General features: G+C 40.6%; 1 protein-coding gene across 1 annotated transcript; it reads right to left on the bottom strand.

The window, feature by feature from the left end:
* Positions 1-30,443: 30,443 nt before the first annotated feature.
* On the bottom strand, positions 30,444-42,859 carry thbs1b (thrombospondin 1b). Its single transcript, XM_061704350.1, has 23 exons — positions 42,679-42,859; positions 42,503-42,585; positions 41,822-42,381; positions 41,388-41,463; positions 41,013-41,090; positions 40,565-40,674; positions 39,672-39,797; positions 38,823-38,919; positions 37,269-37,442; positions 36,977-37,153; positions 36,701-36,874; positions 36,480-36,607; positions 36,207-36,359; positions 35,865-36,083; positions 35,668-35,775; positions 35,166-35,325; positions 34,931-35,049; positions 34,111-34,345; positions 33,767-33,994; positions 33,086-33,357; positions 32,885-32,982; positions 32,661-32,800; positions 30,444-31,951 (listed from the first exon to the last, which is right to left on the bottom strand). Exons 2-23 carry the CDS (start codon positions 42,564-42,566, stop codon positions 31,944-31,946), a joined length of 3,504 nt encoding a protein of 1,167 aa, XP_061560334.1. The 5' UTR covers positions 42,567-42,585; positions 42,679-42,859; the 3' UTR covers positions 30,444-31,943.
* Between the last annotated feature and the right edge of the window lie 22,255 nt (positions 42,860-65,114).

Genomic DNA, 65,114 nt, shown 5'->3' with positions numbered 1-65,114 from the left:
TTGGGACCAATCCCCTCAATAAATCCCAAACTATGATCTTAAAACACATTATAGTCTCCCCCCACATATTCACAATTTGCTACCCACAGATTAACCTATTTGCTGTTTTCTTTGTTTTTAAATAACCTATCCTTCATTATATACGGAAAAACCCGCTTATCGTGTGTCATACCAAAGCCTGGGAAAATATAAAAGTAGTGCTTTGGCACCATCTTGTGGGATCTTAGTGCCAAGAAACTATGCTGAAGTGAGTTGAGGACCTTCATGTAGTGCTTTGCCACCATCTGGAGGGGAGTCAATTACTCAACGATTTTAACTTTTCCCAATAGCCCACAAATTGTGGGGAAACAGTAATATTTCTAAATCATTATATATTGAAATTAAAAGATGGCTTACAGAAGATTGGATTTGAAAAAATGCACCAGAAGTATAAAGACTCGGGTGTGTATGTTGTCGCTTTGCAACACACACACACACACACACACACAAATTCTATATATTATATAATTCTATATAGGAATTAGCTGCAAATATATCATACTGAAAGACTTTCCCACCTTTTGTTAGTTGCATACACAAGCCCAATTAATGCATTGAAGTTTGTGGGTAGGTAGAGTATATCACTACAGTTGCTGTTTAAAGTTATTTGGGCAAATGTATTTATTTTAAAACGATCAAGGCTCACAAAAAAAGGAAGACATTTTTTTTGTCTGTCTATCTTTTACTGCAACGTCTATGCTGCTGAATGCCATAACAGGTTTTATTTTTCTGTTTGGCAGGCTACAACTAAATAAACAAGTTAGACCGACTTTGGATGGCCGACACTTGTTGTCCGTCTCCCTCAATACACGAATTTCGCCAGTAAGAAAACTCCAAGAAAGAAGTGAGTTTTCTGACTTTGACAGTCAGAAACTCACTTCTGACTGTCAAAGCATGCTGTAAACAATTCCGCTTTTAAGTTGATGTGTCAAACTGGTTTGAAATGTGAGTTCCCTAAAATATATTTAAGTGTCAGATACCCTCTTGAACAATAAGGTCAACTCGAGCCAAGAAAGAAATTAGATGTCTGTAAATAGTGACTGCTTCTCTGTGGGTTCCCAACCTCAAGTGACCCCTTTTCAAATCATGCATAGCAATTTCATTCACAATCCAGACTTCATTTTGACAGCTCGAGCGCCGCTTGAATATAGTGTACATTTAAGTAATCACCACGCATGGCCCTTTTTCTATGATATTTATTCATTACATGACGCACTTGGATAAAACAAAATGTGAATAATTGTCATCCTCCTCTGAAAGAAAAGCTTTTCCACGTATATATTCAAAGTTTTTCCTTGGTTCTGTTCATTTAATGAAAATGAAAATATAAAAAAAGATGCATTTAAATAGACACTATTAAAACATTTTTGTCAGATCAGTAATGCAAATGGACCGTTCTGCACAGGTGGTTCCTGATGAAAATAAAATGTATGGTGAATAATCTTTTTTCCACAGTCACAACTGGACAAATCTGTCAAACGCTTAATGGTGTACTTGCTTACTTCCTAATGTCTCTACAGCATTTGATCACTGTTCCATTTATTTTAATTAATTTCGGGAAATGAAAGTCACATTCTTGCGTGGATCGGTAAAAGCCAGTAAATGTAACATTGGAGGCGATGTGTTTTTCCATGGCACGTGCAGGATGTCCAGGAAATGTCTGGCCGCAGCTGCATGAGTGGCTTGCGACCTCTGCACTCTGCGGATGCTTGTTTTCAAACCCTTTCGGCAGCTGTCGTGTGTCCGTCTCTGACGCTATCCCACATGACTTTTGGGTGAGTGGCACATATAGACAAACAGCTATTCACATTCACGTTCACATTCGAACATGGGCATTTTATGGTCTTTAATTAACCTAACTTGCATGCTTTTTTTTTTTAATATGAGAGGAAGCAAAAGTACCCGGAGAAAATTCATGCAAGTACGGGGAGAACATGCAAACTCCACACAGGAGGGCCCGAGTCGAGATTTGACGAAGTAGAATGAATAGTGAGATGAAAGAGACGAGAGAGAGAGAGAGATAATGGCCCTGAACATACTTTGAAAGAGGCTGAGGATTTGTTGTAGCCGAAGGAATTCGTCCCAGCGTGCTTTTCATTTACAGAAGGCTAAAGTGAATGCAGCGACACCTACAAAACAAGCAATAAGTGGCGGTGGCTGCAGTGAGGGGGTCAAAGGTGGAGAGGAATTGCTCGGAAATCTATTCATCTGTCCAGCTTCTGCTTGCAAGATCCACATATTGCCCTTCTGCCTGGCGAAATCCCGAGTAAGCCTGAGCCAGCATCAGTAAACTATGACAAACATAACATGACTCTTTGACAAGGTTCTATTTTTGATCGAAATTGCCAACCCTGCCAATAAACGACGAAACAAAAACGATGGAGTTGATAAGAGTGCTGAATGTGTTTAATGATCAGTGAAGCGTTAGTGAAAGTCATCATTGTATAAGTGCCACTCAAAAATGCCCAAGCACTCACTCTAGCCTGTAGTGGTACTTTTCTTTTTCTCTTTTTTTCTCTCTTTTCCATTTCTCAAAATGGATTCATAAAAGGTTCTTTCTTTGGACAGGTTTATTAAGACGTTTGATGCACAAAGTCAGTATTGCTTCCAATTTCTATTTCAGTGGCAACAGAAGCATTATCGTAGTTTACATCTAGACGGCCGGCGCTGCTCACATACATATCTGCTTTCTCATTTAAAATGTTTACAAGTATAACCATGATTATGCGGTACTTTCAGGGAATTACCGATTACTAAAAACTGATTCTTAAATAAACCGTGTTTATTTTTGTTTGAATGCCGTTATCCGTGGCTATGAAGTCACTGTCATCCAGCTCAGACCACAGCCTGGAAGTATCCAATTAGCAGTCGACCATAATGGTAGCTCCGGAGTTCTAAATCTTCATGGAGACACAACAAACAAGAAGTGTGAGGACAATGCCCGAGCCATTACCTTTGGATTACTTACTAGATTATTTTCCGCTCATTTTCTTGTGTATTCAGTACTTCGAAAAACAACATGGTCAAGGGAGCACTGCCTCCTCGCTCGGAAAAATTGTGTTCATGGAAAATTGAGCGAATTGGGCGTCAGGTGAAACCTCACCTCGACGTTAACCATAGGTGTCATGTCGAGGTCAAAAGAAACGTTACAGGGAGAGATGGTGGTTGGATGAAATGTAAATGTATAAATTATAATGCATATTATGGAAAATGTTGCTTTTAATTCATATTCGCAAAGGCTCGCTTTTCTCTTCAGACTAGATTGGGCAGTTTGAGACCCTAATGCTGCCTCCAGTTGTCATGGTAATGAAAGCCGTCCTTGGCATTATACAGGCGGATGGGTTTGGACATAACCGCCCCCCAAAATCGAGCAATTTCAACCAGTGTTGTAGTCAATGTTAAATGCGCTGTTATTATTCATCTATTTTGTATTTTTTACTGAAGAATGTCAGAAGCTGTTTTTTAAAGACGCCTTGGAACTGTTTTAATTTGCCAAATGAGTCTCCTTTATGCTGGCATAGTTTAGCAGGTACTGGTGCAGACAGACAATGAATAAGAGATACTTCGTGAAATCATGACTGCAACTCATGCATAGGCAGGGTTTCTACTCAAATTAAGCCAATTACATTTTTTTTTTGCATTGTACAATTGTAATTGTTTAAAGAAATAATAAATAATTAGGATTATATTACATATTAATTTGAATCCTAACAATGTGATATACCGTTTCTCCTCACCAGGGTCGCGGGTGAGCTGGAGCCGATCACAGAGGACTTTGGACGATGACACTTGAGTGGTTGCCAGCCAGTTGCACGGCACTGTCATGTGCCAGTCCCATCACTCGGGCTGTTTGAACGGCGTTGCACCCCTGGACAGAAAGCCAGCGGGGACAGGAAGTCAGACAAACACTCAGAAATGACATTATAAAAAAAAAAAAGATATCAGAAGAGAGACTTCAATTTATACACATTCAATTCACATTTAATCTCTATACTACATGAAATAAAAAAGACATGAAAACTGTTTGGGTGTATCGCATACCTCGAGGCTAACATCAGTTCTTGCACAGCCACTGTATGACTGGCTTGCGACCAATAGGATCCTCATCCCTACACCAACCCTTGGCCTTTAATCCAGTATCCTGCTGCGGTTTATCCGATGGAAGACTAAGCAGCCCTCGGGCCTCCATTCTCCTGGCCACATTTAGACAGCACGCCCTGTTATTCCCCACTCCTCAAAGTCATATTGCACACCATCAAAGTGTCAGTCACCTATGTTTAATCAGCAGGAAAAGGCCTCATTATGGTTAGCAGGCACACAAGCCCCGACCAGGAATTTCCAAAGACATGCGTAACAGGGATGCCCCGATCAGGTGTTTGAATCTATAGAGAAGAGCTGCAATATATGACTCTATTTGTTATGCATTATCCAAATTAGTATCATCTTTTACTCGGCTGATTGCAAACCTAAATATTCAAAAATATAAAAAAAGCTGCAAAGCTGTAAATTTATATGTGGATAACCACAAGGCTTTTGCAAGTGCTTGGGTATTAAATGTTGAGCTGTGTGGTTATGTGCCTTGTCATAAATGTGGCAATTTTGAGGCCCATCGTGAATATATGCAGGTTATGATTTAATGGAGACATTTGACATTAATGGTTGGCTTGTGGAACTTGAAATAGAAAGAGGAAGTGGACGACACCCCCATCTGTATCTGCTCTAGCTCAACTTTTGGATGTCGGAAAATTGTCTTTATGAGGTCCTACAGTTTAAACTTGGGTCAAGGAAGAAATGACTTTTTGCATTTCTATTTTCATATACTGTAGATAGTTCATTTCTATAGTTAATTTTTATAATTATATTAATTACATGTGTATACTGTGCCTCACCAGTGATCTTTTGCTGACATCACGCGGCCATTGATGGGGTGTTTCGCACTAGCAATGGTCGGACAACTGGAAAATAAGTAAACCCATGTTAACGCTGAAACAAAACAAAACACTCTTCAGACACTCTCTTAGGTTTAATGGTTGGATGGATGTGATGACTAAATAGATGTGCTTCAGGTTAGTGGTTGCACGAATAAATCTGAAATCGGCTTTAATGTGATGAAAGTCAAGTCAAAGTCGATTAGTTAATGACGTCACTGATATTTTTTTCAGTGCAGTACAGCGGTCTCCCACCTTTTTTGAACGAATCACTAGATTTACGTAAAGACAGAAGAGAGATCCTGAATAATAATAATAATAATAAAGGACATTTAGGCATATGCCATCCATGGGATGCGCCGTTCTGTAGTTTAAGATCTTTTATGACTCCAACTTTATGCGTTTAATTCGACTGTATTGGTGGATGAAACAAATATTAGGAAAATGAAACAATTATATACACTACATATAAATAAAACTACATATACAGATGTAGAATTTCAACAAGAGCAGTAGACAGACATGTTTGCTCAACCCTGGCAACGTATTTGTCATAAATCATACTTTAGGGAATGACAAAGCATAAGTAGGACTTAATGAGAACAAATTGTTGGTAGGAACTGTTAGTGAATGAGGCCCATTGTTTGTTGTTGTAAGAATGAAAGTAGCCAGTAGCGCCTTTGAAATTTCTAATGAAAGTCACATCCATGGCAGACAGTGTACAGGGCTACTTGTCGTGTTTATTTAAGCTTTGGCTGCATGTGGCTTCCACTTCGGATTGTGTTGGCAGTCACACTCATCAAGATTCTTTCCTTAACACGTGACGACGACTTCACACACCACAAGCAACACTCAACAAAGTCAAGAGCCACAGACGCTGCTATGACTCTGGTCATTGCCCCTCCTAGTCCCCCCCTTATGTTTCCGCTCATCTGGCTCTTGGAAAGGTGAGCAGGTGTGACTGGAACAGCAAGCCTCATTCAGAGGAGAAAGAAGTCCCAGGGCAGAAAAAAAACAAAACAAAAAACATGACACCTTGTCCTCATCTTTACTGTGCAGAGATTTACAGCCTTCTCCAATCAAAAGCAGATTTTCAGATTACAATTTTGACCAGGCCCCTTGGTTGTTAACCCAGCAAACACTCGGAAGGAATCCAATTAGATGAGCAACAGGTAAATCGTTCATGTTTTCCATGCTGGCATTTATAATAAAAAGAGGAGCGACAGGTAAAAGTTTTAAACTTTTGCAACAAGCTGTGATTTTAAATATCTAAAGCTCACCAAAAACAGTCAAACTCAACCTCACATGTAGGCTCCATTACATGCATCATAAAACAAAAAAGGGGCCATTTACACAAGACCATTATAAAGTCAAAATGATGAAGGATACAGTCGCATGGCTATTTGTTTACATTACATCTGTGCTGTGGAGCCCATCATAATGCGAAAACCGGTCTCAAAGTGGAAATGCTTGAAAGCGATACCGTTAATCTTTCTAACGAGTAATGCCGTAACCGAAGGTTAACATTACTGTATCAAACGAGAAGGTGTTAAGCGGCGTACACACATACCGATGACAGGGCCGAATTTGAGCATTTTCTCCCCTTTGCCATCAAAGTCAGCAAAGGCCCGATTCTTGATTGTCTCTGAAAGATCATCCTGACGATGATCCAATTATCCTGTGGTGTGCGGTGTGTTAAGCGTGACGTTTCCATCCCAGTGTCATGGGGCGAGGTTCACCGCTTTGTGAACAACTGCGTGAGCAAATAGTCCAACAGTTGATGAAAATATAGATATAAATAGATGAGACACAGGTGCATAGAAGAATATGAGAGCAGGCAAAGGTTTGATTGGCTGACAGATGGGGATGGGGAGGGGCTAAGGACAAACAACGCAGGTGAAAGCAATAACAGCTAATTAACCATATTATGAATAAAAAACTGTGAAATCGAAACAGTACATTGAAGTTAGATTGACATGTCAGTAAGGTATTAATTTGACAATGTTGGGCATTGTGGTTGTAGTTTGCAGTATATATAATGTCATATTGTCTTACAGAGTATTTTGGTTAAATTAGCTACATGAGAGATTCAAAAATATTCTGAACAGCTTTTGTATTGAACAGCTCTTGTATTGGATAGCATTACCTGCCTATATGTTGTGCAAAGGGACATAATGTTTACTGGTTGTTCCACTGTTTACTGTTTACGTCTTCTGCGAGAAAAGGTAAAAAGTCAAAGAAAAAGTCAAACAAGAGTAACGAGTTAATCTTCTGGTATCCAGGTCCCAGGTGATATACTGATATTATGCGCCATGGTGGCTCACGCGCTAAGTAGTGACACATTTTTTTCCTGAAAAATTGTATGTCAAATTCTGAATTGTATCACCTCAAATTAAAATAAATGTTTTCTCCAACCACTTTTGAACATGTGCAGTGCTTGACTTTGCGTTACTTACTTACTTCTTTTTGCCTCTATGATTAGCTGTGCGGGGATTGTTTCGGTCACGAATTAGTTGAGTTTAATAAATCACAGAGGGACTGGCCGCCAATAAAGCCGCTAGAATCCACTTTTAATGGCAATAAGGCTTGTCTTCTGTCACTCACAGTCGCTCACTTCTCCGTTGCTTCCCATTGTTTCCCCCCCAGGACATGGCAAACAAAGCTTTAGGCTTTGACCTGAAAACCACGGTTGCGGTTTTGGCAATCACACGCATAATTTGTCCCCTGTCGCGCCATGTCGTGGTGGATTTGTGCTCTCAGAATTACTTTGCAAGTGTGGTCACAGTGGTTAAAATGACATGAAAGTGATATATTGCATTTTTGCCCCAAGGAAATTATAAGATTTATTGAACCTCACGATGCATATAGTCTTTGCAAGGTATAAATTTACTGTCTCGTGCGAACGCAAAGGAGGTCACGTTCAGCTGAGGCAGTATAGAAGCATCACTTAAAAAATGATGATGCTGAGGAGGCACAGGGAGGGGGTCTTGATGTCTCAGTGATGTTGCTTTTAGGGAAAGGAGAAGATTGTGCACGTGCAGCACACAGTTCACCTTAGAGGTCAGCGTGCATGTGAGACCTGAGACGAAGAAAGGTGCCGAATGGAGTCAAGGAAGTGAAGCCGTGGTTGCCAGGAAGCCCCTCCCTCCCAGCGGAGATATATATACACGACACTCCGGAGGCTATAATCACGGTTTCTTCTACTATGTCTTTAGGATTGTGGAATGGAAGTGTTTATCATAACCTTGTGGACATGGGACAGGAATAAGTCAGTAGCAGCGCAACATGAAACAGCCCTCTGCTGGTCACACAGGAGCTACACATAGACTTGGGGGATATTTTGGGCCAGCATCTTCTCGGCCTATTTTGAGAGCCTTTCCAAACTCTCTAATCATAGGAACATGAAGTCTCATGTTAATTTTTTTGCTGAGCTGATGGTAAGTGAGCAGTTTTAGTACAGCTGCATATACACTCGCTGAAAACTTCAGTGGGCACACCTGCACTTTGTTGCATTTGCATGGTGGGCATGGGGCAGGGTGGTTAAGTTTTCGAGTTGGCTCACTTTGCCTGTCTTTCTAAAATCTCTTTGATATTTAATACAGAGGAGTAAAAAAAATCGTATTGTGTCAATCCTCATATATTGGCGTATATATAATAATATAGTAAATTAATAATACATATTAATATATTTATTGTATTATAGATATAATGTATATGTATATATTAATAGTATATATATATATATATATATTAATAAGAATATGTATATATTAATAATACTAAGAATAATACATTCACATATTATTTATATAATTAATATACATAATGAATTAATAGGTGCATTGTCCACTTCAAAAAAATGGACAACTCACCGCAAAATTGCAGGTGGTGCCACTGGGCAGCTGTAATTATTTTCGTAAGGTCATGTTTCCAGCAAGCGGTACTGTTTTTGTGCACTACACCCAGATTTGTTTCAGGGTTTCCACTGCAGGTGTGTCGACAGGACTGTCATAGCGCGTCAATGTGTAAAGTGCTTTGAGATAACCTCTGTTGTGAACTCCTTCAATACTGTAGTGTGACATCGTAGCAACAGGACAGCCTGTAACTCACCACTGAATTCAACAGAGACACAGTACAGTAGAGTGCTGTGTGTGGCAATTTATAAAACAAGCTATCAAAATGGCTTTCATCAGATGTCTAATCATCTCTCGGTCATATTTATTAGAATTTTGTTTCTTCTCATTCTGTAGCTTCTTCAAGTAGGAGAGCTTTATTATGAAACTTTTTTTTTCACCATTTTATTTTATTTATGCTGGGCATGGCTAAAATGGAGCCCAGTGATGCACTTAGGACCTGGTATGAGTTGCACCTCCCCACCATATAAGAACTTGAGTGCGACATGCAGTTAGCTAGCTAGCAATGCGTACACCCCAAAAACGCATCTTCCCTTCAAATAGGCCTCTGGTGTTGATCTTCTAGAGTGCCTCGTTGTTGGATATGAGTTCATGAAAGTCACAGAGACAAAGGCGGAGCAGAAAAGCGGGCAGAAAAAAAAAATCCAATATGACAGCTAATTTGTGGACTGGGGCTTCGCGCTGGCGTGTCTGCTTTAGAGTGCCTCGTTGTCAGCCATGTGTACGCATATGTCACAGGGAAAAAATGCAAAAGAGGGAGGGGAAAACAAGTCTGACAGCCATTGTGTGGAAAAAGGCTTGGCGCTAGCATGGCTGCATTAGAGCAAATAAAAAACTAGTAAATTCGATTAAATCTGGCACAAGTATCATTTGATTAGAATTTTAGAGGTTCTTTCATAAAGCTAATATTGAGACTGAGGTGCCTCACACTTGTGTTGAAACTGGAATCTGCAGATTTTGAAAGAGTCCATTGTTTTTGGTGCTTTAGATTGATGGACTCAATCAGTCTTTGAGCTGTCAACAGCTACTCCAAGTTTTTAAAAAAAAAAAAAAAAAAAAGGCCAGCTCGTTAATCAAATGTGCTTCCATGTTTTGATGTCTTCAGAATAGCCATTATAGAGGCTGGCTCGACAACATTGTTTTGTGTGATATGAGATCACGTCTGCCTCTGGCCCCTCACCCAAACACAGCCCGAGGGGGTCACCAATGGGAGTTAGTCGGCCCCTCCCTCAAGGCCACTAAGCTGGGTGACACGGCTGTCAAACAAAATCTCAGAGCTTCCCTAAATCCTGGTTGCTAGGGCGGAACATGAGGAATGTCGCCAGGCGACAAAGGACGATGAGTGACCTGATTTCTCCATACGCTGACATTTGTGAGTTTGCATCCTTGTCTGGGAATTCTTGTCATTGGAGCCGGCTTGGTTCAGACAAAGACATACCAACGTTTTTTTTTCACACGTCACACACAAAAGATAGTGTTGCAACCCTTCAAAATCTCTCAATCTTTCAAACCAGTAATGGGTATCCCAGATCTGTTTACCGTGGGTCTTTACAGCAGTGTGACCATTAGCTATGGTCATGTACGAAAAGCGCTGCTAAAACCTACATTTTCCAATGGATTTTGGTTTTGTACAAATACAAACTCTGTTTTAACGTAGCATAACGCTAAACTTGGACAAAATATGCTGGTCATACTTCTTTGGTCAGTTCTTATCACAGGCTGTAATAACAAAATTGAAATTGTCTTTACCAAGGAACGATCTGTTTATTCCTCCAATCCTCTTCTAACACACCTTGATAGTGTTTCCTTTGGAAAAATGAACATAGTTAATGGTTGTCCAATTGTGGTCTCGCACGATATGTTGGGAATAACTGCAGTTCAAAGATTTTGATGACTTAAATGTGACCTCAAAGTTTCACTTTATCTTCGTAATCAATAGCAAACTCCTTGTCATCTAGATTGAATGTTTTACATCTGATCATCACTTATGATGTAATAGGGCTCAAATGCCAAATTATGTCAATCTGAGGCATTAGAAGACATAAGGTCCTTGTTTACAGACGGAATATTTCTACTTTTAAATGAGCCTTTGTTTGATTAATGACTGTTTATGGCCTTCAGTGACCAAATCTGCTTAGGTGTGGTGCTACAGTAGCTAAATGCGCTGATCCCACACTTAATCTGCATTAGACTGCCACAGCGTAATTTGGTTTTATGTGTCATTCCGACACCCTGCTAAAACTAGTCAGACTGCAGTCATCCTTATTTATCACCGAGTTGGCGAAGTGAAGCACTTTGTGTAAAGTCCCTTCATATGACATGCGAGAGGAGAAGCATTTTGCGCTTTTTGTGTACCTTGAAACAAAAGGCCTTAATCTTACTTAAGAGGGTTATTTTTCTGAGACAAAACACTTCCTTTCGTGTTGCAAATCAGGGGGTTTAATTCAGGCTCACTAAGCATTTAAAAGACGGAAGTATGCAGAAGTTCACTACTGAATTGGCCCTGTATACTGTATTGCGGAAACTATAGAATAACAATATTTAATTCTAGTGACAAACATTTCAAAATGGTTTTGAAACACTATGCCATGGAATGGTGGAAGTTCAACTTGTAGCTTTACAAGTTGGATGGATGGATGGCTAAATATTTACTGTTTCTACAACATATTTTTAGTTCCAAGTTTAACTTGGGCTCGCACGTATAAGCTTTTTTATGCATTATATAAAATAGTAACGATCTGGGTTAACCATTACCTTGAGAGAAAATGTAGTGTCTTTGCTTTTATTTGCTCACATTCACCACCAGAAACACCCCGAACTTGCGGCATCAGCCACGTTAATTGTGCGGTTTCTGCCAGGTCAGTCCAAACAGATCACACCTGGACAATGCACCCACAGTCTGGCTACCCTGCGCCAGCCATATTGGAGTTTAACTGCATGCAGGCCATCCAGAAGCCCAACGAGAGGAATTCCCCGAGGCACTCCCAGGCAGTTGTCAGAGAGAAGAAAACAGATGCGAGCTTCCTCTCTCTCAGTCTCTTTCTCTGTCTGTCTCTCTCACAAATTTTCGGAGTATTGGAGTTTTAATCTTCGAGTTGCTTTCGCCCCTTGGTGTGGTTTGTTTTCTTATACATGAGCACAGTATGTCAAAATCAGTTGCAGATTAAATCAACGGATCCGAGACAACGTAGCCTACAGTTGTGAACATACTCTGGTATGGTTGGGCGTGGTGAAAAAGCGACACCGACTCGAAATATGATGCAGATCAAATGAACCTGGTGTCTCCATTTCACAACAATTGAAGTAAAATTCCGGTGCACACCAAATTGACAGTTTCGAGACTATAGTTCGGTTCCAGTTCCAAACAAACTCTGGTACACTTTGGCTGTGGTGAGAAAGTGAGAAACCAAACTTGAAATCTGACACGAACCAAATCTCCGGGTATAAGACCATGTTGTGATTCCAAAGAAACTCTGTTTAAGTTGTATTAGAAAAGCATTTCAACATCAATCAACTCCACCAGGCAAATAAATTAATCAGGTTTATGAGATGACCCACTAAACCAAACACGTCTTTGGTTTAGTGGGTCATCTCATAATAATACAGTTTTGACTGAGTGAAGGTGGGCACCAACTTGCTATGCTGTTTCATAAGTGGTTGGCACTAATTGAATACAATGTAATTTGTAAATTTGGCAACTTGCTTGATGATGAATAGATGTCTTCATCAAAAAAAGTCAGCCTTGTCTTCGGTTACTAGAAAATCATCTGTTGACCATGCAAGTGTCTTCCACTTTTTGGAAAGAAATGAAAAAACATTTTTTTTGCTGATTTTTTAGATGGTAGTAACTCCATAAATACAAAGGGCTTCCGTGGAGACGATAGAATTCCTTTTTTTTTATTGCTGCTTCTTATGCTGGATTGATTAATGTAAATGTAAATTGCGGAATAGATTGTTGACCTCTTGCCCCGGTAGTAATAACAGTACAAAGGTTTAGTAATTATCCTGGTCACCTGCACCACAAAGTTTTGAATGGATAAAGCACACTAAACCTGGAATCTTCCTTTTTTGTTTTTGTTTTTGTTATGTCTTTGTCAGATTCATTATTTGTCTTTGTTCAGATTAATTATTTGTCATATTAATGCAAAAGTAATTTTTTTTTTCCATCCTGTCCTTTTTGGATATTCATGCAGTATTGTGGATTTGTTGCAACAATTTTGCTGTCAAACAAGAGTTTTATATATATATATATAAATTCTAATTGTTATGCTGATGTTGTTGTTTTTCCTAATTTGCACACATTGGAAGACGAATTGGAATAAAAAAAATAGTTCCCCAACTATTGCACCGCTGCCTACCGAAAGCAAAAAATCCAGTTTCAGATGAAATAGAGCGAAATAGCAAGTTTGACTTTTTCACAGTCTGTGCTGGATGCCAAGAGGCGTCAACCACACAGTCCAGACCCACAGCTGTTTTGTTTTTAGCTCTTACGACCCATCGAAAACTTATTTGCGGTTCACTGAAACCACCCACTGCCTTCAACATGGCCCACTTAACTCGAGACACGATATCAGCTACAGATTTAAAAGGATCATTTCCACACTGACAGTCAAAGGCAACACCAAGATCACTGTGCTAGATTAGTCTCTAAACTGGAGAAACATTTGTGACGAATTCATCTTTCCACAAATATTGCATTTAACAGGCCTAACTACTATCAGTTGGCTTTAAATTGATGTATTGACAGGGATGCTGAAAAAAAATGTATATGTTTTTTTTTTCTTTTCTTTCTAATATTTGGTTACTGGATTCAATGCAACCGGGAGCATTTGAGGCTATGGAAAGTCTGCCTGTTTGTGGTGGTCATACTTCCGAAACAGTCTTTTAGATAACAACATAACTACATAGTGGCAAAGTGAGCAGAACACTTTAAAAGTCCAACAATGTAATTACAGGAACTGGAGAAGAGATAAAATATAGACAATTTATATTAAAAAAGAAAATTTCCCACATCTCAAGGGGACGTTGTCGACTCGGGGCCCTAAAAATACCTGAACATAATTGGATAATTGATGGGATGGGCCAAAATTGGAGTTGCTCAAACTTTCGGTTACCATCGAAAGAAAAGTGTTTTTCAGGATTTTTCAACGATTAAATGAAAACAATCAGTTAATGAAGTTATTAACTTCCAAAAGAAGTACTCTGTATTCTAAAGGTGTAATTATTGGTTGAGGTACATGTTAAGGTGGAATGTTATAATTGATACTATTCCCATAAAATGACATCAACCACTAAAGTAGGATACCACGGAAACAATCAGTTCCGCACTCAAAATAACCGCCACGCCCATTTTTTATGATATTACCATATTATCATACTCCACATCCTTGCGTTATTAATATTTCACTTTGCGTATGGAGCCCGAATATAAAGTCCCCACACAGCTTCAAATGCCCAGCCTCTGTGTCATTTGGTGGGTGTCACATATTATCTTTTTGGTTGGTTGTCTCATGACACAGGCACTCACTCATTACAGCCCTTCTCAGCCTCACATGCCTGTCATTTGAAAAAGAGTCTGCCATTCAGTTTCTTCCGCTTATCCGGGGTTGGGTCGCAGGGACAGCAAATTAAACAGGAAAACCCAGACTTCCCTCTCCCTAGCCACTTCATCCAGAGGGATCCTGAGGGATTCCCAGGCCAGCCGATAGAGTTCATCTCTCCACCGTGTCCTGAGTTGTCCAAGGGGCCTCCTCGCAGTGGGACATGCCCGTCCTCTTCAGTAGTCTTTGTCATGGGGATGAGGAGGACCATGGGCTTGCTGTAGATGACTTTGTAGCTTGGTGTGATGTCTTCTCTTGAGTTGAACATGTCGAACACCAAAGACATGATGATTGATATTAAGAAGTCTACCTCATTTCCACCACTAACTGTTCTCAAAGGTGCTGATGTTGAGATCATTGACAGCTACAAATATGGGGGTGTGGTCCTTGTGAAAATGTGTTTCGAACCCCATGTTGATGTTATCTCCAAAAAGGTTCAAGCAAAGATTGTTCTTTGAGGAAAATGAGATAATGACTCTGTTTTGCAGAAGTTTTATTGAATCTGTTTTATCCTTTTGTATTATTGAATGTTTTGGAAATCTGAATTGGTCAAATAAGAATCATCTCGGTAGTCTTCTTAAAACTGCTGGGAAAAATCTCAGGAAGTCAGCAGGCGCGGGTAATGTCTATCTATAACAGATGTGTCCTGAGAAAGGCTAATGCTATTCTCGATTGTCCTAATAATCCACTTTGAAAAAGGTTTGAGCTTGTGCCCTCAGGCCGTTGTTTTAGGGCTCCTAGATGGAAGACTAAAAGACTTCAGGTTTCATTTATCCCCAGTAAATTTAGTTTACTAAATGCAATTAGTTGGTCATTTTCTTTTGCACAGCCACATGTTGCACTTTTTGCAATACGTGGCAGTAACTTTCCATTTTTGGCATGAGGTTTGGACTCAACATTTGTTTGTTATTTTGTCTACGTGTATGATATTTCTTATACAGGTATTGTGTGTTTTAAAAAAAAATCTTTTAGACATTTAAATGAGTCTTATTCTCACTGCTGATTTTGCCATTGTGCATTCACAGGCTTAAACACACATTCAATTGCTGAATTTATAATGATTGTTCAGATGCTCCCCCTCCCGTTCTCATTCAATGGACTGCTCCATCTTACGGCACCTATACAAATTTGCTTCAGGAAGACGCAGCTCTATAAACCTGTTGGCATGGTTGTGAGTATGAAGTCGAGTGGAAAAGAGGAGAAAGTTGGAGGAAAGCAAACTTTTTTTTTTTTTTTTAAACTACAATAGATTTCAACCTTTTTCACAGTGATGAATAAACCTAATCGAAAGCATCAAAAGCAAGATCCAGCCACCATTATATGGTATATAGCACTGCTGTCAGTGTTTGCCAAGGAAAATGCAGTGGAGAAATGGCGTGACACGAGTGTTGCTTTTCATCGTGAAGTTTAAAGATTATCACGAAAAAGTATTGAAACGGTCGAAATTCTGAAAGATATTTAGTGTTGATTAATGTTCTTCTCAATTACAGTAAAAGCGAGATGATTCTCATGTGAGGTAACAATCCTAAAGAAGAATTTTAAGAACTTTATCTAGCCCAGAAAATAGGATAATTTTCTCAAATTGAATGTTTAGTTTGCGATAGACATTCATAATCAATATTTTTGGTGATGAATATTATTCACTAGACCAGTTGAAGGGGATAATATAAGTGTGGTTATGAATCTATTAACTTAAGCAGTCAGATACTTGTAACAGATTTCAAAAGATCTTGTGTTGAGGTTAAGTATACAGTATCTGTTGTCAGTACAACAGACAGATGTGGAGGTCCAACATGACTGGGTCTGCCTTTGCCCCCCCCCCTCCCACCCCCAATAACTAGCTATGGCCATGCCTCCAGGACGCTGCTGAGGGTGTAGAGCTGTTCCACTCTTTCATGGCCAGGATGAAAGCCACATTGCTCCTTCTGAATCTGAAAATCAACTTTGCTGAGGGACCCCCTTCTCAAGAACCTCCAAATAGACCTTACCAGGGAGGCTGAGGAGTGTGATCCTCTTATCGGTGGAACCCTAACCCTGACCCCCCTTCTTAATAAGAGGGCGTAGCAACACAACAATTGTGAATGAAGTTAAACTGTCTGTCAGCAGAATAAGTTGTTTTGTTTATTTCTGTCTGGGTATTTGAATGATCTTTTAGACCTGCCGATGAATAAGCTGGGTAATATTTCACTGGCTGCATTTTTTTGTCACAGTCAGTTATATCTCCTGAGCATTTGTGTTGGTAATTAAGCCTTCACCCAGGGATGGTAAACCAGAGCAGCCCACAAATCAAATTGCTATACGGTTGCTTTTGTGTCATCTGTTTTGGACATTTTCTGCGGCCGTTCCATTAAGAGAAACATATTTCCAATGGAAGAAGTGGTCTCCGTTTGAAAACCTGTGACATGAAGCTGGCTGTGCATTTGTGGTTGAAGTTATTCAGAATGATGTTTTTAAAGGAGTGTGTGTCACTTCAAATTGTCTTTATTTTGTTTCCAAGCTCCAATATACAAAACCAAAAGCAGCAACCAGTATAACTGTGGTATTTTGTTTTGCTCCACAGCTCCCACTAGAGTTCTCCACTGTAATTTACATTTTAGCCACTGTAGATGCAAAACAAACAATAACAAAATATAGAAAAGTCCCAAATGTCAGTGATAACCTCCAACAAAATTTGCCTGGACACATCCACTTTTTAAAACTTAAAATGGTGCTGCCTGTTGTCTCTTTATATTTCTTACGGTATATCAACTACAAACTACTATAAATTACACAGAACATGTTTCTTTAGTGAAGATATTGTCAGACCGACCTGTGTATTCTTTGTGTGCATGTGCCCTGCTGCAGCTGCAGCGCCGTATAAGGAGCCCACTGTTCTTTTAGACGTACGCATTCTGAGCCGGAGTCTGTAAATAATCCACGGAATGTCCGTAATTAGTTTGGTAATCATAAGCTCAAGAAAATCTGCAGGGAAGCAGACTTTATCGCTGTGTGAAAGTCTTCAGTGTGCATGTCTTCAACAGTCGTTGACGCTGAAGCTAAAGAGCGTTCTGTGATATAAAATACCATTTCTAAAATTGCCACCATAAGAAACTGTATGCTTGTATACAAACACCAAGTGAGGCAAACCAGCAAAAGAAAGACGCATGATCATAAGATGAATTGATATTAACTTTCCGCATGTCCTCTCAGTAGGTTGACATAAATCAAGTGTGTTATTCAAGCATTCCACATATTCCACCAGGTGTTCTTAGTTCAGTCATACACAGTATCATCAACCAGTGGATCTGTTCAGATCGGCAAACTTGCACTAAGCATCTATTTATCTTATTACAGCACAGTGTAATAAAATCCAACACGAGCTGTATCGAAAACCTTTGTTACAAAAAAAATAAATGAACTATCAGTTTAACTGTGGCGGCACGATGCACTAGTGGTATGCACATATTCTTCACAGTCGAGAGATTCTGGGTTCAAATTTGGCCTTCCTGTGTGGAGTTGCCATGCTTTCCCCCGTGTATGCATGCATTTTCTCTGGTTACTCTGTCTTTGTACCACATTCCAAAAACATGCTAGATTAATTACAGACTTGAAATTGTGAGTATATGTGAGTATGAATGTGTCACGATACAATGGTATCAATTTAGACTGGACCCAGAAGCAGGCAGAGGCTGAAGAAGTTTGTCGAGAATGGTTCATTGTGAAGGAATTTGGAGTTGGACCTTTGAGGCGTAATGGCGGGGCGTCGAGACAGGAAACGTGCGGGAGGTGGGTGGCGTGAGCAGGTGGATGGGCTTGGCTGCTTGGTTGAAGAGCTCAGCAAGGCGGGGGAACACGGAAGGAGCACTGAGGATGAGGAAGAGGTCAGAATAATTGCAAACAAGACGTAGCTTACGTGCGAGCGCAAAGCCGGTGTAACACGGGTGAATGTTAATACTCTGGCAGAGGAGTCCTGGATCTGGAAGGCTTAAATGCAGGTGATGATGAAGGCTGATTGAAAAGAGGTGCGTGGCCAAGGTGGTGCTGACTACTGGGAAGGGGCGAGAGGGGCGCAAAGCGCCACCCAAGCTCCAACAAAGGAACTACAGGGCATAGCTCATGACAGAATGGTTGTTTTTCGATATGTTGCCATATGTTCATTATTGTGGTTGGGGTGGTGTAAAACTACATTACACCACCCTGAGAGGTGTGTTTATTATTTTGATTACCTTGCTGTGTTACATGTCAGGGACAACATATTCCCATGTTCTGGAATGAGATTGAAACAAAGGTAAAACTGGGCCAGAAACATGTGAAGAAAAACATGGAGATGAAAGACTCATGATGAAAATCCTACCCATCATGTCAAACAGGGTGGGGGAAGTGCTATGGAATGGGCATACATGACTGCTACTGGAACATGGTTACTGGTGTTTATTGATGATTTGATTTGATGTGAGTCTCAATAGCTACGTGGACACAGTGGGCTGTATTAGTTTCAGAGATTCCACGGATCCTCCAAAAATCCATGTCTTTACCACAAAAGGCTGCAGCTTCAGATAAAAGGACAACGGCACTTTTCCCACTCTCTCAATATGTGTTACACCGATATGAAGTTGTTTGTTGTGACTCAGTGATGGGGAAAATTCACACATCAATGCAAAGATGCCTCCCTTGCCTCCTCTGTCAAGCCCTGGGAGGCTGAGGGGCACCCAGAGGAGAAGGCCTGTGTGTGTTTGTGTGTGTGTTTGTGTCCATTGTCAAGATATCCCATCTGCCCTTGGTGTTGAGAGCTTCTCCAAGGTTGGATGGAGAAAAGACCCGATTCTTCTTTTCAAGCTCTGGTTTCTGTGCTCCTTTTGTTTGGTCCACCCGATGGAGGATTGCAAATGGGTCCAAGGGAACCCAACACTTCACATTTCTCATCGCCTCTGTCAAGGCTTGTTGCTGGAAAGAGCATTCACATGACGGGCACAAGTACAATAGTACCGTGATCCTTATTTTTGCATTGATTACCCATTAACCTGACATCAAATTCAGCATTAGCCTTAAAAAATAATGTACCCAGGTGGGCTGCTGAGTAAAACAATGTTGCTGACCCAGTATTGTAATGTGAGCTTGGTACCAGTTTGCCCCTGAAACACTGGTGTTGAATATTCCATTGGCTAGTCACAGGGCAGCCTCGTAACTCGAGCTGCTTGGTTAGGAATGTCACTTTCAAACACTGATTTGGCCATTAGATATGTGTGGCACCTTATCTGACCTCAACTTCAAAAGCTTTGAGAACTTGTCTTGTAGGCTGAAAGCGCACTGTGAAGTCTAAGCAGTTTCAATTTATTGATTTTTTTTACTAACTATTTGAGCTATATAGCAAGCCAATTGTTGTGACATTTTTTGTGTGTGATATTTTTTCTTCTTCTTATAGTCCATGTTGCGAATGTATGTCTTGTTTGCAAATCTGTGCATGCAGGTAGTCCTCTGCGATTGGCAACCACTCCGGCTACTCCTCTAATTGGTAGTCCTCTTCTCCTAATCAACCCACCATTCCCTGCTGAGCCAGATGGACTGCCATTCCAAGTGGTTATTGGATGTATGGAGGCATCTCCGTTAATCAGCTCTAACTGCTATTGGCCACAGGTTTTAAAAAATATTATTTTTCCTTTCTTGAGTGCAGGCGCTTTAATGTGAAGGTGGCATCTCTTGATTGTACCAATTCATCATATTATTAGCAGGATTTGGCTTTGTTAAATATTTGTGTGGCTCGTGCTGGCACACAGTACCATCCATCAATCTATTTTCTGCCACTTATCCAGAGTCGGTGTGTGCAGGCAGCAACTTAAGCAGAGAAGCCCTGACTTCCAACTCCCCAGTCACTTCATCAAGCTCTTCCAGGCGTTCCCAGACCAGCCGAGAGATGTAATTTCTCCAGCGTGTCCCAGGTCTTCTCTGGGGCCTTCTCCCAGTTGAAACTACCCAGAACACCTCACCACCGAGGCGAGACGCTCGAGAAACCTCATCTCACTTTTATTGATGCCGAAGAGCGGCGGCACTACTCTGAGCCCCTCCCAGATGAGTAAGCTTCTAAGTCTAGTTCTAAGGGAGAGCCCAGACCCCCTGCGGAGGAAGCTCATCTCTTCTGCTTGTGTCCTCGATCTTGCTAATTCAGTCATGACCCTCAGCTAGTGACTGTCGTTGAGGGTGGGAACCTAGATTGGCCGATAAATTGAGAACTTTGGCTTTCAACTCAGCTCCTTCTCCACCACAACAGACTCATGCAGAATCTGCATCACTAATCTGACTGTCATCTGCTCCCGAATCCTTCCCTCACTGATGAACAAGTCTCCAAGATGCTTGATCTCCTCCACTTGGATAAGGATCTAATTCCTGGACCAGAGAGGGCACTACACACTGTTCTGACTGAGGACCATGGCCTCAGATTTGGAGGTGCTGATTCTCGTTCGGCTCTGGATGAAGCCAACATCATCGCAAAAAGCAGACGTAATACTAAATCCATCAAATCGGACACATTCAACCATTGGCTATGCCCAGAAGTTATGTATCATGGGGTTTGGTCCCCCATAATCCCAGAGCACCCTCCACTGGACTCGACAAGGGACACGGTTGAACGCCCTCGCCAAGTCCACAAAGCACATGTAGTCTTCAATTAACCCAACATGCACGCAAGTAAAATGTAAACCACATAAAGGAGGGCCTGAGCTGACATTTAAACCTAGAACCAGAACCGTGAGGCAGACTTGTTAACCAGTAGACCACCATGCTACCCAGGAGCCATACAGACCAGTGAAAACAATCACATATGCAGTAACTGTCAAAGTCATTTAATTACTTGTTAAAAGAAGACATTATCAACTTCAACTTACCCTTTACCGGTGCTTATCTCCACTTCATCACACTAAATATGCAACTGTTGAATGAAGACAGCTGACAGGAGTCTATCCTATCAGGCCAATGCTTCCACAAAGCATCCCTCAGGTCTGTTTTCACCATTGTGGTGGTGCCTATCAGATGGGCACCCAAGTGCCAGTTAAGCACATTCGCAGGGAGCTTCCCCCACTCCTCCTCCTCATTCCAAATGCTGACTGTCCCACACATTATGGCACAAGGCTGTGGAAGTCTTTGGCACTTGGGATTGGAAACCTGGCTTGTCAAAGTCCTAATGTCCACATTAGTCACTCCTATAAGGCTCAGGCAGCATCTTCAGACATTGGAACTTTGCTTGTTTATCGTCTTCTTCTTGATCTTTTCTTTCCTGGCTAAGAGCAGGAAAGCAGATTTACTTCAGCTTCTCAAAGAGATTATATTCGAAGATTAAATTGTGTACTGCGCAACCATTAGCTCACACTAGAGTGGGGTAAACACAAACGATTTTTAACACATTTTTGAAACGTGAGAGACCCCACATGACAAGGACAAAATCGGCAAGTGTACATACTGATCTTATTGTATGTGGATTATTTAAATTGTCCAACATCCCACGCCACACACGTAATGTCAATCCACCGACAATCGCAAGTCTCCTTCCTCAAACAAGATATCTGTCGTAGTACCAAGACTTTCAGCACAGTGCTAAACGGAATCCAGTTAGCCTTTCTGGTAACAATATGGTGGTTACAAACTGTTCTCCTTGACATTTTAATTGTGATGAATGATTTGGGAGACACTTTATACAAACATTCAACACAACCAGTTGCTCCATTGTTTGTGTTTGGGAACTGTGAGTTTCAGGTCACTTCCCATTTGGCTATTGTTCTGTTTCACGTCATGTGGCTGAGCTGAACCTGGCATTGACGACACACATACAGATTTATGATCGTAAATATTGAACAAAAAAAGGATTTAGATTACAAACTGTCAGCTGTTTTCTAAGCAGATCAGGGTGGAAGAATCACTCTTAACACATTCCACACTACAGGAAAATTGGAAAGTATAATCTTTCAGAGACATCAATTGGAATCTAGGATTATTGTTTTATGGTGGTTGAGACAAGTCACAATTGTAAAAGCAACAACACAACAACATTAACCCACAACGGAAACGCAAACGCCACAACACGCTACATCCCATTAAAACCACAACAGAGTGACATTAAGGTACAACGGAAGTCAGTGCCAGGAATCCCTCCTACTGTATAAATACTGGGAACTCATATTGCTGTTGGATCAATGGGCTCCCCTTGATCTTTGAGGAAAAATCCTAATGGAATTAAAATTGGGATTAGAACTAAATACAGTACCTCACTCTCCCCATATTACCAAAAGCTGAAGAACCTCATTTACAAACATTAAACGATATTTATCTTTGTAATGACTTTGATGAATAAAGTCATGGAAAATAAAGTGCCTGAGGCGGGGAGGCACACGTTTTTTTTATCACCATTTTGTGGGTGGTGAAAAAAAGATGAGGACCCTAGCGCAAGGAAGCAAGGAGACAAGGCAGGATGAATCTCAACAAAATAATTAATTTTCAAAAACAAAAAAGCCAAACAAGGAACATAGGAAAGCCCAGTCACTAAATTAACAAGTCCCAAAAATCCAGATACAAAGTAACAAAGAAAAACAAGGAAACAAAACACTCCCCACAATAGGAACATTAAAAAACAAACAAACAAACAAACAAACAAATAAAATACAAAATAAAATAAAAAAAATATGACTTGCAGAAACAACAACAATTCGACACTGACACAACAAACCCAGGGAACTAAATACAAACAAATTGATGAGACAATGAGGCACACCTGGACAATCTGAAGGGAGCTGATTGGTTGACCACAAAAGTAGATGGCTGACGAGAACAGGTGCAGACGAAAGCCAAATGAGAAGAATAGACATGAACACGTGACATAGGAAAACTTGATAAAACATGAAACAAACAATCTAATCAAAACTAGTCATCAAAAACACAGATCATTAGTTAAAGTAAGATATTTTGGAGCTAGTATATAGTCATAGGGTTCATTTACTTTTAAAAAAAAATAAAGTTGGAATATACTGTAAGTAATAAGTATATGGCAGGTTTCTGTTTGGAATTTTAGCAGTGGTTAAAATTACGACTTTTTTTCTCAGAAGATTAAATCTGCTTTTTTCCCCCCTCCCAAAATATTACACCTGTGTTCTTTATCCCATGCATTCTTTGTCTTTATTTTTAACATTGGGACATTATTCATGTAATATTCTTTTTTTTCTTGTAATTTATCAAATAAAATCTTGACTTTCTCCTAAATTCTCTTTTAAGCAGAGGCGAGAGGTTTCTGCTCTCATATCTACTGTAAATGTGAAAGAAAAAGGCCACCTTGTGAACTCTTAGGACCCGATTTACTTTGATGCCCAATTAGCAGGTGCTAAATTGCATGCTCACTCCAACAGATTTTGTGTGCTGTTGGTGGGAATGTTGCGTTTGATCTACTAAAATTACCATCATTAACTAACTACCCCACTAGTGGGCGCTGAATTGCGCATTTTGTTGGCAACAGGTGTAAAAGTTGTGGAGACCACCGTATTTAAAAGAGGGTTTTGCGCGTTAGGCAGTGCTGATAGTGCAATTCATCTCAGATTTCCTTAAATCACATTGCACGTGCTACATGAAGCTATTTGCATGTACTTATCCAAGAACACGTAAAATGAACTGCGCAAATGAACTTCTCCTTTTGCTGGTGCAATCCTGCATCTGCCCTGTTAGTAGCTCAACTCCCACATCCGTTTTAGTGCGCCATCAAGTTTGAGCCCATTTTTGCATCCTCAAACCTCAATTAAATCTGGCCTTAATACATTGCTGCTTGCACCTGACAGCATCCTCGCAGATGCACAACACAGATGTCTCTATCCTAGATATTTACATCTTGGCGCGGCGAAGGAGTTTAACTAGCGATGTGAAAATGTGTCTGCAGCAGCTATCTTTAATATTTCACACCTCTGTGTGAAGAATGAAGGGGTCGCCGAGTTAGCGGTCAACAACATGCGGAGGACTTCCCCTCGCTTGGCGGCTCACGTCGTCGCTCATTGCTGTTCAAACAGAATGTGTGTGTTTCAGTTTCAGTAGTTCATTCATGAACTGTAAAAGTGGGCCCTCAAATTTTTATTTATTGACATTTTTCTGCGAGGGAGCACTAGTGGTTGGCACGTGTGTGTTGAGTTTGCACGGTCTTCCTGTGCTTGCGTGAGTTTTCTCTGGTTAGTCCCAGCTTCCTTCCACATTCCCAAAGCATGCATGTTAGGTTAAGTGAAGACTTTATACCGTCCATATGTCTTCATGTGAGTTCGAATGGCTGTTTGTTTAAATGTGATCTGCGATAGGCAGGTGACCAGCGTAGGGCGTACCACACCTCTTGCCCAAAGTCAGCTAAGATGGTCTGCTCTTGGGACACCTAGCCTTTTTGCCATGGAAATACTACTCAGCCAAGGCTGTGGTAAAGATCTTGTGTTTGTGAATTTGACAGTTTTAACTGTTCATTAAATGGCTGATCGGTGTCTGTCACTCTCTTTTTGTTTTCCACTTCATTCGAGTGCGGTCAATCTAAAGCTTGCTCGCTATTGAAATTTAGGCTCGCAATACAAAGCACACAGCTTGTGACTCAAAGAACCTGTAAGTTGGGGCACTTAATTGTACTTGTTTGCGCGACCTACTAAATCCTCTCATGCCCTGATTGACTTGAATAAGTGATTCTGCGATGACGTGAATGTGCAGCCAAGCAGTACCAGTACAAATTAGTGGCGATCTTAGCCGTGGCAGTGCTGACGTAACTCAATACAATTGCAAGGCCAGATGGAATTGCAGGGTCGCTGGATCAGCAGACGATGCAGAACAGTAGCAGGGCGTCCTCACAGCAGGAAATGAAAAGCCTTTTCTTCTTCCTCCAGTCTCTTATTCGTCTCTCATCTGCTTCCAGTTGAGTTAAAAGCTCCGTGATAGTGTCTGGGGTTGCTGCTCTTTGTTGGATGGATACTGGTATCTCCACACATCGAACAAAATTAGAAGTGTATTAAGTCTCATGATTGAAACGGGGGCACAATGTGTATGGAATGTCTCGGTCTTTACCTTGAGCAAAGGCAGACAGATTTGTTTGTACAATTTCCATACCATATCCTCAGTGTTGGGAAGATTACTTTGGAAATTTAGTTGGTGACACTTACTTTATTAAAGTAATATAACAAATTAAATTTTGATTTTGTTTCTTAATTTCGAATTAATGCATCAACAGGACCCTCGGATGTTTCATTTAAAAAAGTGGATTAAAGGCATAGGTCATTTTTTTGGAATTAACCACATACTGTATTTGTTCTTTGCACAAATAATAAACTGATAACAAAACATGATAAAACTTAAATACAGAACATTATCAAAAATGTGTTTGTTGCATTATACATCCAATATGAAATAAATGTGAGGTGACCGGCCAAAAGGTCTTTCACATACATTCTGGTCGAATCAGATCAATAATTACAAAGGGAAAAAATAAAACAAATCACAAGCTTGACAAGCAGTCAGTATGTTTTGCTGAAGTTCGTCAGGAGAAGAATGAAAAATGCTTATTGAAAAATATTGAAGAAAGGTTTTCCGATTCTGATAAAATCGCTACTATGGCAAACATTTAATCAAACCACACACATTCTGCTTCTGTTGCTTCAGAGGATTGCTCAGTGACTGTTTTTGTCAATGTCTTTATGTCTCAAAAGTGTTCTCTGTCAATTGACTGTCCGTTGTCGTACTAGAGAACTACCGGAGACAAATTCCGAGTGTGTTTTTTGGACGTACTTGGCAAATAAAGATGATTCTGATTCTGATTCTGAGCATGCCGGATACATTTTACGACTGCCGACAATCGTGCCAGTCTGGAACTTGGCATGATTGGATACTACGATGTAATAGAGCTGGCGTCTTACAAAACTTTCTCCCTGACATGTTGTGAGTAAGCGTGGCAATTTCCAAGGGTCAAACATAGCATATTTTTATGCAATGTTACCCGGACATAACCTGTTTGTTTGAGAAATGAAAAATGAGATTCTAGACAGAAAGATCTGGCAGGTTCCAGATGCTCAGAATATCTTCTCTTCTCAAAGTTGTGTTCTCAGCCCTAACTGGAGCTCGGTGGCCAAATATGGTCTTACAAAAGGCCTGACCATTGTTTTTTTTTTTTTTCTCTCCAACATAATCATCAAAATTTCAGAAGATGCAAATGATTAAACCTGACATCCTGTTGCAAAAAACCAAGAGACCAAAGTCCAATTTGGCCTTATTTCTTTAAGACATGCTTCAGAATATAATAATCTATAGCATGCATTATAATTCAGTCCCAAATATGTTGTTGTCACTAAATGACTGGTAAAAAAAAGATACTAATTATGTTAAGTCTAATAAAATACTATTTAAAAAAATCACAAAAAAAACCCCCAAAACTAGATATTGCAAATAAACAGATACATAAACATAACAATTTTGAGTATCAGCAGTCTGACTTCCTGCTTTCTTTCTTGACAAACTACCTGTACGATAACATTTCATATATACAGTAAACCTTGTAAACTAACATTAAGTCCTTTCCAAATTTGTGCTTGAATTGTGCTTATGCATTTTTGACACATAGAGGTTGGAGAAGAAAATTGACCACTACACGCACGTGTCAAGAATCCGACGGTGATTTTGCATATACGCTGAACTTGTGCGCAGAGTTCGAACATTTCTACAAATTTACTAGTAAATGAGGCCCAGTGGTATTATGAAGTTTTCCGCTTATGGTATTTGCTTTATTTCGCCTGATACCAATTCTTTCCTACATTTATTTCCCTAAGCACTTCTGCAGAAGTTTGTTCCCATAAATGTGTGTAAACCCTTAATAAATAAATATTTTAGCACAAATAAACACACAAATTGAGCCGTCAAACTGTTATGGCACGGTCTTACGCCTTTTGTCACACCGCCTACAGTCCTCTCACGATCATTTCTCATGTAAAGTTTCACAGGTGAGGCAAGGCGACCTCGACAAAATATTTGCGGCTTGCAAGAATAAAATGCAATATAAAGCTAAAATGGCAGTACAATGACATTTTTGGTTCAGTTGCTAGATTTCATTTACATATGGATTCTTCAGCCTCTAAATCTTTTAAAACAAGAGGGCCAGCTGTGCGTAAACCAGGAAGCTCAGACGGCTCTAGGTGTTTCATAACACGTTATACAATTTGATGCCTTCAGCTATTTTCACTCAGAAATTTCATTGCAGGCTCATCATTGGTGTTCTCGCATCTTTTACGATAAAGTACCAGTATATCCAAATAAGACCAGGTAAGGGGGAGAAAAAAAAAGCACATTCCAGGTTTATTTTTAGCAAGTCTATATTGTTTGAGTGTCAAATTCTGTATTTTCAGGTGGTGTCCTGCAGCCCCTGCCCTTCATGTGCAAAGGTGGTGGTATTTGGTGGGGGGTCCTCCTCTTAACACAACACCACACGCACACACAAACACACTAGCAGCGCACAAGTGTCAGGTGGCGGATGAGGGGAGCAGGCAGGGAGGCCAATTCATGTAGCCAAAGTCTGAGGTTTGAGGTCACTTCAGTGGCTGCAAAATCCATCCCGCTTCCTTGGGAGAATTACAGGAGCTAAATAAGACTGTTGTACGTCTCCCGTTCCCTTCATCAGCACTCTGTCCCAGCACGTCGAGGCTGATAGTTCATACCCTATTACTAGGGGGAAAGGTGTTCTTTTTAAAGGAATATCAAAGAAGCTTGGCGATAGTTGGGTGGGTCTTTTGCAGCTTTGCTCTGTCATCATTTAAGGAGTGTATGGGTGTGTGGACCGGAAGGCTGCCGTCCATCCATCCATCCATTTTCTGAGCCGCTTCTCCTCACCAGGGTCGCGGGCGTGATGGAGCAGGAGGCGGGGTACACCCTGAACTGGTTGCCAGCCAATCGCAGGGCACATACAAACAAACAACCATTCGCACTCACAGTCATGCCTACGGGCAATTTAGAGTCTCCAATTAATGCATGTTTTTGTGAATAACATGTATTCGCTCATGTTAGTTTGCGAGCTAGCTGGTGGCTAGCGCTTCGAAAAGCCTGAAACGACTTGGTGGGATATATTCCAGCCACCGGGGGCTTTAAGCAGATATACTGTATTTTCATGGCTCAATTAATATACGTAGATATGTGTAGGCACATGCTAGATGTACAAATGTATTTGATCGACAGTTGAAAGTTTAGCGGGGCATGTTTTCAGCGCATTCCGTGGACACGCCTACAGTGTCTGAGAGCTGAGAGAACATCTCAGTTTTTCACCATTTTGAAGTCTGATTTCATATATATTTATACGAATTATTTTTTTTTTAGTCCATCCAAATTTGGCAGGCTTGTTAACACTCTTCTCTGTGGTGTGTCTGAAAAAGCAAACAAACAAACAAACAAACATAAAAAGAAAAAGTGAAAGCATTCACTGTATTTTCACTTTTGGAGGCAGCACTTCATTCCAAGCCTCTGGATTACACCTGTCAACAATGAGTGTGTGGATCCATGCATGTGGAGCATGCAGCAGACATACTGACAAACATAAAGTTCTTCTCCTGGTTGAAAACTTATAATGGCTGTTAGCATTCAAATATTTAAAATTGCTTGTACAGTTAATAAAGCTTACGTGATGGTGAGTCTTTCTAGTTTCCATTATTTCCTATGAAAAAACAGTAAAGCTGTATACTGTATACTGTACTTGTGGAAGATACCCAGGGAGCACTACTGGTATCCTGCAAGTATTTGACTTGTCCTGGACATCACTTGTGACAATGAACTTGCAAATACTTTGACCTTGGCCATCTTGAAGCAGATAGCCAACACAAGATCTGTCTTGTCTCACCTGGTTACTTGGTAGCTCAAACTAAAGAGCAGAAGTGCGTGTCACATTCCTCATGTGGCCTTCATGACCTCTTCAGGAGAGAAAGACCTAATAGTGCAACTCTCTCTGGGTCTTACTAACCCAAAAAATAAAGCAAACACAGCCCAGATCTCAGCAAATGAAATATTACAGATATAACACCTTTTGAGTCATCTATCCGTTTTCTTTTATCGTGATTAGGCTAGTGAATGAGCTGGAACCTGACTTTTGAGCAAGAGGTGGGGTACATAATCGACAAGTCGTCAATCAATCGCAGGGCAAATTAGGTAAACTCAAAACTCTAAATTGTCTTTAGGTGTGAATGTGAATGCTTGTTGGTCGCTATGCATGTTTTTGGAATGTGGGAGGAAGCCGGAATATTTGGAGAAAAACCCACTTGAGCATGGGGAGAACATGCCAACTCCACACAGAAGGGCCGAGATTCCAAAAGGGGCTCTCCCAACTATAACGCAGACGTGCTAACCACTTCTTCACTCTGCTGCCTCATGTTTTAATCTTATCATGTAATTCATCGAAAAATACAATTATTTAATGACCATTGGAATCACTAACCCGAAGAGTGGATTCAGAATAAAACAGTTCAGACGGTCCCTGGTGAATCCCCTCCCAGACTTAAAGTAAGTTTGACTTTGATTATACATTCCAAAGGTGCAACCTGGTAAAAGCTCACCAAGAATTTTTGCGGTAGCCGCTTACTCGAAAAGAACACACACTCATAAGACTTTTAACTATTTATTATCTTGAAGTTACAAAATAATCACTATGAAAAAAAACAGCATTTTAGCATTTGTACAACTAAGAACATGTTTACAGACAAGCAAAACTAATTGTACAAAAATAATGATAATATTGATATCCCCCGCCCCCGCCTCCCAAAGTAAAAATGATAAAGAATACAACATCCTCACATCAGTGTGCAAACCGTTTATACAGACGGACACGTGCCCTTTTGTACGGCAACAAATCCTGATAAATTATTTTAAATAGCATTTATCTACACACGCACACACTCAAATTGACCTCTCACAAACTGCTAAGAACATAATGGAACAATAATTTATCTGCTAAAAACAGCATCGGACATATACGATAAAGCAAAATTATCCTTTAATAATAATAATCAACAAAAGCTCCCATTTTACTGTCATTGTCACGAGGGTGGTTTTGGGAGTTGGTTGTATTTAAATGAAACATCTTTTTATTTCACAACCCATGCTACACTAATACTATGATCCTTTCAATTGAAAATGAAATGCATGTGTGTTTGTGTTGATCAACAGCAATGAGGTAATGTTTGTACATCATTTAATTATTAGTTTTGCATTTCTTTCCAAAAGGACACAAGTCACAAACACTTCATGCTAGGTAGCCCTATGTTATCAAAACCAACACAAAATTGTTTGTGAATTGTGAGTGGGGACTTGATAAGAGCAACACATCCAGTTTCTGAAACCTGATTACAGTACTCATAATTTTGTCAACTTTTCAGTTTTATCAGATAGATTTTGTACTTTTTGAAAGTATCCAAATGTGTTTTTTAATTTTTTTTTTTTTTTTACTGCCTACATTGTAGACAAGAGTCAATAAATTACATGCATTCACATAATACCTAATTCAAACCTCAAACGATGAGGGTAACAAGTCTTGTCATTGACCAATGTTTGGATCTGGCATGGTGGAGGGAATTTTTACAAGACGCTCATTTTACCTGAGAGTTGTTAACCAATTCAGGACAAAGATTAACACAGTTAACATTAAGACTAACACAGTTCCATTTTGCATATTGAGCTACATTGACTTTTGGATAGTGTTTCTCCTTTCCTTGGGCTTTTTCTTCATGGAGTCTTCGGTAGGTGAATACAATTGCTTTCATTTTCCATCCATGGCCAGTCTTCCACACACAAGAATGAACACAAACATCCATAAGATTATGTTTGCCTTAATTCTAACACTATACAATTTTCTTCAGTCATACGTCCTCAACAACAAAGATTCCTAAAATGTTACTGCTGCCATCATTGTTTGAGTCCTCAAGAATTGTATCTTTCAGAATGTGCAACCTGGTAGAGTAAATGGAATATTTACTCAGTCTTTTTCTTTGGGATGTCCATCCGGAGGGTAGTAAGGTGTGGAAGGTGAGCTAGAAAGGCACGCAGGCTGAAGAGGCAAAGCTGAGAGAGAGGATGTAAAAAGTTTGGAAGTGCATAGTTGTCCATGGGGAGCCCTGCCCGCACAGAGATGAATGAGGTCTTTCAGAGAGTAAGAAAGCAAGGAGAGCTGGGACAGAAAGGTGCTGGTGTCCTACAGGCAAAGGTGGGAGGGAGGGAATATTTTCCTTTTTCTCTCCAGCTTTCCCCACTCTTGCGGAAGGGTGGAGGAGAAGGGACTCTCTGATCCTCAAACGGCACACGGACATTTAGTGCAAGGCTCAAACCCCGAGGCCGCCCACATGCCCTTCACCCTCCACGAGTGTGCGCACTACACAAGAAAGAGTTTCGGAGATAAATCAGTCCCTGGACATTAGAAGAGGATTAAAAAAAAGTTCATACTACTAAAAGGTGCATTCCTCAGAACATCCAGCACTGTGCATTTAGGCATCTGTGAAAGGAAAAGAAAAATCATGTCGTGTGTTAAACATTACTCCCTTTAGGTCAAGAAAATCCGATAATTCTGCATTTCCAGTGGAACCTCTGAAGTTGCGCGATTTGGAATTTGACCAACTTTATTGGGAAAAATGCACAAAAAACATTTTTTAAACCACCGTCATGCATGATGTCACAAAATATCTTGGAAGAAAATTAAAAGATTAACTCCACAAGCACAGTTTGCTTTTTTTTCTATCTTCTTTGTGTGTGTGTGTGTGTGTGTGTGTATATGTGTGATACTTGATGCCACAACAGGAAGGTATCTGTGACAATGATGTGAGGATGACCATTAAACAGAACACAAAGTGAATGCTTTGGAACCTCTGATGGAAAGAGGAAATTATTTTGACACAGGAAAATGGTGCAGGTGTCCTGGTTGCTCAGTACAATATTGCAGAAGTCAGGAATGTACATCTGATAATAAGCAGTGGTTGGTCTTTATGTTAAGTGACTCACATAAGCACTAGTATTAACCCATCCGTTTGTATATTGTCATAGCAAACTTGTTTTTAAACATACAGTATACAGTTAAAATTAAAAAATGTAAATGGAAAATATGTATTATAAATTTGAACAAATCTGAGGTTGACCAGCATCCGAAAACTGATTGTGTTTGACTTTAGAGGTTCCACTGAATAGTTGATTGAGACACAAGTTCTTACCTCTGCACTCATACTTGAGGTCTGAGAAGTAAACCATCTCCTGGGAGAAGACAAAGAGACCTAGCCTGCCTCCTGCATATGTCTTGTCATAGATGCTACCAGAATCTGCCATGATCTTCTTTCCTTCGTACATCACAACTCTGAGCGGGTGGAACAAAAATTGGTGAACTCTGATCAAATCCATTGGACATTAAACATGAATGTTAACTTTTCAATTTCCCAACCTGATAAGCCCTGTTCTTGGTCTGTGGATCAGATGCCATCTGTAGGCTGTGTAATCTTTCCAGCCAATATTCTTAGGGTCATGCCACAGAGTGCGGACCTAAAGCAGGCAAAAATGACCATAATCATATTTTAATATATCAGTAATCCTCATGGGGGAGTCATCAGTTATGAGGATGGACACAAAGTAGGTCATGCTGTACCTGTCCTGCAGTATTTCCGGTATGCCACAGGGCATTCCTGAGGTGCTCTCCCGGACCAGTGGTGGAATTGACCACTTTGATTGACAGGCCAGAGTAGCCCTGAGCTTTTGTGGGTTTGTTGGACCAGTAGGTCTGAGTGATCTGCTTCCACATCACCACATAGAACCTGGAGCTTGACTGGTAACCAAACACAAAGCCGGCATAGTCATCGTCCCTCTCGGTGTTGATGAAAAAGGTCCCACTGAAGTCCACGGAATTGAACTCATGGTATCCTACAGAAGAATGATTCAATTTAGAATACATTTAAGTAATCTTAAATGATGCACTTGCGATACAGCTATCTATTTGTTAAAAACAACAATTAGCTACTATTTATTTATCACGTCTGTCTCCTTGTTTCCAGAATCACACAAAATCAATTAGATTCAGGAATTGCCAACCACTTTGGACTGCACTATTAGAGTTATGACCTTTTATATTTGCAACCAGGTTGATCTATCCGCAGCGGATTAAGTCACAGTTGTTTTATTTTACGTGTATTTAGCGTATTACGTGCACAACTCATGCTAATTTCCTGTTCCATTTTTTAGCGTAGAAGAGAAGGATCTACCATTGCACGGCTTTGGTGGAGGTCCATGTTCTACTAAAAACCATACGAGTTCTAATATGATTTTGACTTACCAACAGCAATTCCAGGGTCACAGTTGACGGTTTGAACAAGCTCTTTACCCTGATGACGAACCACCCAATTTGGATCAATCTGGGAGGTGCCTTTAGGATCCAAAGGAACCATCTGGAACTTGCGGAAGTCTGTCTCGCTAATGTCAAAGTTCTCTGGACACACATCGTAGATGTCGGGCACATTGTCTTGGTCAAAGTCATCTTTGCAAGCATCTCCACGGCCATCACCTGTAAAAAGAAATTGTGTATATTTGTTGATGATTGGGATGATGAACAGGAAAAATTATTGAGTATTAGTGTACAGATTAAATTCCAACCCCATCCCAAACTACCATTGTTCTCACCATCAGAGTCAACCTGGTCAGGATTATGTGCGAGTCTGCAATTGTCCTTGTCATCTGGGATGCCATCATTGTCGTCATCATGGTCACATGCATCTCCTTTGCCGTCCTTGTCGTGATCTGCCTGATTGGCATTGGGGATGTACGGGCAATTGTCCAGATTGTTCTGGTGTCCATCCTCATCAATGTCCTGGTTGCTGTCACACTTGTCTCCCACACGGTCATCATCTGAATCCACCTGCAACGGTAGGCAATCAGGGATGACAATGGGAAGTGAAGGATCAGGAGATCGTATGAATGGAAGGACAGTGGAATGGACAGTCTTCATTATGATATAATCAAAAATTTTGCTTGGAATTGAATAGAATAATTTGCAAGATAATATGTTTTAACTTCTTTGGCAGCATTGTACATGTCAAGGCTTGATTTCAAAGTTTCAAGCACCCGTGTCCATTGCATTCCTCTTTCCCAGTGTAGCATGGCACAGGTGCACTGAGCTGTCCTGCGGTGTAGCCCATTCCTCAGTAATATCCAGCTGAGGGCCTCTTCTTTCACGTTTTACGTCAATGGCTCATTGAAAAGACCCCTAAACCCCCACCACGCCTTTTGAATTGATGTGCCCTAGAGGTCTATGTGGGATTTACTCCACCATGGAACGCTCAGACTGACACTCGGGGTTAATTACTGAATATCTGTCTGTCTGTCACATGCAATTGAAAGAAAGACATGCGCTATGAGCTATGGAGAAAAAGTGAGACATAAATGTGTTGTGTTGCTGGTGGATGAACTGGAAGGAAATGAGGAAGGAGGACTGGGCACACACCTGATCAGGATTATGTTCCAGAGGGCAGTTATCGCACATGTCTCCCACCCCATCCAAATCGGTGTCTCTCTGGTCCACATTGTAAACATAGGGACAGTTGTCCTTTTCATTGAGTATGCCTGGAAAATGAACAGTATGATTTTGAAGTAATTAACTTTTGAATACATTGACCTCATTTCAGTGCCAACTAACAAATTGCTATCCCGAGAGTCCATCTCTGAGTAGCTGTCCTTACCATCTCCATCTATGTCCACTGCGCAGGCATCTCCCTCTCCATTGTTGTCTGTGTCTGTTTGGTCAGGGTTGCTATTATAAGGGCAGTTGTCACAGCGGTCACCCACATCATCGCGATCATAGTCATACTGCCTGGGGTTGAAGATGAACGGACAGTTGTCCTGTTTGGGCGAGATTGAGAGATGGGGAGGAAAATTAAGGTTATGTGTTCAGGTGCAGTTCCTCGCGATCTGCCATCAGACTGACTGAGTGGATCTATTTAGAACGAAGGAGGTCCATGGAATGAAAAGGTGCTTTATTTTTAGGTCAGATCCCACTTCTAGCGTTGGAATTTGTGCACAGTTAAGTCCCTTCAGACTTGTACCTCAGTGATAGAATTTGAGGTTTTGGCCAGGGAAAACATTTGCTTACCCCCCGAGCCCCACCTCCTCTCCACCTAGCTTCGTATTGCACATGACTGATGAACAGTCAATTGCACATGCACACTCTCGTAAACTTCTTACCCTGTCATCAGGAATGCCATCGTTGTCATCATCGATGTCACAAGCATCTCCAATGCCGTCCTTGTCATAATCTTCCTGTCCAGAGTTGGGGAGGTTGGGACAGTTGTCCTGGATTGACAGAAAACAAGGATCATCCACCTACTGTATTCTACGAAAAAACTGTTAAACTAATGGCTTGGCAACTACCTTATACCAACCTTTTTGCAGTGGTAGGTGGCATTCTCCACACAAACCAAGTCAGCATTGGGCCAACCATCCAGATCAGTGTCCTCTCCACAGATGTGTCCATTGCCAGCGTAGCCTGGTTTACACTCACATCGGAACATGGGATCCGAGAAATGCCCAAGGTAGTTACAGCGTGCGTGTTTATTGCAGTTGTGGCTTCCATCCAGGCAAGGATTTCGGGGTGAGCACACCTAGAAAGGGAAGAGGGGAGTTGCAGAGTCTAAATTAATAATTTTCTGCTCTTAGAGAGGCAAGCCTGCAGTTCAAATGGAACTGGCCTCTGCTGATGTTTACAAAGGCAGTGTTGTACACACCTGTTTAGTAGCAGCGGCCTGCTCCACACCTTTACCAAACGGTTGAGGTCCTGAGTAACGAGGCGGGCAGGGAAGACAGTTGTAGCCGGGATCGGTGTTCTCACAGCGGTGTACACCATTAAACTCAAAGCAAGCATCTGGGACCTCTTTGCACTGTATCAAGGTTAAGCGGAAGAAGCATTCCAATTAATCACCAGTGGATTTGTATTAGTGGTTTCAGATATAACTGACAGCAGATGGAATCAGGTAAGAACTAATTGGTGGAATTTTTACCTCATCAAGGTCTTTACATTTGACACCATTGCCAGTATACCCCACTGGACATTTTCCACACTTCCAGGAACCGTCAGGAAAACTGGTGCACTTGGCCCCAGCGAAACAAGGGTTTGATAGGCATCCATCTGAAAAGAGTGAACAATTGTTCCAAGATCTTAAGGATCATTTCAGGTATAACCAGGTATAGTTTTTCTCTCTCTAAAAAATCTGTTTCTCACCAATAGGACACGTTTTCTTGTTGCACGTCTGCGTTTCTTTGCCATCACCGACACACTCTTTACCATTATATTTGGGCGCAGGGTCATTGCACAGGCGTTTACGAGTTTGTAAACCGCCTCCACATGTAACAGTGCATGTATCCCAGGGTGACCAGGGTCCCCAGTTGCCATTGACTGAGGAACACAAAAAAGAAGGGTTGTATGATGATAAGCTTTTGTTGTTATATAAATGGGCTTAAGGACACACAGTTACAATTGAGTGGACCCGAAACTTACTGGGGCATGGAGTCTTTTGACACTTTTCCGTTTGGCGACCCTCTCCCACACAGTCCTTGCCTCCAAGCTGGGGGGTTGGGGAATTGCAGAGACGGATTCGGGTGATGACACCAGCCCCGCAGGTAACTGAACATGAGGACCACGGTGACCAATGGCTCCAGCTGCCATCCTGCTTGACTAAAGATGTTCAAAATTAGTCGATTGTAAAGCAGTGCCCCAAAGTGACACCTGCAATGCATTGTGGTAAAACTTTGACGATAACAAGTAGGATTGTTAACTGGGGACAACTTACAGCGCTTGTCACACTCTTGGAGGTAGCAGTCCCGGGTCTGCACAGAGGTGCCCTCGCAGTTGTTATTGATACGGTCGCAAGACCGTCCGCGCTGCTGGATGCCCCTCCCACATGACACGGAACAATGGGTCCATTCAGACCATGGCGACCATCCATCCTCTGCATAGTCACTCGCTGAGGAGGAGGGAGATGGCAAGAATATGGGAGAGAGACACAATGAAAGAGCTATTGGATAAATGCAGTGCTCCCCCACCACCGCCACACACACAAACACCCTCAAGCCTAAATGAGCAAGGGAAATCTTTCAGAGCAGAGCGCTAACAGTATGGATTTAGCTGTGATTTAGGGCCTTCTATTGAGGATGAGCAGAGATTGACGTACTAATAGAAGCCGAGAACAGAAAGTCCCACTGTCCTAAAGATACATAGGGATGCCCCATTGACTTATGTTTTCCTAAAGAGGAATTTAATTTTTTTTTTTGCGCACATGGCCGATGGTGTGGAATGACTTCAACAAGTGGCTGAGGTCCACATGAAAGTGGCCCCTGTTTATTTTGGTTTTAAGGAAGAGTTGCCGCCAAGCCTGCACAGGTATGACTAACATGTAACTCATCTTCATGTGGATGAGGCCTTTACCAAACAGTCAAACGATGTTCTTTCCCTCTTTGACCAATTTGGCAAATTGCAGCCATCACAGCTTTAAGAAATCAAAGAAGTTTTAGAACACAAACCGCCAATGTTCCAAACACATAAGTACCCTTTTATTTACTCTAACGTGAGCACTGTTAAGTCATCTCTAAAATTAACATACTTTCTCTTGAACAGAAACCTTTATACGTAGGGAAATATTTGCGGCTTTTATACGGGAAATTACACAGAATCTCCTTCGAGAATGACTGGGGCAGTGTCTCAATGAATGCCCCTCGCAGGTTCTAGCTTACACAGCATTTACAGTACTGCACGGCGTGTTTGTAGGGCTGTAATTGCAGTGTGCAGTGGAGCCTCTGAAGTTGAACACATGGTTTGTTTGGATTTACAAAAACAAATAATAAATCCTGCGGGAAATAATCTGTTAGAGGGTCAAACTGTTAGTACCATAAAACCGTTTTCAAGGCAATATCTTAATTCATCCATCCATCCATCCATCCATTTTCAACACCTCTTATCCTGGTTAGGGTCGCGGGACGCTGGAGCCTATCCCAGCTGACTTCGGGCGAAAGGCGGACTACACCCCGAACTGGTCGCCAGTCAGTCGCAGGGCACATATAGACACGGACAACCATTCGCACTCACATTCACACCGTCACTGAGTGGGAACTGAACAATATCTTAATTCCTATATCTTAAGTAACTAACTTTTTGCTGAGGTCTTTTACAGTATGTGATAATTATGAAGTTCTGTATGACTTCAGAGGTCTATTTTATCCTTAAATTTGATTTAAATCTCGAGTCGTTCAACCTTATGGGTGGTGATCTTTAGAGTATCCACTGTACTTTCTAATAACAGTGCAGATTTCAACAAAATATGTTTAGTTGCGTGAAGTAAAACACTTACGTGTTCCACAGCGTGGGCAACACTCTCCATCAGGTACAGTAGCGTTAGCACAAGGAATCAGGGGACAGGAGATCTTGCGACACACCGTTGCAGAGTTCTGCAATAAACACAGATGTTAGTTATATCTTGTCTCATAAAGACTTTTTCAAATGTAGATGATCGAAATGAAAGTTGAGTGAATCATGTCCTGTAGGATGGTTTGTTGCATAAGTGATTTTAATCCATTTACGTGCAACAAAGTCTGCGCTTGGAATGATTCACCAAGCCTGATGAGACAGAGTAAAGGCCAGGTCTTCTGTCTACAAATGTACTGTAGACTCCAGCTGGCGCCCATCCGCCTACTGGGTTAGCAGAGGGTGGGAATGTAGCCAAAACCCTTGTAAAAGGAAGTTGGTTTCAGACAGATGACCTAAACTGGGCGACTGTGCCCGAGACATGTAAGCCAGAAAGCCTGTATGACCTACTGAATGACTGAAGACCAATAACTGCCTTTTCTTAGGAATGCTAATATCATTCTGGATTTGATAAATGAAGGTCAACATGACTAGATCGAGAAGTGAATCCTACCAGTGCAAAGCGAGGCCTTTATCACCCGATTGACGCTTCTTGCTGGAGACGAGATGTTCTTAATTACGAGCAGTGCATCACTTTGGGTCAACCTCCTGATGACAGAGCTCTTATCACGACCAAACAAGCCTCCACCTATCATTACTGACCACATCAGTTGAGTGGTGGTAATTGTTTGTGTTCCTGCAGTATTGCTAATTATGTATCAGCATGTCCATCTGGGTCTGTGCATGAAGTTCAAGAACGTGGTCACATGCAAGTTCAAGTATACGATACACACACCTGACAAGTGCACTCAGTGCAGTCATCGACGGTCCAGTCGTCTTTGTTCTTGTGTACGATACCATTGTGGATGCAGACGCCACTGTGGAAGCCGATGCGCGTCTTAATCAGCTTGTTCTCATTCGTCTGCAGGGGAAACACGCATTTATAATGCAGGTTTACCAAGGCAAACATTATTTGAGCAAAACATTTTTTTGATCAACTCTTTTGAGATAGAAAGAGTAAAATGTTAACTTGCTAGCGGCAGGTGTAGTTGTCATCTGGCATCACAAAAAAAAAAAAAAAAAACCTAGCTGTATGGTGGTACAGGTCAACGATGGAGCTTATCAGAGGTTTTCTCAGTATTCGTATGCATTTGAAGAAGCGATGTGTTTGATGTGTTCTGGACGGCACAATAAAAATACATAAAAACAAATTCCACAATGCCATAAATGTTATTGATGTTTTTCCTTCCCATGCATTCCTACATGTAAGTGGATTAAAACACAATTTAGAGTGGTGTCGCTGTTTTGCCCAAGCTTCAAATCTCTGACTGAACATATCCAATCTTTCCAAAATTGAACATGCATACAGTATATGATTGGACTTTTAGAATGTGCCCAAAGGTTAATTTAATTGCTCTGTTTTGCACATACAGAAAACGACAACAAATAGGTAGTTGTTCTACCGAGAGATAAAGGTTGAAAATTACAGTCATAATCAATCACAATTGGTGAGGCAGATGCCATCTTTGGTCCATGTGGAGATCTGAATAACTGTTACAAACACAAAATGTGAATATGTTCAAAGTAAAACTGGGACCTGAAATTCTTGGTGGTGGACACTGCAGTTGAGTAGCTCTACAACTAATGTAGACACACAGAGGCAGCCAGTCGAATGTGTTTCTTGCTCACCAGTTTGCGCAGTTCAATGGACAGCTCCTTGACCACCACACCGAGACTCTTTAGCTCCTTGAACATGCTGACCAGGTCATCACACGAGAAGCCACAGACCATCTGCAGATCTTCATCATAGAAAAAAGAAAAAGAAAAGATAATTTTAGTTCAATGTTTGCATCCTTTACAACTTTGGAACTCACTACCACCTGAGCTCCAAAACACAAACTCATTAACCCTCTTCAAATCCAAACTCTATTCCGGACTCTATTCATTTTAACATTTGCCATTTTAATTGATGTTTTCTAATTGATGTTTTATGTTCTGTTATTACTCGATTTCTTTTAACTATGTTTGCTTGGTGACCTTGAGTGCCATGAACGGTGTCTATGAATTCAAATGAATTATGATCATTCTTCGTGTTTTAGTGGAGACCAGGAGCAGTAATGCATTCAAGATTGTTTACCTTTAGTTTTATGACCCGTGTACTCCGTCCTGATGGCTGAGGAGCCATTAAGATTCTCCACGATCATCGAATCTGCCGCTGGAGGTTGAGCAGAAACATACATCACATGAAATGAAGTGCTCACATAACTTAAGTGTGATGATCTATAATGTCCTCCACCACCCCCCACCCCTCACTCAGATTTTTTTATTTTATTTAAAAAATATATATATTTTATATTATTGTATATAAAAATATCTTATATTTTTATTTTAACTCCACCCTGGGTAACAGTTTTTATGCACCCAAATATTGTATTTGGACACATATGACAGCACTGAGTGCGACATGAAGCAGATTAGGAGTGGGAGGGTAAGCAGGTGATGATTTACTTACAGCTCTGACATCCCTTGTTGCGGAGGATGGCGTCCAAGCTTGTTCCAAAAACAAAGCGCACGTTTTGAAGAATCCCCTGCAAACGAGAGTGTGCAATTGAGCTATGAAATGATGGTTGCATTTTATCTCCACGCGCTCAGCAGTTTATCGCACACGGTGTTATTGTTTCTTATCTTTATCACACTGTGGGATTGCATTACATTTGAATTATGATCACTTCTTGCCTCTATTTTGCACACTTTCTTTTTTTGTAGCCGACATTTCATGCATGCATTGTGACACGAAGTCAAATTCCTTGTTTGTAGTGTACATGTTCTTGCAATAAATTGTTGATTGTAGCGGTTGTTTGTGCGTATTTTTGCGCATTTGCAACACTTTTACGCGTGGATAAGGAACGCAAATGTCATGTGTTTTGGTGAGCGTGTTGTACTCACCATGAACCTGTCCTTAACGGCTCCTTTCCCGATCCTGAGCTGCGCACTTGCAGGCGTCTGCTGGGTCAGGATGCTCCGGATCGGCGCGTCCAGCTCGGCGTTGTTGACCTCATCGCAGCCCGCGTACAGCTGGGCCCGGTCCTCCTGCACGAACAGCGTGATGTTCTTCCAGTGGCCCGTTGCGAGGTCCGCGTCTTCGATGGAGACCAAATGCTGCTTCTTCTCGGTGGAGAAAACGATGTCCAAAGTGTTCGCCTTCCCGTTGGAGACGATCTCAAACACCGGACCGGAACCGTCCTTCTTCTCCACGGTCAGGAGGCTGCCGCGGGTGCGCTTGGCTTGCTTGAAGTTGAGCAGCAGGAGGAAGCCCCGCTCGGCGTGGATGGAGTCGATCAGGTCCCGGAGGGCGCGCTCGGGGACCGGGGGGATCAGGTCCGGGTTGAGGATCTTGTAGGCGGGGCTGTACGGGTCGTCTCCTTTCACCTGGTTCACTCCGTGGTTCTTCTTGGGGACTTGGACCAGCTCGAACAAGTCGTACACGCTATTGTCATCTCCGCTCTCTGCGGGTGTTTCATCACAAAGCGCACTCAATATATTTGTTTTTAGTGTACAACAAGAGCATTTGACGCATAGTAAATAACACAGTCATAAAAGGTGTAATCTGAGTTCAAATGGGATCACCTGCTATTCTGGCACCCTCACAGGTCCAAAGCATCAATAACAAAAATATCCCCGTCAGCTTCATGATCAGACAACTTCACTGCCTGTGAGAGAGAGAGAGAGAGAAAAAAAAAGAATTCAAGTTGATAGTTAATCATGTAAAAATGCATCAATCTAAGATTTCTTTTTAAACTCACCTGTTTACCCAAAAAGTCGATTAAAAGTAGAAGAAGAAAAAAATACACACAAATAACAAAGATCCAGCAATAATCCTCAGGAATTGATATGTATCAACTTTTTGAAAAATAAGACAGAAGTTCCACTGGACATCAGCAACATTTATACATTGGATGCGTCCTGGATGGGATCAGTCGCAATAAAAAAGTCCCTTATAAGCTGAAGGGGGACAAAGTGCTATTTAAATAGTTTAATGCCATTCCCAACAAGTGGCCTAGTCCAATCAGAGGTGAGGAGAGAAGGGTCGAGTTGATCATCCATAGAGGGAAGAGAGAGAGAGAGAGAGAGAGAGAGAGAGAGAGAGAGAGAGAGAGAGAGAGAGGGAGAGAGAGGGAGGGAAGTATTTCCTCTTAGGCTCAGTGGTTCCTCTCTTCATTACAGATTCCCATCAGAAAAAATGCTAATTAAGTGTAATATCCATATATGGCATTATTGTGTCCACTTGTGCTGTCTTATATTATCAATTGCCACAACAAAGCAGTTCACTCATTCTGCAGTCAAATGAATGTATACAGTATGTTGCATTTAAATTACACTCTTAAATTCAATCCAAGTGATTGATTGACCTAATATGAAGGTTTGTGTCTGATTAAGTTCCATAATAGTGCGTTTTTGTTGTTTTCGTAAGTCATTTAAAGAAGTCGTGATCACAAACAGGTTGTGAGTGAGTCAGCATCAGAACACGAGATGGATGCAGTTTTGTTTCTGTCCACTAAGAGTCGACATAGCACAGTAGCCTGAGGCCATCTCATGTGCTGTTGGGCTACGACCAGGTCTTGGGTTCATCACCTTGATTGTGGGTGCGCTGTGAGCTCTCTCCATGACCTGAGCATTGACATCTCACGTGATTTTCACTGCCTGTTGACAACTTGAAGGAACGTAAAAGACACACAGAGTAATCCATTCTCGCCGCGCATACACCATAATTTAGCAGCGCAAGGTGCACGTGAAGGAGTTGAGAGGGGAGGGGTAAAAGCGTCCGAAGGGTTGAAATTGCACCCCGAGGGGTCCTGAGGTCAGAGCTGACCTAAACCTTCTGGTGCGTGTCTGTCTCTTGTCTTACGGGGACTGGAGGTGCAGCCTGGGCACGCCCCATGGTCAAGGCTTCATGCCAATTAACCAATCAAGTCGAGTTCACTTGAACTGGCTCCTGATTTTCTAATAATGGAGACAGAATTTCACTGTTTACTGTTTACACAGTGGTAGTGGGTCGCATATCTGCCTCAACTGTTCTAAAGTTCGTATGCGTATTACGTTGAGGACTCTAAATTGTCCACATAGGTGTGATTGCCAGTGTAAATGGTTGTGACCAGTCTAGGGCGTACCTCACCTCGCTCCCCAAAGTCACTCCGAATGTGGATAATTGCTATAAAAAGTGGATGAATGGATGTTTACACTTGGTCATGTTTTTAGTAGGCAAGCCAATTTGCATAGCCAAGCAAGCACATATGCACAGCATGCATATGGGACTACCTTGTTCAAGAGAACGCACCCAATGTTCCATTTTGGTCTTCAAGTGCGTATCAAAACTGACCTCCCAGTCTTAAAGCCAAGTCTTGAAGGTTTGAGCTGATTCTCAGTGCAGTAGTTAAACAGATCAAGAAATGTGCTTTTTTTTGGTTTGTTTTTGATAAATAAGTGGCATAATAATAGTACAAATAATAATAATAACAATTATTATTATTAAACTTTGTTTATTGGGTTTTATAAAGTGCGCAAAGTTCACATTTTCTTTTTAGTAAAAAAAAAAAAAAAGTAATTAAAATAATGCAGCATACCCAAGTAACTTATATAAACAATAGTGTAACCAAAGTGACAAAAATGAAATATGGTAAATAAAAAAAAGTAGAGTATGGCTCGAACACAAACAACATGCAACAGGCAAATAAGTCAGGTCATAGTAGACCGCAATAAGACAGCATCAGGCGTCCGAAGTCAGTAGTAGCATATAACTCGCATTATAGCACACATATCATTTCGACCTCTCAAAGCCGCTTCAAACGTTTCAGCCGGAGTTAGAAGTGGCATTATTTATTTATTTTTTTGCAAGTTCCAAAAAAACATCATTTCCAATTTGGTCTTGCAATGATAATGAAAATAAGAAATAAATAGATCTCAGTGTGGTGAGTTAACTTTTCGCAGGGTGTAAAAACAGGGATTTGACAATTTTAGTATACAAATACTATATTTTGAAAATAAAAAATGTGTATAAATTATTTCTCATTGTCTTTAAATACTGTTTTTGAAAGGGTTTAAGAATGTATTAAACTTTTTTTTTTTTTTTTTTTTTTCATCATTTTCACAAAACACTGTGGATTTATAGTCAAAGAAAAAAAAAGTCCATTACATTTTTGTGGAGATTCTGTCTCTTCATGCAGGATGTCAGGATATCAGCTAAGGTGTCAAATTTGGTGCTGATCCAAATTTGATTGTGGCCTGGCTTGAGGTTTGCACTTTACTTATAGCAGATTCATCATTCATGTCAACCATTCATCAATCGGTAGAATGAATTAGAATTTCTTTACCTGATGCACTTTTGCAACACTTCTTTACACCCACAGTCAAACATTTGAGCAATTTGTAAAAACAAACAAAAAAACAAAACAAATAACCAAACTGGTTACAAACTGAAAGAATGATGACATAAATACCATTTAGTTGAAACAAAATTCTTTGCTGACACAACCCACACTGCCCAGACACAATAAAATGTCAACTGAGAACCACTGTGTCACTTGCACAGTTTGTGTTGTTCCGATAAAACAACTCAACGGAGACAAACTTGTACATTTCACACGTGACATTAAATGCTGACTTCTGAATACCTCAAAGTGTCTAGAAATGTACGCTCACCTTATCATCAGGTCACAGCGTGCCAGCTTCTTTTTTTTATGTGCTTCCATGGACAATGTCATTTACATTCCACAGCACAGCAGGAAGCGGAGCAAATAGAATTGATGGCGTCGCGAACCATCTGATGTAAGTGCTGTCCACAGCCAGACTGCTGATTCGGTTTCATTTGACCTCTTGTCAGTTAGCATTCAACAAACAACTCCTTTCTTCTCTAAACCATATTAAAAAGAGATGACTCAGTTTATTGCTCTGATCATTTTTATTTTGATATAGTGCCGGATATAGTGCTGGAGTTTGAAATGTAGACGGAAAATCTTTTCTTGTAACTATTACTGTTCTAATTGTACTAAGCACCCAATAAAAGAGATGTCTCAATATATTCTGTATATTCTGTTTCTGGTTCAACAGGAGGACACCGCAAACCTATGAAACAAAACCACAATAATACCATCGTCGAGCATTCTTAATAACCTTATTGGTGGCGTCTTGTTTGGTGCTGTTAATTATTTTGAACGTGTTTGTGAAACCCACAACGAGTAACCGAAGGTGAAACGATGCATTTCAGAGCATTTTAGTTATGTATCAGAACAGTAACAACTGAGGTGTGCTGTCATTGGCTAAGCATTAAATGGCCATAAAGTTTTAAGAAAGTTTGACTATGGGTCGAGTAATGTAAAAATAAATAAATAAATGAATAATAATAATATCAACCAGCTGTGCAGGTAAAGCTGGGGGTAAAATTTATTGATCTGAGAGAGCGAAAACCATAAAATGAATCGTTGCTTTTGCAAACATGAGGAACCATTACGGGGCCAATAAATTGGAACTTACACGCACACACGATGGGCACTTAGAAAATCCAATTTTGTTTTTGTTCGCCATGAACATAATTTATTGGGAATTTCAAACAGCAGCAATCCTTTTACAGCTCATCGCACATTCCTCGGGTAAACCAACACAAACTGTGGTGACCTGGGCTCAGGCGCCAATAAACACTTGTCAGCTGACATTATTTGGAGATATAGAGAGGTCACCTGCCCCGTTCCCATTCCCAGCATACCTCTGCAGCGTACATAAATATCCTGGGAGCCTTCTTCCTTATATCGTGTTTATATGTCAAAAAGTCGGGTTGAAATAACGCTTACTGCCTGCTAGGTCACGCGATAAAATGACTCCTTCGTAGTCTGTAGGGGAAATACTAGTTTTTGTCAGGCCTCAGTATACAACACCTCATAAATAATATGCTTGGAGCCGTGCATGCAAGGGCCCCGAGGCTGATTCTTACAGAGTTGAAAATAAAGATAAATACCTGTCCAGACCTGCAGCGCTTAAAAAGAAGCAAAACACATTTAAACCAAATCTCTCAAAATGCTCCTGATAGCAGCAGTTCGGGAGAGCCGCTATGCGTCACGACATGTAAAGTTAAACGCATGCACACGCAAACACAAACGTCTTCACACTGGCAGCGGTGTTTACATCAGGTGGAATGGTTTTACTGAAGGTAAACTGAACACTCTGTAGCCACGGCACATACTGTGCACTACTCCCAAAACGTTAGGAATACAGTGGACCCTCGCATACTCACAGTTCGGCACCTGCGGAATCGCCCATTCACGGATATTGTTTTTTATTAAAAAAATATTTTTTCTTTTTTTTTTTCTTCTTGTTTTTTATTTTTGGGGGGAGAACATAAATTAAAATTTCAAAATTCCTTATGTGATTTTTGGACATACTTGGCAAATAAAGATGATTCTGATTCTGATTCTGATCTAGAAAGTCTGAAGGCATAGAATTCAAATGTTCTGCCCGTCACTATATGCTGTCAGCATAGAAAGATGAACGAAGATACATTCATTGTCGTAAATCCAGAAAAAAAACAAAACAGGAATATTAAGTACAATTGGATCATTTCTCGTGGCACAGTGGTTGGGAATGCTCAAACATGTCTAGTAAATCCAGATTGAACCTGAAAGCATCTCTTGCAGCCCCCAGGCACATCTGGATGAACCATGCATTCCATCATCAGAGCTGACCAGGAGATGCTGCAATACTGGTTTCTTTTAATACAGTCACTCACTTTAAATTGAGACTGAATGTTGGCATTGTAGAAACAAAGACCATTTCAGACATCTATGTCTTTTCTAAGAAAACCATTTCTGATGACGTCACCATTGTCCTGTCACATTAAGCTCTCCGGTGACCCCGTCATGGCCGCCAGGTTAGGAAGCTGGGCGCGAAAGGACCTTTCAGCAACTATTTAGTGCATGAGCGAGCAACTGACGCTTCCATAGATCCTTCGAGGGTCTGCTCAAGGGAGGGGCTCATTGTCAGACATTAATGACGCCGCAGTCATGGGATGTCATCGCCATTGACACCGCTTCCCTTTGCCAATCATCATATACAAGAACATATCACATATCATCATGTGTTGGCAATTTACGATGTAAAATATCACGATCAAATGTCTTCATAATAAGTTATGGGCAGCTATTGTTTTAATGGTTTTTTTTGTCTTTCTTGTGTCTCTTTATGGGAACAGTCTTTGTTTGATCCATTTTGAGATGCTGCCCAACTAAAGGCAACACCTAGACAATCATGTCACTTCACATTATCTCTCACAAAGGTCAATCATTGCAAATCAGTCTTAATACATTTCCAAAAGAATGATGACAAATACGTTGAGAACTTTTCCTGTGCACATGGTTCTATTAAATTATTGTTATAATTGTTGCAAAGAGTCGAGTGATTATTTAGAACTCTCCATTTGTGCACTTCCATGGTTATTCTATCCTTCCTCCCCAAAAAATAAACAACTTGGATATGAATAGTAAAAATAAAAATAGTAGTAAGAAATAGTAAAAATAAAAAATAAAAAAAAGGGGACAAACAAAAAGACATTTTGATGTGGTTCCATTTTCCCATCTGTGACTTTTAATTGTTGCTAAATGTCAACATCACATTGGTGGTATTAAGAGATTAGAAAGGAGGTCTGAGGTTCTCATAACAAACCTCTTTGAAAATCTGTAAAAGCGTATTTACTTTTAAGTAAGTTTTTAAGGCGTTCTGGATTTAACAAACGAGAGTTGGCATCATGAACAAATGCAAAATAAACCAGACAAAAACTTAAATCCGCTAAGCTCTGACGCTTTGTTTCTCGAAGAATAGCTTTGATTGTTCTAAATAAATAAATAAATAAATAAAACGACCCAACTATTCCATCCATCCATTTTTTTGCAGCATTTGTCCTCATTAGGGCCACAAGTGAGCTGGAGCCCATCATTTTAGTTTGGACGATAGGCGGTGATTCCCTGAGACCGGTGACCGGCCAAATGCGGAATATCCAAATAAAATTCCACATACATAAGCACTACATGTATCACCTTCAAGAAATACTGTCTGTTACTCTTCTGTCATTCTCATTCCTTTGTATCAGCGAGGGAAAAGTCTGCCTTAAATGTACTGTTAGACAGTTGTTTATTTTGGCCAAAAAGTAGCTTATTTTAAAACACATCATCTACCGAGTGATAAATACCGCCCGGGCTATCTAGTGTAGTACCTCCTCTTGAGTCCCAGTTGATAGAAAGCAGGTTCGCACCAACGGCGGTGTTGATGGAGTTGCCGAGCAACGGTGCGATGCAGGGCACTTGAGAGTAACACAGGGAGCTGTTTCAGGGTTATGACCACAAACTAAAGGACTTGAGCCAAAAGAGAAGGCCTTAGATGTTGATATGCACACAAGCGGCCATTGTATTGCGTCAGGGATAATAAAAACATAGTATGAACTTTGAGAAAACCCCAATCAAACAAGCAGAATAGCGTCCCTGTCATTGCCATGGTCACGCCGGACAATCAATCATCTATTTTCTATACCGTTGTCCTCATTAGGGTGCGAGTGAGCACAAGCATGGACAATTTTACCTCATGCATGCATGTTTTTAGAATGTGGGAAAAAGACTGGGAGAAAATCCATGCAATCACAGGAAGAACATACAAACTCCACACAGGAAGCCAAGAACATGGAAGAGTCGTTTGCGGAAAAGCAGCGATCGATCACAACAGCAATGTTGAATCAAGAAAAATTGGAATTGTGTGCAAAAATCAATTTATGTGATTGCTAAAAGTGCCGCGGTACTAAATACTGAACCTGTCAGAAACGGAGGATGTGATCATAAACGAAGATCGAGGTTTGAATTTGGAAAGAAGTCGATATATGCGCATCAAAGGAAAGTGAACAAGTCAAATAGCGAAGATTTTGAAGGGGCAAGTGATGTCTGTTGAATTCTGATTAAATGTATTCATAAGAGCCATACGTTTGGTGAGGACAAATAGTGCCAAAGCTGCGTTGTGTGAAAGTCAGGGCAGTGTTCAGAAAGTGCTTGGAACCTTCAAGGTGTGTGTCAAAGCGAGAGCGTTCCATTATAATCATCTTTTGTGTGCACCCACCCCCCATCCCCCCTCCATTATTTCACAATGTCAAATGTTTGAATTTGAACATTTCCTTTTTAAAATGCACATTTGAACTCTTCTTGAAACATAATGCCTTTTTTGTTGCCTATAAACAGACTTTGTTTGGGCTTTTTTTTATGGTGTGTGCATGGTGCGCCAACTCGGGATATGGCTAGCGTGCAAATGAATTTCTGAGCTGTTGTTGATCTATTTCTTTGTTGTTGACGAATGCATGCTTCCTGATAATTGTTATTTATCAACATTGCTTAAACCTGAGTCAAAGAGCTGTAAGTATGCAGTATAGTGTTTAAGACCCTAATACCCATGTCAGTTATCCCATTACAAGCTCCTGAAGCATATGCGGGTCACTAGGAGCATGCCAGGTGAGTTGACTTTTTAACAACTCTCCCGTGCAGCAGCATCCCCTGAGGTTATGTTATGACATCCAAAATAGCTGAATTTACAAGCACACACTTGACCATGACAACCCGACACGTGCCTCGCTTTCACTATCTTTCAAGGCTGTAAATCTCTTTGAAAATGTGTCTATTTTTTACCATTTTTTTTTTTTTTGCAATTTGGTACCGTTGAATCAGTTATCTGTAAGTGAGAGAAAGTACCCAACCGTATATATGTTTTAGTGTGGGTCAATATCTTCAGAATATATGTTTTAAGATAGAAAATCTTTTGAATGATGTCTTTGTTTGACCAGTTTATGCCCCACATAAATACCGGAGTACAGGGAACCACCGTTTATCACCAGGGTCCAGATGCACCCGAGATAGGTGAAGAGAGACAATATAATTTTTCAAAATCGTTTTTCTCCTCCCACTCACTGTAAACTGATTAAAACCAACTAAAACATATTAAAAAAAAATATATTCCTTTTCTCACCCACAGTTGAATCTTTCGGTATAACTGACACATGAAACCAAAGCCAATTAAATATTGTATATTTAATCACCAATGTGTTCAATCACACCATGTAATTTTGTCTAATGAAAATCCGCTAGTTTAATGCTAACATACAGTACAATATGAAATGCTATAGACGGATTAATGGAAATTTGTATTGACGTTACAATGATTACAAAACCTTTAAACAACTGCTACTTTAAGACACGGAGCAGCAACACATACAAACAGAGCATCCAACAATACTCCCGGGCATATTCTCTCTGCTTCGTGGGTACAACCAATATTAAAACTATTACATCGAAGGGGTGTCCTCTTCTTCCTTTTCCCGTTAATTACGCGTAACCTCTTGCAGTAGACCTCAGTGCTGCCTGGCTTATTGCAGCACAACGTGGTACGACACCGAAGGCGTGCACGCTTGCCTGTGTACTGTAAAAACCTTTGGAAAACAATCACTTAAAAATCTGCGATACAGACAGGGTTGCTGTATGTTCTTTTCTACAACACCACCTGTTTCGGTTGTATTCTTCTTGCCAGCCGTCTCAATATTTCGGTGTCGTGGTCTTACTTCCCCGATAGAGGTCACGAGTGCAGTGGATCAGACTCAGTGTGACGATGGCTGAGAAGTAGAAAGTGAAAGGTTGATTGACGTTTGCAAATTGCAGGGGGAAAAACGATACTAATTCCTGTATATCCACATTGATAACAACATGAAAAGTCAAAACTCTCAATGATTGCAAGCTGACGTTCAAAGCCGCAACCTCTGACTGTTTGGCAGAAGCGCTAGCAACCACACGTGCCAGTATGCTGCCCAAAAGAGACAAACAGTGACTGTGATTTCTGGAACGGTCATACTTCCCTTTGTAATTGATGAAAACGTCATGTGGTTTTAAGGGAAATTGGGGGATTGATACGATACTGAGACAGTAATACAAACACATCCCTTTGCATGGTGTGCAGTAGTACGTTTTTGGTGTTACACCCGGGGTGATATGTTCACAAATTATTTAAATTTCAGGTAGGAGTTCCAATGAATTTTAAAACGATAATTTTAAAACTTACAATGGGATGATTTGATTAGGGTCATTTTAAATTTGGTTGGGGATTTTGAAAATGAACACAGTCTTCATTTTGGAGGCTGGAGTTGGTACAATCTAGACCAGAAATTGCCAATCATTGTGCCTCGTGAAATGATCCAGATTTACTTAATTGATCTGACATTGAATTGATCTGAAGGAGGCTTTGTTGTATAGAATATTAAGCAGAACTGACATTTGTTGATTAATTGATTGTCTGGACAATCTAACAGGTTGCAACACACGAGCTAATCATCTTTGAAAGCACGATTTGAGCTCCTTATACTTGTTCAAGATGTAAAAGAAATGAGATGCTAACATGCTAAACCAAAGATGTGTCTGTCAACAGTCTAATCTTGGTAAATGTCACATGTAGTTACATCCCCATGATTTTGGAGCATGGTAGTATATAATATATGTAACAGCCTTCTTCAACCTTTTAGCTGCCAATGTGCGTACTGTATTCAGTATCCAACTGAGGTTGGGTTTTACATTACATGCAAACTGTGCTAGAAACCCTACCGAGACCACTTCTTGCTGGAGATTTCGGACATGTTGATTTAGTCTGCACCAGAGTTTGTTCACTGTGATTAAACAATTAAAGTGTAGTTAAACTGAAATCAATGAAGGATTGTTAGAGTACTCTGTTCCTTGTTTCACCGTACTTCACTTGTGTCATCTGTGCCATATTCTGTAGTCAGTTGTTACATTTGTTCCAATGTTCCTGTTGCTCATTTTCCCGCTCCTTGAAAGTAAAGGTCACATTCTTGTCTTTGCATTTGTAATCACTGACGATAAGGTTTGCACTATCTCCATTTCTGAGGGAGCGCAACAGCCGTGCTGAGAAACTACAGAAGCCACGTGACACAAACATTTGATAAACAGTTGTATGTCACTTCCCAAAATCCTTGAGGAAATCCGATGAATTTCATCTTCATTGTGGGAGTCTACTGAGAAGAAAGTCTCTAAAATAATCCTTCTTCATGGTCTCTTGGCGGGGCCCGCAGCGTTGGAGGAGCTCTGAATGGAATTGTCTGCCGGGCGCTTTATGACCCTGCATCTTTCCAGCGGGAGTCACGGGTGTCATGTTTGTGTGTACATCCACAGGATTTACGACATAATAGCAGTCGAGCCCTGCGCTTTGATCCACAATGCGTCTCGGAGCAGGCCCAAAAGAACATGCCATTTAGAGCCAAAGGCGTGAATTTCTGCTCCTGAGAGTTTGCCCTGGATATGGCTCCTCATTACTGGAATAGTCAATCAATTTCATCGAATAAGTAATAAATAATACACAACATATGTACTTGTACTTTCTGTAGGGAAAAGTGAACATTTGATCACCCTAATACTCATTATATGTAGAATCTTTTTGTTTGTTTGTTTGTTTTATCAGCCATATGTATTGTATGACACAAAGCTGCCCCAATACACAAAGAATTTAGTCAATTAAATAATATGCCTGTTCCGTTTTGCTCTCATTTTGCACAGGAGAGCATTGGTGGGCATCTGCTGACAGTTTGTTGAAACCAGAAGTTTACATACACTATATAAAAAAGACACATACACTTTTTCTTTTCTCAATGTCATACATGAAATCAGACAAAACGTTTCCTGTTTCAGGTTAATTAGGATTACAAAAGTTATGTTTACTTACTAAATGCCAGAACAATGAGAAAATTATTATTTATTTTTTTAGACAATGTTTCATTACTTTCTTCGAAGTCAGAAGTTTACATACATTTCATTATTATGTGTTACCATAGCCTTTAAACTCTATGAGTTGGGTCAAATGTTTTGGATATCTTTAGATATCATTAAGCAAAAAGAAATAATGTTGGTTATTCTAATTGACCTGATCATGGTTTATTAAGTTCTGTGTAGTTACTCAGGTTTGTCATGTCTGCTTTGAGGTCAACAGTTCGGTTTTCACGCCTCTTAACAATATTCAAAATGGTTAAAGTCCATTAACTCCATATCCCTGTCCAAAGAGATATTTATTATATTATATAAAATACAATAAAAACATGAGAAATACTCACACTCAGACCTATGTGAGAGGAAGCCAGAAAACCTGGAGAAAACCCACGTAAACCCACGTACGCATGGCGAGAACAAACCATCGTACTCCTGATATGAAACATAACCAACAGAATTGTTACAAAAAGTGTTTTATCATTTTCCTGAACACTTGCTAATTCCATTCAAGTTTCACTCATTATTTTCCTTCAACAAAGGGACTGAGCAATTGTTTTTATCTTCTACTGTTCTTTCCATGCTCTTAACGTGGTTAAGGCAATGAGGAAATAAGATTTAATCAAAAACTTGGACTGAAACGGCTTGAGTAAATATCTGAAGAGCATCGAGTGTCCCTGACATTAGAACGGGATGACGTGTTTGGAAAGAGCAGAGCCTGAAATGTTGCCTATGAGCGCTATTTGTGCTCCTTTAATCTGCATCGTTTTCATGTTTTTCCGTGGAGATGTCAAAATAAACAAACCGCAATCTTCTTCCTCAAGGAGAAACTATGGCGCTGGAAAAGGCCTGTCCTTGCATTGATGGCATGAAGTCTCTCCATAGAATATAGAACATGTGTTCACATTGCTCGGTGGACACTTTTACTCTTTCGAAATGTCAGTTGAGTCGTGAGTTTGCTCTTCATGCAGGTGTTTGGGCTGTCTTGATACACATGTGATAAGGCCCCCATCACAGAGCTGCCTTCCTAAATGAGGAATTTCCGATATTAGGTAACACAATCGTTTATTTGTGTCTGCAGCGGTGTTTGGCCCCTGGGAGCCTTCCTGACTGTCATGGTCATGGCCAAAGAATGCTTGTTGATCCTCAGGGTAGGAAAAGTGATATGGTTATTACAGTAAGTTGGATTTATATAAGGTTACCATATCAAACAATTATAGTTAATGGTAAACTTGTTTTGAATTTAAAATGCAAAGTTTAGTTTTCGTAATCATGACAAACTGGGTGACGCTAAGGCACACGACGAAGGGAGTGGCTCCTCAAGTGTTGCCAATTTAGCAACTTTTCCAACCCCTATAGCAATTATGCTTTTTTAAAAAAGAGATGAACAACACATCTAGTGACTTTTCGTGGTGTTATTGGAGACTTCTGGAGCGTCTGAGATGTCCGTCCTCGCCCAGACTGCAAATTACTGTCGCTTGCGCAAAGCCACCACAAATTCAGAAAGGGTTTTCGAAGGCACCTTCTCAGAAATAGGCAGACAACAAATGACTGACTTAGGCCTAGATCAGACGACAGGATTTTAGCCTCAATATTGTCCAGATTAGCTATCGCGGGTGATTGATATATTGTCAGCAACTACAAAACTTCTTGTAGTGTGACATAATCCACGACCAACAATTTTGCCCTACAATCACCCTACAACGCCAATATGAAAAGTCTCCCATGTTTTTTTTTTTTTTTGGATATCTTCCGTGTAGTGTGACATATCAACGACAACTCTCAAGCTGTATCGTATTAAAAGTAGGTGAATATACCGCGAGCTCTTCTTGGATGGACAACCCACTCCCGAGCACCGGTGACGACACCACGTTTTTCTTTTTTTTTTTGTTTCCCCCCACCCCCAACACAATAAAATACATTGTCGTAGTCCATTGTTGTTATCGTCACCATGGTAATGGGTGTATCCCGGCGCGTTGAGGGCTCACACGTTTTCTGCTTCCGCCTTCCCAACAGTGTTTGACAAGACAAAGCCCAGTAATCGTAAAAGACGGGATACAGTGCTATTGTAATAAATGTCGTGTCGTGTAGCCAGTGGCTTTCCAAGATACATCGTGAACGCCCACATTTGTCTTGTAGTCTGAGCCAGCATTAGTGTCTCACTTTGATGGGCAGGCACTCTAGGGACCCAACCATTTGTACACAAAACAATGAAGAAGTCACCTTTTCTCTTTAAATATCCAATAATTATAATGTTTCGAGGAATTCCTCATATACCAACATATAAGTCAGGAGTCAGACTAGGCCTCATATGTCTCTTTTCCACCTGCTGACCTCCTCCCTATTGGTGCCTTTCTCACATTGGTCAAGCTGGTTCGTGATCTCTGTCCTGCTGTTTTTAATAATTTCTTTGTCATAAGATACTGATATTTTTACAAAATGCCCTTTGAAATATCAACCTCTTAATGTGTTCACCACTCATCCTAGATAATCATCTAATTAATCTCCTCAAATATGGGCAAATATTATATTGTTAGTAATAGTAATATTTAGTCATATTTATCGTTCAAGACATTGTCTCCATGTAAAGTACGATTCCCTTTAATGTTAATAAGATATTATGTTAAGATATTTGCTCCACACATTAATTCATCTGAAATACTTTTGACCTCCCATTGTAGGTGCTGCTGTTTTGGTTAGCAATGGAGTTCAAATGGGCCCAGCAGTTAACAAATTTATGTCAGTGTGTCAATGACAACTTCTAGAAACTAAAGCAATTCAAGTTACTACCTTTTTTTTCCTGACCAGAAGAAATGAGGTGTCAATTTGTGGATAGGTGGCGACACTGCGTCTATCAGAGTCGGGGCCGTTATTTGAGAAAATATATTATGATATTATGAATTTACAAAATACAAAATGATAGGATAAATAGGATATTATTAAAAATAAAGCTGAATCAATGTTCTTTTTCTTTTTTAAACTTCTTTTTATTGGTTTTATTCAAGTGTAAATGTGATCCCTCAACTCATTTTGACTTGAAGTGAGTCTTCCACCTTAGGGCCACATTGTAGTTACGATTTCCCTCAGAGCGCCATTATGACTGAAACCATGTAAATGTATAATCACCTCATCATCTTATGACAGAGACACAACAAATTGATGGATAAGTAGTTTTGCAGAATAAATAACTATATAAATATAGTTCAATTTATTTTAAGTTTGAAAACAAAAGAAATGCTTTCAAAATCCCAATGTTATGAAAAATGAAAGACAACTTGCACTATTGGTTCAGACTTTAGCAAGAAACAGTTTAGTAGGCGCACATAATTTGCTTTAGTGGGCCATATAAAATCGATCTGGCCTTGAGTTTGAATCTTGAGCACTAACGTATCATCATATCGCCCTTTTAGGGGTCAGACTGACCAAACATGCGTTCTCTTGGATGTGAGTCCAACTTTTGTTGTGTAATAAAGCCTGACTTAGAATGCCATCGGTTCAGTTCAGAGCTTGCCTTTGGAAGTGTTCACTATCCATAAGGAAGGCGAATAATTCCCAAAGCTGTTTCACATGCGGTCATAGCAGGACTGTTTGGTTCTCTCCCAAGCTTCTTTAGCTCTTTGCAGCAGTAATACCAGGAAGGAAACAGAAACAGAGGGCTAGTGAAGCCTCTTGTTATGAGGCTATGTGGGCTCTCTACAGTTGGCATGGCAACAGGAGAAGATGCATCTTGTTGTAGGACTCATTTCAGCCTCTAGTGGTGAAGGGGGACAATACTGCAGGGTTCACAATTTAGATTTGGGCATGCATGGTCATGTTTTTGTGTGTGTGACTTGTACTCTCCCTGCACAAGACACTTTGAGAGACTGTAGTTGTTCTTCAATGTAAAGTTGATAAATTGAGAATCCCATTATGTTTTGCTGACGAAATAGGCTGAAATGATTGATGAGCAATGAATGATCACAGTGAAGTTTGAAGACCAAAGCTTTTTATGCTCAGGCCTCTTGTTTTGTAAGTGTAACAGACTCTCGAAAGATGCTGGAAATGCAGACAAACAATAGACGGAAGATTCATGAGATGCTACCAGAGAGAGTCAGAGAGGAAATCAAATACCACTTTTCACACCCCGCGGGTGTTGTCTGGATGGGAGCAGGAATGAGAAGAATGCCGGATTTGACGTAAGACTCAGCAAGACTTTATAAGGCTTTCATGGCAGAGGACAGTGGATGAATGAAAAGTTCAGAACTGTGTTTTTTTCCCATTTATTAAACAAGATATCTTTGCAATGTGAGGCAATTATTAAAAATGTATATGCATAATGTATAATAGTTGCAATATTAGTTTGCCTCAAGTTTTCATCCATTGACAACAATTTAATCTCATGCCAGTAACTTCAGTTGAATTATGCTTTCCATCCATCCATCCATCCATTTTCTACCGCTTATCCGAGGTCAGGCCACAGGGGCAGTAGCTTTATCAGGGACGCCCAGACTTCCCTCTCCCCAGCCACTTCATCCAGCTCTTCCGGGGAGATCCCGAGGCGTTCCCAGGCCAGCTGAAGGACGTAGTCTCTCCAGCATGTCCTGGGTCGTCGCCGGGGTCTCCTCCCGGTGGGACATTCCCGGAACACATCACCAGGGAGGCGTCCGTGAGGCATCCGAATCAGATGCCCCAGCCACCTCATCTGGATCCTCTCGATGTGGAGGAGCAGCGACTCTACTCTGAGATCCTCCCGGATGACCGAGCTTCTCACCCTATCTCTAAGGGAGAGCCCGGACACTTTGCGGAGGAAACTCATTTCGGCCGCTTGTATCCGGGATCTTGTTCTTTCGGTCACGACCCACAGCTCGTGACCATAGGTGAGGGTAGGAATGTAGATCGACTGGTAAATTGAGAGCTTCGCCTTTCGACTTAGCTCCTTCTTTACCACAATGGACTGGTACAAAGTCCGCATCACTGCGGACGCTGCACCGATCCGCCTGCCGATCAGAGGGGTCTTTTAGCCGTGCTTAGTCTGGTCCCTCCCCTCGGACGTGGTTGCCATGGGTGACCCTACCAGGGGCGTGAAGCCCCAGACAACTTAGCTCCTAGGATCATTGGGACACACAAACCCCTCCAGCACGATAAGGTGACGGCTTCTAGGAGGGGAATTATGCTTTCCTTTTTTTAAAAAGTAGGATGATATTATTCACCTCTTTCAGTGGGTAGCTTTTTCTTTTAATTCTGCTTTGAATGTAGGGAAAAAAAACAGTCATAGCTGGAAATATGACAAGATATGCTGACGAGAGCAGCGCTACCAACATCAACCAAAGACTAAATGGCAAACTTCAAGTTTGGAAGGTCTTAGAGGAGCTGAAAAATGCAGTCTGGAGAAGACACCTTTCCAACCTGAAACTGCAAGAACAGTTGTCTCATGAGGAGTGGGCCAAAATACCTTTTGACAGGTGTGCAAGTCTCTTTGAGAGTTACAGGAAGTGTTCGATTGCAGTGATTACCTCAAAAGGTTGCGCAACAAAATATTAAGTGTACCATCATCTGTGTCAAGGCCAGTTTCATGAGTTTTCTTTTCAAATAATTCTGATGTATCACAAAGATAATAATTTTGAGTAAATTTTTATTGATTATTTCTAATGTCAGTTATTTGTCAACAAAAGGGTAGCAACAATTTTGTCTACCTGTGTTACTCCTGAATGAATTACTTCATTGTTTAAAAAGGATTATTTTGATCTCCTGACTAAATGCGTGCCGTGTTTTGACTGGTTTGCTTTCCTGTTTCTTTTGTAAAGGCATGTTCCAAGCACGCTGCCCGCCCAAGCACAGCGCTCACGTTGCATGCCCTGTGACTGAACGTTTTGATTCATGGTGAAGCATTCTTTGCACAGATAATTTAGCAGAACTTGGAATAAAAAACAGATTTGCGCCTATTTGATTTAAATGGCACATCTGGGTTTGCAGTCTTGTCCATGATCGGGTATCACATTTATTCCATGAGGATGTTGGAGCAGTGGCAACGGTAGGCATCGCTTACCATCAACTTTTTCTTTATTATCATCAACCAATGCATATTCATTAAAGTAATTGAATGCATTTAATCCATCACATGAAATGTCCACCATGTTCCACGACACATGCCCGTTTGCGCAAAGCGAAGCTCGCAGGTTCACACCAAGGATCGGTGAGAGAGACGCTGTGGAGAAAATTCTGTCGGGGTTCATATTGCTTGAGGTCCATACAGACCTCGGAGGAGTTAGGTCCGGGGATAGGATTCTCAGACCCCTGTCAGACCATAGGCTGGTGCAGTAGGCCCTGGATCCCTTCTGGTGTATCGCAATGCTTGGCTTTATGTGGCTGGAGTGTGTCAGCAGTTTCAGGTATTGATGCACTATTTCCCACACCTGAATTCTGGGATGTCCTGAACCAGATATAGGAGGATATCTCCCAAGAGTAGGCGTGGGAATTTAAAAGAATTGCGCTATTCCGCTTCCACTACTCATGAATATGCAAATTGCTTGTGTATCCCCTCACTTATACTCTCGTCCTGTAGACTTTTATAATTTACTAATAATTAATAACTAATGCCACCACACTTCAGCTGTACAGTCGGGTTCACGACCCTTGTCCTGCATGCTTCTTCTCCTGTCCTTGTCCTGTTCTATCTTGTCCTGTCCTTCCCTCACATGGTGTAGCACTGCAGCCCCATGAAACACTCATTTAATGTTTCATTGTTGTAGATAAGCGGCAAGGTGGCCGACTGGTTAGAGCATCAGCCTCACCATTCTGAGGACCGGGTTGCAATCCCCGGCCCCGCCTGTGTGGAGTTTGCATGTTCTCCCTGTGCCTGCGTGGGTTTTCTCCGGGCGCTCCGGTTTCCTCCCACATCCCAAAAACATGCATGAATTGGAGACTCTAAAATTGCCCGTAGGTGTGAAGGTGAGTGCGAATGGTTGCTTGTTTGTATGTGCCCTGCGATTGGCTGGCAACCAGTTTGGGGTGTACCCCGCCTCCTGCCCGATGATAGCTGGGATAGGCTCCAGCACGCCCGCGACCCTAGTGAGGAGAAGCGGCTCAGAAAATGGATGGATGGATGGATGTTGTAGATAATGTAATGATTGACTTCAACTCTTCCTGTTTACAATTAGTGCTTTGCCTTTTGTCTTTGTTTCTTTCTCCCTTCTAGAAACTTTGTTCTCTTCGACTGATCAAGTCTGATTCTCAATAAACCTCAATTATAATACCACAGCGGAAGCTTAAAAACTCCACTATGACACAATAAAACTGTTTCGGCATAAAAGGGATGCAGATTTTCCATTCTGCTTGACCTAACAGCCGAACAGGACAAAAAAAAAGGAAAGAAAGAAAAAGAGTGATTGCGCTTCCATTATCAATGCTGCTCATCGATGCGATTCCTTATCTCATTGGGTGAGGGAATGAAATAATACAAATGATGTATGATATCATTTTTTTCATGATTATTTAATATGATAATACAGAACATGAGTCTGCCTAGTGTTGTGCAATATGGATACGATTTTATATCCTGAAATAGGTCATTTTATATTCTGATCATGATAGCAGATTTTAAGGTGCTATTGCTCACCTTTAAAATTGTAAATGGTCTAGCAACTATAGACTTCACTTGTGGATATGTATTTCCCACATCCATCTGCGCTCAGTGGGGAACGGTCTTGTAATTGTCTGAAAAAAAATATGAAAAAAGGTCCAAAAGAAGACATTCCGTGAAAGAGCCTGTTTGTTCCGAGCACAAACACTGTGGAATAGTCTTCCCCTTGACATCAGGCAGACCTGCTGTTTAAACCAAAACTAGAGACCCAATTGTGTACTGTTTTAGGTGTTGTCCTGCTCTAAGTGTGTGTTATGTTATTATCAGTGTTGATTTTGTTTTCATTCATGGAATAGTTTTTTTAAATGTATCTTTATTTGTTCTTTTACTGGTTTTTACTTATCTGTACAGCCCTTTGATAAATGCCATAAATAAAGTTATTATTAATTATATTGGATATATCGTATTGTTCTTTAAAATTATATGAAATTATTGACACATTTATTTGATCTTTTCTACATTTACATACAGAGACAATTAAATGGGTGAAAGATAAAAATACAAAAGACACATCCAGTGTAAAAATACCGTTCAAAATTTCAGGTAGTGCAGCCAGTTTTCAAGGAATGTACACTGTTGCTGTGTACCTTGTAATGTAGTGTAATGAACAATTTAGTTTACATCAGGGGTGTCCAAACGTTTTACTCTGATTGCCACGTATAGACATAGAAAACCGGATAAACCATAGAAAAGTTCAGAACCAAAAATCACTTCTTGCATGTGATGTTATCACTCATTTGCGACTTAATAGTAATCGATAAGCAGACTCGTCAGGCCAGCAAACAAACGATTCCTAGCAATCGAAGTACGGGGAAACGGTTTTCAATTCCCATTCCTACCCAAGAGACCTGACATCTCATCAGGAGCAATGTAGGGAGTGTACACAGGCATTCGGAGGTCCAACACACTACTGTGTAACATTCTGAGTTGTCTTGAGGCCAACAGTTGGATCAGCATGATTTTGTTTATCCATTTTGATTGTGAGTATGATTTGAAATCGTGTCCTCAATTGGTTAATGATTTGGTTTTCCACTGATCATTATTTTGTTCCCTACAGATGTGGGATGGGTGATTTTAAATGTTTGCTTTATTTTTCTGAGTCGTGGTGTAAGTCAAACATCAAAGAAAACCATAGGAACTGAACAGCAAAACAATTTGAAAACTGATGTTAAATTGCACCTCACACCATGTTTTTATGAGCTCAGTTTGGACACTATTTGGTTTGACTATTTTGGAAATATTTAAAATGTGTTTGGCATTTTTCTTTCATTCCCTCTTGGACTCCCTTAATGTTGGGGATTATTAGCTCTCAGAAACCTTAGCTACCCCCAAACTGTCTGGACATCTCGGATCAAACTACAACTACAATTCCTTCTGTAGTAATTTAATATGGTCTTCATGCAAAACTGTGGCTGCTGCAGTCATTCAAATTCTTACCACTAATAATAGTGGATGAGCCCGCTTTTATAGCGGTGTTTGCGTTAAAATTACAGCTTGCGTGCCGCTACAGGATTGGCTCATCGCTCCAGAGAACAGTGGGGAACCGCAGGTCCAAGGGAAATGTTATATGCAAACATATCAATTTCTGGGTTAAATATAATATTTGGATATGTCTTTTCCTTTTTACTTTTCACTTATACTTTGTGCGAGATGTATAATTTTCTATTTAGGTGGTCAGTCGTAGATTTCCATCTGCAGAAAATGAAATTTTCGGTAGCATAGTTTGGAGGGTTCTTCCCAACCTGATCTTTCCATGAACCAGACTTGAACCAGGTTCTTATTTCTTTCAGCCATATCCCAAAAACATCTGAAGCTGAATCAAACATAGGAACACCCATATGCTCAAACATTGCGGTCGGTTTATTAAGACCAGCTCAAGAAGAAGACACCAATCAGTTTCAGGCCAGTGTCTCAGAATCCCAATTTCTTTTCAATCTGAATTCCTCCTGTTACTCTCAACCAGTTCCTCCCTCTATCATTCATTCTTTGTAAAACTGGAATTGTGTGTGTGTGGCTGTTTCTCAGCACATCAAAGTGGCAGGCAACCAGTTAGAGGAAACATACTTAATGTGCCTGATACCGTGCCATCAGCCTATTTGCAGTGTGTTCTCAATAACAGGAAGTCAGAAGAAATGAGTTCTCCCATAATTACAACATGCTTGTTTTCCCTTCCTCTCCATACAATGTTCTTTGGGGTAAAGCTGACATCAAAGGACGGAATGTTAAATCTTGATCTCATATCAGAACGGCCTTCCACAGGAAAATGGCACTTGTTTAATAAACTCTCCATATTTGAGCTATAGGGATGCAGAGATGCTATGGGTTTAAAGAGAGCACTTGTGGCTGCAGAGGAGGCCAAAGAATTGTGGGCCAAGAAATATAAACAAGGGACTCTGATATTTGCCTTTGGGGAGCCATGATATTACCATCAATAGTTAAGACCCAAGTCAAGTTTATAACCATCGCTTTAGAACTGGTTACCACAACAATATTCCATATTTACTATAAAAACAGTTTTTGAGTGTTGTGCTAGCGTTGAATGTTCTCATAAAAAGATGGAAGTAGTATGGCAGTTGAAACATCAGGGTTGCATCATATTGTTTACACATCAAATATGTTGAAATGGTGTCGAAAGCATCTTGAACAATGCACACGTGCATTGTGTGGTAGTGGTACCACCATACTCTGGTAGTGGTACCACTACCAGAGTGTGGTAGTGGTACCACACTCTGGTACCACTATCACCCGCACCCCAACAATTCTTAACAGTGGAACCATAATCAAATGAATACTGCACTGAACTGAACCAAACTGCTCCGAACACCATTTGTGTACAAAATCTGGGACACAATGTTGGTGTTGTTAACAAAAACTTAAGAGTTGTAGATTTTGGTCGGATGTTTTTTATTACAGTTTTTTTTTTTGGGTAGCCAGAAGGATGACACAAAAACTATTAATTAACATACATTTGGGTTTAGATTTTACATTTGGGTTTAGATAAAAAATGCAGGAGTTAATTTTGTCACCTTTGTTAACGTTGCATGACAGTAGGCAATGTATTTGGATTTGTTAGTAATCAATCATTAGCATCAATTGTAAGTAACATTCAGGCACATGCAGGATGTGGGTATCTATGAAGAGGTAAAATTCTAATTGTTGGTGAAGGTATGTAGACAGCAGAGTGGAGGAGTGTTTAGCATGTCTGACTCACAAGGGAAGCCCTGAAATTTTTTTTTTTTCCAGACCAAATATGAGTACAAGTACTTACATCTGAGTACTCGGCGATACAGACTACCGATTCTTGGTAATGCCACTTTGTCTTGCAATTTTGATGAAAGCGTTTTATTTTAATGTAATATTGTTCAATAACACAACACATTTTCTTTGAAAGTGCTCTCTAACTACAGTTAAACATTTTTAAGTTACATGCCCGTGACTAGACTGATGCTATCATTAGCATGTCAATAGTGCTTTACATTAGATTAAATTCATGGAAATTAAGCTATTTGTTTGTAAGACAAAGTATGTGCTTGGGTAAATATGCGTGTATAATTGTCTTTGTTGTGTTTAGTTTTACAGTAAACTTCAACTGGAGTGTCAATAAACAGCTTAAAGCAAGTAGACATCGACTTCTTTTGAAGAACTGTTTGCTATTTTCCAAACAGAACACTGCATGCTCAGGAGGACAGGATAGTATAGTGCACATGTGACAGGCTGCTATCGGGCGTCATTATATCTGAACGTTTTTACGATTCCGAATACAGACATAAAGCGGCATCACCGATACCGTTGATGC

The sequence above is a fragment of the Phycodurus eques genome, chromosome 18 (genome assembly GCF_024500275.1).
Source record: "Phycodurus eques isolate BA_2022a chromosome 18, UOR_Pequ_1.1, whole genome shotgun sequence".
Taxonomy (NCBI): Eukaryota; Metazoa; Chordata; class Actinopteri; order Syngnathiformes; family Syngnathidae; genus Phycodurus; species Phycodurus eques.
This window is presented reverse-complemented; position numbering and strand designations above follow the sequence as displayed.

Coding starts and splice junctions, on each gene's coding strand:
- thbs1b (XM_061704350.1), bottom strand. CDS start 42,566: ATGAAGCTGACGGGGATATTTTTGTTATTGATGCTTTGGACCTGTGAG. Junction 42,382..42,502: donor TGAGGGTGCCAGAATAGCAG/GTGATCCCATTT, acceptor AAACACCCGCAG/AGAGCGGAGATGACAATAGC. Junction 41,464..41,821: donor CCGTTAAGGACAGGTTCATG/GTGAGTACAACA, acceptor TCTCGTTTGCAG/GGGATTCTTCAAAACGTGCG.